Raw genomic sequence first — 57582 nt, 5'->3', positions numbered from 1 at the left:
GCTAGGCTGAACTATCGGTGTCCATAATGTGTACATTTCACAGAAGTTTTATAAAGTTACCCTGTAATCCAACTTCACACCATCTGATATTTGGCAGTATACAAATTAAGCAAGAGGTTCCACTGTGTTTGGTGAATCTGTTATTGCATAAACTGATGTACTGAGGCAGGAGGCATTGCCCCATGGAGGTCTGAATCATATCATGTATCATAGCCATTGGGCCACAAATCATTGGGCCACAAAGATCTGAATAATACACATCTCACATTTAGTCTGATCTATGATAGAAATTGAGAAAATATAACATCATACAGAAAAACAAAGAGTGCAAAACAAAAGGAAAGGCTCTCCACATAGCTGGAAAAACAGCAACAGATTGATTAAGTTAAAATAATATTTTCACTCTTTCTGACAGTTCTATTCAATACTTTCGGTGAGAAACAGATTATGGATGTCCAAAATCCTCACTTCACACCAGAAAAAAAAGAAGCAAGCCCAAACCATGCCCTTCTCCATGTTAAGCCAATATGAGATGCGGTGTTAACTGACTTCCAGTGTGATCTGTGGTTCAAACCTTTGGCTATAAGAGGACCTTTATCCCACTCCAATCAACTGTAGGCCCCATATAAGTAACTGCTCTCTGGGTTGCATAGGGGTGGGGTTTTAGTGCACTTCACCAGCATATACCTCCACCATGGATGTGCACCAAAAGGCACCCTATTCCATAGGTAGTGCACTACTTTATAGTGAAAAGTAGTGTAATATATACAGTGGGATTGCAAAAGTATTCACCCCCCTTGGCATTTTTCCTATTTTTGTTGCCTTACAACCTGGAATTACATTTTTTTTTGGGGGGGGGGGGGTTCTATCATCTGATTTACACAACATGCCTACCACCTTGAAGATGCAAAATATTTTTTCTTGTGACACAAACAAGAAATAAGACAAAAACATGGAAAACTTGTGTGCATAAATATTCCCCCCTCCCCCCAAAGTCAATACTTTGTTAGAACCACCTTTTGCAGCAATTTCAGCTGCAAGTCTCTTGGGGTATGTCTCTATAAGCTTGGCACATCTAGTCACTGGGATTTTTGTCCATACTTCAAGGCAAAACTGCTCCAGCTCCTTCAAGTTGGATAGGTTCTGCTGGTGTACAGCAATCTTTAAGTCATACCACAGATTCTCAATTGGATTGAGGTCTGGGCTTTGAATAGGCCATTCCAAGACATTTAAATGTTTCCCCTTAAACCACTCGAGTGTTGCTTTAGGAGTATGCTTAGGGTCATTGTCCTGCTGGAAGGTGAACCTCCGTCCCAGTCTCAAAACTCTGGAAGACACAGGTTTCCCTCAAGAATTTCCCTGTATTTAGCACAATCCATCATTCCTTCAATTCTGATCAGTTTCCCAGTCCCTGCCGATGAAAAACATCCCCACAGCATGGTGTTGGATGGTGTTCTCGGGGTGATGAGAGGTGTTGGGTTTGCACCAGACATAGCGTTTTTCTTGATGGCCAAAAAGCTCAATTTTAGTCTCATCTGAAAACATGCCTTTGGCGAACACCAATCGTGTTTGCTCATTTTTCCTTTTAGCAATGGCTTTTTTTCTGGACACTCTTCTGTAAAGCCCAGCTCTGTGGAGTGTATGGCTTAAAGTGGTCCTATGGACAGATACTCCAATCTCCGATGTGGAGCTTTGCAGCTCCTTCAGGGTTGTCGTTGGTCTCTTTGTTGCCTCTCTGATTAATGCCCTTCTTGCCTTGTCTGTGAGTTTTGGTGGGCGGCCCTCTCTTGGCAGGTTTGTTGTGGTGCCATATTCTTGACATTTTTTAATAATGGATTTAAATGGTGCTCCGTGGAATGTTTAAAGTTTCTGATATTTTTTATAACCTAACCCTGATCTGTACTTCTCCACAACTTTGTCCCTGACCTGTTTGGAGAGTTCCTTGGTCTTCATGGTGTTGTTTGCTTGGTGGTGTTGCAGGCTCTGGGGCCTTTCAGAACACACACACAGAGGGAGAGAGCATGAGACACTTAAATAAAGTCCACCTGTGTGGAGTCTAACTAATTATGTGACTTCTGAAGGTAATTGGTTGCAGCAGATCTTATTTAGAGGCTTCATAGCAGAGGGGGTGAATACAAATGCACTTTTACGTTTGTATTATTATTATTCTTTTTTGACAAGTAATTTTTTTCATTTCACTTCACCAATTTGGACAATTCTGTGCATGTCCATTACATGAAATCCAAATAAAAACCATTTAAATGACAGGTTGTTATGCAACAAAATAGGAATAATGCTAAGGGGGATGAATACTTTTGCAAGGCACTGTACTGAATAGGGTACCATTTGGGGGACACACACCATACATAAACAACATGTAGCTGATGCTATATGTCAATAGTGCTTCTTCCTAAGTAACAGTTCCACGTGAACACTATCAGACACAGTGGCATGCACACAGTACTCGGAGGGTTTGGCAGAAGCTTCAAAGGCCAGCTAATGAATCTGCTGATGTAAATTAAACAACACCCTGTAGAGTGGAGATACCATAGGGTCCAAGTGAGGGCCTATCTTGCGGCCTCGGGCCTCCTCTTTGACCTTTCTGCCCGTCTCCACACTTCCCATCTCCCTTCTTTCGAGCTCATCCCCATCTTACCTCATCTCCCCACATATTTCCCCTCCTCTCTCGTCTCTACTTCATCTTTCACTTCTCTCCCTCCTCTTCTTACCCCATATCTATCCCCTCTATCCAGCCCTGAGTTCAGGGGAGCTGGAGGAGAAGATTCCCAGAGCCGAACTGGTGGGTTGGTTCACAGGGAACATGTGAGCCTTTTGAATTTCCTCCCGTTCTCCCTGCCTGTCTAGCGCAGGGATTCCTTCAAAGGAGCTACAGACATGTGTGCTTGCCCCTGCACATTTCATAGAGAGACAGAGCATGGGGGAGAGAGAGTGAGAGAGCAAGAGAGAGACCATATTACACCAGGGGAATGTTAGAGTGATCTACTTCACAAATACAGATGCACGCACATACACAAGTATGCACACACACAATATGACTGCAAATGGAAAAATAAACACTCACGGACAATAAACACAGGCCTATTCACGCCCAAACAATTGCTCAAAACTCATGCACGCAGGTCTGGGAAATGGTAAAGCGACATTTCAAACTGGAAAAGTGTGCATTCCTAGGCTCTGTTGGACAGATATCTCTGGAAAAGTGTGCATTCCTAGGCTCTGTTGGACAGATATCTCTGGAAAAGTGTGCATTCCTAGGCTCTGTTGGACAGATATCTCTGGAAAAGTGTGCATTCCTAGGCTCTGTTGGACAGATATCTCTGGAAAAGCGTGCATTCCTAGGCTCTGTTGGACAGATATCTCTGGAAAAGTGTGCATTCCTAGGCTCTGTTGGACAGATATCTCTGGAAAAGTGTGCATTCCTAGGCTCTGTTGGACAGATATCTCTGGAAAAGTTGTGCATCACAGCATATAGGAACCCTAATATTTCATATTTACTACATTTACAGAGCATTACTACAGTAAATGCTCAATTTTACAATGCATTGCTGCTTATATACATCTCTTTTCACTTATAGAACATCTCTTCCTTTCTATAAAAGAGTACTACTGTACACGAAACACAGTCATTTATGCGGAAACACAGTCTGCTGTAAAATACCCACTAGGCAAAATAATTGTTGAATCAACATTGTTTCCATGTCATTTCAACCAAAAAATGTAATGTGATGTTGAATCAACATGGAAAACTTATTGGATTCACAAAAAGTCATTAACATAAGTGAATTGAGTCTTTTTTCACCCAACTTTTAACCTAATCCAATGTCATGGTGACATGTTTTGTTGATTTCACGTTGAATTCACATTAGTTGATAACTCAACAAAATGTAGATGTTGAATTGATGACTAAATCTCGATCCCAGATTGGTTCCAGATGTTTGAGCCTAGCACATAGTGCACATTAAGTACACAAATAGGGTGTTTGTTGCTTCTACGAGATATTAAATATACAATATAGAGTTATACTGTACACACAAATATACAGACAGAGTCAACCATGCTCAGTGTACGAGCATCCATCCAAACTGTGGACCACTAATAACACTAATCAGCCCTGGACATTTATTTTAAAGCGATAAGACAACACGCCATGCCATTTTGAGAGCAGTGTCATCAACTTTAAAAGCACTGATGACATTTGTGAATACTTGGGGTCCTATTTAATCAAATCTACTGGAGTAAGAGCTGAGTTGTGGTGTGGTAGAATGGTGACAGCTCTCCTCCTGCAGTGCATTGAGTATTGGCATGCAGGCATCAGAGTAAGAATAGAAACAGGGGCCTTTAGACATGTCCTATAGGGAAAGGCTTAGACCTCCGATGTACCTCCCATAGACACATAGAATAAACACCCTGATAACTGACATTCCGCTTTAAGACACCAGAGTGACTCACGGATGTGTCATTGCTTGGACATTGTTCTGATTCCTCACATACTGTACTCTATCCGCCCACCTCAACAGTCAACATCCTCCAATGAGGGGAGAGTAGAAAGAAGAGAGGGGAGAGGATCAAGGGGCAGAGGGCAGAAATGTGCAGCTCAAGATACAACTTGCTCTGAAAATAAGACAGGGGATCAAAGCCACAGAGAGAGGAGCCCAACCATGTGCTCCTGTCAGTGCCCAACTCAGCGTTCAACACCATTGTCCCCTCCAAACTCGTCACCAAGGGACTCTGTCTGAACACCTCGCCACAGGTGGTGAGGGTAGGTAACAACACCTCCGCCACACTGACCCTTAGTTCCCTCCTGTACTGCCTGTTCACCTACGCACAACTCCAATACCATTATCAAGTTCGCTGACGGCACGACGGTGGTAGGCCTGATCACCGGCAACGATGAGTCAGCCTACAGGGAGGAGGTAAGTGACCTGGCAGTGTGGATGGTGGAGGTGGTCAGTGATGGGGCGGTAGAGGAGCGGTGGTCAGTGGTGGGGTGTGAGAGGAGCGATGGTCAGTGGTGGGGCGGTAGAGGAGCAGTGGTCAGTGGTGGGGCGGTAGAGGAGGAGTGGTGGGGTGGTGGGGCGGTAGAGGACGGGTGGTCAGTGGTGGGGTGTGAGAGGAGCGATGGTCAGTGGTGGGGCGGTAGAGGACGGGTGGTCAGTGGTGGGGCGGTAGAGGAGGGGTGGTCAGTGGTGGGGCGGTAGAGGAGGGGTGGTCAGTGGTGGGGTGTGAGAGGAGCGATGGTCAGTGGTGGGGCGGTATAGGAGGAGTGGTCAGTGGTTGGGCGGTAGAGGAGAGATGGGATGGTCGGTGGTGGGGCGGTAGAGGAGGAGTGGTCAGTGGTGGGGCGGTAGAGGAGGAGTGGTCAGTGGTGGGGCGGTAGAGGAGGAGTGGTCAGTGGTGGGGCAGTAGAGGAGGAGTGGTCAGTGGTGGGGCGGTAGAGGAGGAGTGGTCAGTGGTGGGGCGATAGAGGAGAGATGGGATGGTCGGTGGTGGGGCGGTAGAGGAGGAGTGGTCAGTGGTGGGGCGGTAGAGGAGGGGTGGTCAGTGGTGGGGCGGTAGAGGAGGGATGGGATGGTCGGTGGTGGGGCGGTAGAGGAGGGATGGGACGGTCGGTGGTGGGGCGGTAGAGGAGGAGTGGTCAGTGGTGGGGCGGTAGAGGAGGGGTGGTCAGTGGTGGGGCGGTAGAGGAGGGATGGGATGGTCGGTGGTGGGGCGATAGAGGAGAGATGGGATGGTCGGTTGTGGGGCGGTAGAGGAGGGGTGGTCAGCGGTGGGGCGGCAGAGGGGAGATGGGGATGGACGATTGTGGGGCAGAAGAGGGGTGGTCGGTGTTGGGGCGGTAGAGGAGAGGAGGGGTGGTCAGTGGTGTGATGGTAGAGGAGGGTACAAAAATTGTTTTCCAAACCGTTTCGAGTCTGAGCTAGGGAACAGAACTTAGTGAGTTCTGACTGAACCATCAAGCACCTTAAAGAGATGGATAACACAACATACACACTCACCGAAGGGTTAGAGGGAACTTAAAGAGGATGCACATCCTCTGGTTGAGGGGACCTAGGATCCTGGAGGTCAGGGGTCAGTCAAGACCACCATGTTACATTCTGCAGTTGGTGGAAAATTTGAAGAAACAGTAGAATCTGAGAATCAGATTTCAAAAGATTTCAAATTATGAATGGTAATACTCTGAGTGTACAAAACATTAGGAACACCTGCTCTTTCCATGACAGACTGACCAGGTGAAAGTCATGATCCCTTATTAATGTAACTTGTAAAAATCCACTTTAATCAGTGTAGATGAAGGGGAGGAAACAGGTTAAATAAAAAATGTAAGCCTTGAGACATGGATTGTGTATGTGTGCCATTCAGAGGGTGAAATGCAAGACAAAATATTTAAGTGCCTTTGAACGGGGTACGGTAGTAGGTGCCAGGCGCCAGGTTTGTGTCAAGAACTGCAACGCTGCTGGGTTCACGCTCAACAGTTTCCCGTGTGTATCAAGAATGGTCCACCATCCAAAGGACATCCAGCCAACTTGACACAATTGTGAGAAGCATTGGAGTCAACATGGGCCAGCATCCCTGTGGAACGCTTTTGACACCTTGAATTGAGGCTGTTCTGAGGGCAAAAGGTAGGGTGCGACTCAATATTAAGGTGTTCTTAATGTTTTCTACACTCCGTGTTGATATTTTGAGGAAAGTAAAGGCTTACAATATTAGCTATATATTTGGGGTCTACGTGCTGTAGATAATATTGAGATATGATTGAAACACAGAATATCACTCATTATGTTTGAGAAATGAAGAGGAAACTGTCGAGTACAATTATACTGGGAGCCACGTCTGTCCTGGAAAACATCTGTTTTTGTGAAGGTGCTGCCCTCTACTGTTATCTGATAGGAAATGACCATAATTGGGGGGTAAGAAGCTTCCTTATTGTACCAATCTTGAAAGCAGCAATACAGGCATGAAAAAAAACACGTCTTTAAACAATGGTGTTTTAATAAAAAAATAAATATCCAATGTAAGCAAAATTACAGTAAATGGCTTATATATTTTTTTTTAAGTTTAAAAAATGTGCAACGTTTTGCAGACCACCAATGGTTTTTATGTGTCTGCAAACTGTGTCATCAAATAACTGCTGCTGTGCTCACACTTTAGTAAATGGTTTCAGATGTTTGGACCTGTACCATTGTTCATTAAGGTGATAAAAGGAAATGACAATATTAAGGAAACATCAGTAGGGGTCACAGACATGTTTAGACTACACAGCTACACACACACGGAAACGTCCTAGAATTCTAGTCAAAGGACAAACAACGTCTTATCCTAAATGACAAAAATCGTTGTCTTGACAAGCGCTTGATCCAGGAGCCAACAAGAGTGGTATGAAAATAGCTGAAAATATACACACGTGAGGAGTAAACCCATACAAACATTACAGTCTGAGAATGTTGGATTAACAGAGGAGGACACTTGTAAAAACAAATGGTGGGTGGGGGTTGGTTACCATGACGCTTCACCTTACAGTGCGGTTTCCCTGGACTCAACCACTTGGGGCTGGAAAGACAAGATCTCTGTGAACGTGTGACCTGTGAACAAACAAATGGAGGAAGAGAGAAGACATAAATAACAGTGTTTACATATAGAAGGATTTTCATTGAAATTCATTGTAGAGAATGAAATCCTGCAAATGTGCATATTGCAGTAGCTCACTGTAAAATCCATCAACAACACAAACATTCTAAAAAAATAAGTCCCTATTCCAGGGAGGCCTGCACAGCGTGACGACTTTCACACCAAACAAGACCACTGGATATCCTTTAAAAATGCCTTCAATAATGGTTTAATGTAATAATGTTAACCAATGAAAACAAACTGGTCCCTATTAACACGTCTTCCCCTCTGTCCTGGGTTGTATTCATTACGGCACACAGTAGCAAATGTTTTGCAAATGGAAAACAAAAACAATCGTTGCTATTGGACAAATTCAGGTAATCTCTCCCCGTTTCAGTCTGTTTTCTTCTGTTTGGTGCCTAATGAATACACCCCTCCCCTCCTCCTTACGTTTCCACTGTTCCAGGGACAAGTCAGAGTTGTCTACCGAGTGGTCATAAGGCTGGGCCTCAGTCTCCTCCTCTGGCTCTCTAAACTCTGAGAAGTATGGCAGGGCGAGGGCCTCTGCCGCCATCACCCTACTCTCTGGGTCGAGCAGCAGCATGCACTCTATAACTGTCACCGCTGGAGATGAAACGAAGGGAGATATTGAATAAAATCAAGTAAAATGTCATTTTAAAAGTACATCATCACAGTCTCAATACACTTTGAGGGAATACATACATCTAAACAGAACAGAGGGAATACATACAGTGGGGCAAAAAAATATTTAGTCAGCCACCAATTGTGCAAGTTCTCCCACTTAAAAAGATGAGAGAGGCATGTCATTTTCATCATAGGTACACTTCAACTATGACAGACAAAATGAGAATAAAAAAATTCCTGACAATCACATTGTAGGATTTTTAATGAATGTATTTGCAAATTATGGTGGAAAATAAGTATTTGGTCACCTACAAACAAGCAAGATTTCTGGCTCTCACAGACCTGTAACTTCTTCTTTAAGAGGCTCCTCTTTCCTCCACTCGTTATCTGTATTAATGGCACCTGTTTGAACTTGTTATCAGTATAAAAGACACCTGTCCACAACCTCAAACAGTCACACTCCAAACTCCACTATGGCCAAGACCAAAGAGCTGTCAAAGGACACCAGAAACAAAATTGTAGACCTGCACCAGGCTGGGAAGACTGAATCTGCAATAGGTAAGCAGCTTGGTTTGAAGAAATCAACTGTGTGAGCAATTATTAGGAAATGGAAGACATACAAGACCACTGATAATATCCCTCGATCTGGGGCTCCACGCAAGATCTCACCCCGTGGGGTCAAAATGATCACAAGAACCAAAAATCCCAGAACCACACGGGGGGATCTAGTGAATGACCTGCAGAGAGCTGGGACCAAAGTAACAAAGCCTACCATCAGTAACACACTACGCCGCCAGGGACTCAAATCCCCCTGCTTAAGCCAGCATGTCCAGGCCCGTCTGGACGACTGATCCGTGTAAAGGAAAGAATGAATGGGGCCATGTATCGTGAGCTTTTGAGTGAAAACCTCCTTCCATCAGCAAGGGCATTGAAGATGAAACGTGGCTGGGTCTTTCAGCATGACAATGATCCCAAACACACCGCACGGGTATTGAAGGAATGGCTTCGTAAGAAGCATTAGCCAGTCTCCAGATCTCAACCCCATAGAAAATCTTTGAAGGGAGTTGAAAGTCCGTGTTGCCCAGCAACAGCCCCAAAACATCACTGCTCTAGAGGAGATCTGCATGGAGGAATGGGCCAAAATACCAGCAACAGTGTGTGAAAACCTTGTGAAGCCTTACAGAAAACGTTTGACCTCTGTCATTTCCAACAAAGGGTATATAACAAAGTATTGAGATAAACTTTTGTTATTGACCAAATACTTATTTTCCACCATAATTTCCAAATAAATTCATTAAAAATCCTACAATGTGATTTTCTGGATTTTTTCCCCTCGTTTTGTCTGTCATAGTTGAAGTGTACCTATGATGAACATTACAGGCCTCTCATCTTTTTAAGTGGGAGAACTTGCACAATTGGTGGCTGACTAAATACTTTTTTTGCCCCACTGTACATCTAAACCGAGAGATAAATACAGAGAAAGACAGCACACAGAAGTCATGCCAATGGGATTCTGCAGATTCACTATATGTGATGGTGATAGTTTTACCCTGTGGGTTGACTTTGGAAAAGAGTTCCTGAAGGTCTTTCTTTTGCACTTTGGGAAGGCTTTTGACATAGTTTTTTGCCTGAGAAATAGAATGTCAACATATTTAAATCAAGGCCACTGTGTATGTCGGCATATAGTATGTGTTTGGCCTGTAAGTACAGTACTTGTATGACTCACATCCTGAGACTGCAGTTTGGTGATGAAGTCCTGAGTGGGCGTCCCGGTGATTTTCATGATCTCAGTCAGCTGATCCAGGTCTGTGCTCCACAGGTCAAGGTCAAACTACATAGTGAACACATAATATCTACAGTAAAGGTGAAACAGAGCCACCTGGGGTATAATCTAGTTATAGTCAGGTAAACTGAAAAGTACAAATGGAAACACGAATGATTCCACAATAAACCGCATTAACCACAGTAATAGAATTGTATAAGTGTATTGTGCAACAGTGGATGGGAAGGCTCAGGGGAAGGTCAGATCACGTCAAATCAGGATACGGTCATTGCCTTTGAACAGTGTTTTTCCCGACAGCATCTCTGCCATGATGCAGCCCACTGACCAGATGTCCACTAAGAAGAGAAGAAAAGGAGAGAATACTGTTAACTGATTACATTAGATGAGTTTATTAGTCACATGAACAGGGTCGCAGATGTAATTGCAGGATACAGTGAAATTCTTAAACTCTGAGCTCCAACAGTGCAGGTCAAAAAGAGAAGTGAATGAAAAAATAGATATATTTACAACAATAAATATACATTGGGGGAGGGGCAGGGTAAATGTTCATTTTGGGGGGGGGGGGGGGGTAATGCTCTCAATGGTGATACTGTAGAACACTGAAGGCCATCGGGACAGGACACATTTCTTCAGCCTCCAGGGGGTGAAGAGTCGATGTCGTGCCTTCTGCACCAAGGTGTCTGTGTGGTTTGACCGATTCAAACTGCTGAGGAACTTGCAGTTTTTGACCGTTTCCACGGCGGCCCAGTTGGGGAGGATGGGGGCGTGCCAAACATGGTTCCTCCTGAAGTCCACAATCAGCTCCTTTGTTTTGCTGACATTGAGGGAGAGGTTGTTTACCTGGCACCACGCTGTCAGTGTGTGTCTGTAGGCCGTCTCGTTGTTGTTGGTAATCAGGCTTACTACTGTCGTGCCGCCACCAAGTTGGAACTGGGTGAGGCCATGCAGTCGTGGGTATTAGGGAGTACAGGAGGGGACTGAGGACGCATTCGTGTTGAGGATTAGTGCGGAGGAGGTAATGTTGCTTACCTTTACCACCTGAAGACGGCCCGTCAGGAAGTCCAGGAACCAATTGCATAGAGAGGAGTTCAGTCCCAGTGCCGTAAGCTTTGTGGTGAGCTTAGAGTGCACTATGGCCAAGCTGCAGACAAACAACATCCTAACATATGCATTCCTTTTGTCCAGGTGGATGAGGGCAGTGTAATGGCGATTGCGTCGTCCGTAGGTCATATCTGTACTGTTTAACCATACAATTGTCCCTGGTCACCTTGCTGTGTTTGTAAGCAGCATCTCTCTCCTTAAGTTTCCTGACAAAGCTGTCATGAATATACAGTTTTTGATAGAAAGGACCTCAATTAACATGACTGGTGTTCAGAGCTGATAAAACCATGTTTGAGTGCATTTATCACCAGAAAAAAAATACAGAACAGAGCACCAACTAATGGACATTCTACCATCATCCATAGGCTTCAATGTACACTACATACAGTATGCAATGCATTCAGTAGACACGGTCATCTACGTAGACCACTCAGATTACTTTACATCCTTGTAGAGGATCCAATCTAGGATCAATTGTATGTATCCCAGTATTAGCCTTAACCATCAGTGGCTTACAAACACAAATCCTGGACCAATTAGATTAGTTTTGCATAGTGTACTGACCAGTCTGGGTGTAGTGCATCCAGCTGAGGATGACCTCTGGGGCTCTGTACCAGCGAGTCACTACGTAGCCAGTCATCTCACTGTCAGCCTGCCGCGCCAACCCAAAGTCCAGGATCTGACACAACATGCTTTTATTATTACTGGACAACACATTTACATTCGAGTCATTCAGCAGACACGCTCTTCATTCAATTAAGGTAAAACAACCACATACTGTATCACAATCATATGCTATCTACAAAATCAGTCCTACTAATAATAAATTGCACATCAATGGGACAGTTTATGACTACTAAATACTATGCAAGTTATTATTATTGCAAAACTGTGCTCAAACATCAAACCATGACAACAGAGTGAAATGTTGTCTGTTGGCCTGTGCAGAGGCCGTTAAGCCACAGACTGAGTTATTGACAGTGGAGCTGGACACAATGGTGGAATGTTTATTTAGGTTTTCAGAGCACTGTGTGTGTGACTGTGTACCTTGAGCTCACATTCCTGGTTAACAGCCAGATTCCCAGGTTTGAGGTCCTGCAGATACAAACATTAAGTGGGTCATTTTGCGGGGCCGCACACTTGCATTACACAGGCTCGTGCATACACACACGCGTGTGAAAATGGCGCCGTAAGAAAGGCAGCAGTTTTACAGGCGCCCAACCAATTGTGCTATTATGTGTTTTTTTTGTGTTATTTGTAACTTATTTTGTACATAATGTTTCTGCAACCGTATCTTAGGGCAAAAAATAGCTTCTGGATATCAGGACAGAGATCACTCACCTCAGATTAGACTAAATATTTTTTCTTCAACAAGCAGGAAGCACAGGACATTCTCCAAACACCCGACACGGCCAATATCCCCGTAATTTGCAAGAGGAGGAGACGCAGGTTTAGAGGACACAGAGCGGTATGCCTCGTGAGGACCCGCAGGAGGCGAGTGGGAAAGCTGCCGTTACCGTCAATATTACTCGCCAACGTGCAATCATTGGACAATATATTAGACGAGGTAGGATCACGAATATCCTACCAACGGGACATCAAAAACTGTAATATCCTATGTTTCATGAAATCGTGGCTGAATGATGACATGGATATTCAGCTAGAGGGATATACGCTGCACCGGCAAGATAGAACAGCACACTCTGGTAAGACGGGGGGGGGGGGGGGGTCTGTGCATATTTGTAAACAACAGCTGGTGCACGAAATCTATGGAAGTCTCTAGATTTTGCTCGCCTGAAGTAGAGTATATTGTGATAAATTGTAGGCCACACTACTTGTCTAGAGAGTTTTCAGCAATACTTTCGTGGCTGTTTATTTACCGCCACAGACAGATGCTGTATAAGGAAATAAGCAAACAGGAAACCACTCAACCAGAGGCAGCGCTCCTAGTGGCCGGAGACTTTAATGCAGGGAAACTTAAATCAGATCTACCAAATGCTCTCCCTCGCCCTCCATTTGGTAAATCCATCCACAACTCTATCCTCCTGAATCTTGCTTATAAGCAAAAATTAAAGCAGGAAGCACCAGTGACTCGGTCTATAAAAAAGTGGTCAGATGAAGCAGAAGCTAAACTACAGGACTGTTTTTCTAGTACAGACTGGAACATGTTCCTGGATTCTTCCGATGGCATTGACATCATCAGTCAGTGGCTTTATCAATAAGTGCATCGAGGACGTTGTCCCTGCAGTGACTGTACATACATAACCCAACCAGAAGCCATGAAAGCCATGGAAGAGCGCACGACTAAGCCTATTCCCCTTCAGGAAACTAAAAAGATTTGGCATGGGTCCTGAGATCCTCAAAAGATTCTACAGCTGCAACATCGAGAGCATCCTGCCTGGTTGCATCACTGCCTGGTACAGCAATTGCTCGGCCTCCGACCGCAAGGCACAACACAGAGGGTAGTGCGTACAGCACAACACAGAGGGTAGTGCGTACAGCACAACACAGAGGGTAGTGCGTACAGCACAACACAGAGGGTAGTGTGTACAGCACAGTACATCACTGGGGCTAAGCTGCCTGCCATTCAGGACCTCTACACCAGGCAGTGTCAGAGGAAGGCCCTAAAAATTGTCAAAGACCCCAGCCACCCCAGTCATAGACTGTTCTCTCTACTACCGCATGGCAAGCGGTACCGGAGTGCCAAGTCTAGGACAAAAAGGCTTCTCAACAGTTTTTACCTCCAAGCCATAAGACTGCTGAACAGGTAATCAAATGGCTACCCAGACTATTTGCTTTGTGTGCCCCCCCCTGCCCAACCCCTCTTTTACACGGCTGATACTCTCTGTTTATCATATATGCAGTCACTTTAACCATATCTACATGTACATATTACCTCAAATCAGCCTGACTAACCGGTGTCTGTATGTAGCCTCGCTACTGTATATAGCCTCGCTACTGTTATTTTTCACTGTTGTCTTTACTTACCTATTTTTTGGCACTATTGGTTAGAGCCTGTACGTAAGCATTTCACTGTAAGGTCTACAGCTGTTGTATTCGGCACACGTGACAAATATACTTTGATTTGATACACACAGGAAAAAGGAGATCCACTCACCCTATGAATGATGCCAGCAGAATGGATATACTGTAATAAAAGACGACAACAATCTCCATCAATAACATACAGCAGTAGGGTCAAATCAAGTTGTATTTATGGACTGTATGTGTAGAAATATGTATCTATGAGATTGTTTGTAGCTATGTGAGACACACCTTGAGTCCCTTCAGCATCTGATACACCAGGAACTGTACTTTGTCCTCCGAGAGATTCTGTAACTTCATCAACTTCCCCAGATCTGTTCCCATGAAGGGCATCACCAGATAGCTGAGAGACAGAGAGGGAGGGAGGGACAGATTCCGAGAGACTAAAATGTCTATTATCTTCACAATAACCAACCAACATAAAGAGGAAAGATGGAACAAAGACTTGGCTAAAAAGCCAATGGGTGGAATGTGGATATTGTGTCTCCTGTTTAAGTTTACTTGAGGTTCGTGAGCTATTGTGCCCAAATATGAAAACACAAGTGTACTCACAAGTCATGGAATCTGTCCAAGGAGAGGTCTGCAGTGAATACATAGACAAGGCCAATAACCTGGTCCCAGGGAGAGAACAGAAACAACTCGAGGTATTTAATAAGGGTTGTATTTGATATATTATAGGCTACATTTACATGTAAGTCACTAAACAAATGTTCTTAAACCTAATTGCTCCTGTAAGTCACTCTGGATAATTGCCTTGCTCAAGGGCACATTGTCAGATTTTTCACCTAGCCTGCTCAGGGATTCTAACCAGCGACCTTTCGGTAACTGGCTCAACGGGAAGAGATTGATATTAATATACAGTTATGTTCTTGTTGAAATATTTATAATTTTCTGTGTTATTTTGCTGTTCTGTGGGTGAGCAAGTTTAAAAAATATATTATTATTAAAACACCAGCTGTCCTACTTGATTGCAATTACGTCATGTCACTCAGGGTGGGAAACACCTTGAGGACAAAAAACCTCAAGGACTAAAGTAATGCATTGAAACAGGATAAGAGTTGATTTTGGACTATAGGCTTGCAGGTCTTACATTTTCATGTTTCATGTGTTTGAGCAGCCTCAGCTCCCGATAGGCCCTCTTAGCAAAGAGCTCAGACTGGAAGGGCCTGTGGAGCTTCTTAATGGCCACCTTGGTCCCTGTCCTGAAGTCCACCGCAGAGCTGGAGACAGACATGGAGATGAGGTTGAGGTGTTGGAGGGTGAGAGAAAGAAGTACAAGGTCCTCAAAGAGTCCTATACAATTGCAGAATCAGGTTAATTCCATTTTTAAACATCCCTTCCCACCGCCTGTACACCATTTCCCAGCCAAACATAGAAAGTGATGCTTCTTTGTAGTACAACAAATACAAATGAACCACATTGGAAGGCTGAGTTGATCTTTTGTTACACTTTGGCATTCAGCCAGTTGACAACTCTGGACAACTCTCTACAACCCACACAAGTGGCTCAGGTAGTGCAGCTCATCCAGGATGGCACATCAATGCGAGCTGTGGCAAGAAAGTTTGCTGTGTCTGTCAGCGTAGTGTCCAGAGCATGGAGGCGCTACCAGCAGACAGGCCAGTACATCAGGAGACACGGAGGAGGCCGTAGGAGGGCAACAACCCAGCAGCAGGACCGCTACCTCTGCCTTTGTGCAAGGAGGAGCACTGCCAGAGCCCTGCAAAATGACCTCCAGCAGGCCACAAATGTGCATGTGTCTGCTCAAACGGTCAGAAACAGACTCCATGAGGGTGGTATGAGGGCCCGACGTCCACAGGTTGGGGTTGTGCTTACAGCCCAACACCGTGCAGGACGTTTGGCATTTGCCAGAGATTGGCAAATTCGCCACTGGCGCCCTGTGCTCTTCACAGATGAAAGCAGGTTCACACTGAGCACGTGACAGACGTGATAGAGTCTGGAGACGCAGTGGAGAACGTTCTGCTGCCTGCAACATCCTCCAGCATGACCGGTTTGGCGGTGGGTCAGTCATGGTGTGGGGTGGCATTTCTTTGGGCGGCCGCACAGCCCTCCATGTGCTCGCCAGAGGTAGCCTGACTGCCATTAGGTACCGAGATGAGATCCTCAGACCCCTTGTGAGACCATATGCTGGTGTGGTTGGCCCTGGGTTCCTCCTAATGCAAGACAATGCTAGACCTCATGTGACTGGAGTGTGTCAGCAGTTCCTGCAAGAGGAAGGCATTGATGCTATGGACTGGCCCGCCCGTTCCCCAGACCTGAATCCAATTGAGCACATCTGGGACATCATGTCTCGCTCCATCCACTAAATTAATGTTGCCACGTTGCACCACAGACTGTCCAGGAGTTGGCGGATGCTTTAGTCCAGGTCTGGAAGGAGATCCCTCAGGAGACCATCCGCCACCTCATCAGGAGCATGCCCAGGCATTGTAGGGAGGTCATCCAGGCACGTGGAGGCCCCACACACTACTGAGCCTCATTTTGACTTGTTTTAAGGATATTACATCAAAGTTGGATCAGCCTGTAGTGTGGTTTTCCACTTTAATTTTGAGTGTGACTCCAAATCCAGACCTCCATGGGTTGATAAATTTGATTTCCATTGTCCATTTGTGTGATTTTGTCAGCACATTCAACTATGTAAAGAAAAAAGTATTTAATAAGAATATTTCATTCATTCAGATCTAGGATGTGTTATTTTAGTGTTCCCTTTATTTTTTTGAGCAGTGTATATAATATTTTTTTTAATGAATGTTGCAAAAACGATTAGAACCATTTCCCTGTTTGACCACTAGTTTTTATATGCATTATGACTCATACTGTTGTACTGAATGTAAGGACCTATGCTGCCAGTCAAAAAAAGGTAATGTGACTACAGTGCAATGGCCATGCGTATATTATTTAAAGATCTGTTTCTGAGCGTTTAACTTTTTAGTGATGTAGGAATAATACACACTTAGTTTAATTTGAGTTTCATACATATTGCCATTCTATTCTAGGCTGTAGTTTAGCCTACATTATTAGAATGAGTATCCTATTCAAGATGAGCACTTCCAAAGACCAGTGAGATGAGAACGCAAAAAGGCTGTGAAATGTCAAAATGGGTTGAGGTGATACAGAGAAATCTGCCCTCAAATAAGGAAGTGCCCCTCGCTTTGGCGTGAAACTCAAAGAGGTGCTGTTTTCTCTCGAACTGAGAACAAACAAAACCTAGTCACATGCGAAATTTAACCACACCGCTTTAGGTCTATAACATTTAAGAATAGCCTAAACTATGTCAAAGTGCACCAAGACATACATTACGTTAGTTGTTACATCTCTTTCGACCCCAGTTGCCACGACACTTACCAGACTGTACCGTAAGCCCCCGTCCCCACCTGTTTCAGCTCCCGGTACTGCTCCGGTACCTCCCAGGTGGTTTTGTTCACGTCCTGGCGACAGTAGCCAGGTCTGGTCCGGCTCGACATCTTATTTGACCACTTTTTAACAAATTCACGATGTGTCCCAAGAGGTGATTTCCCAGTTTCGTTTACACACCCATTGACCTACCTATGAGTTCTTGAAATTCTCGTAACGCGCAACTAGGCGCCGCCTGCAGTGGTCAACCAGAGCACAGCCACTCCCGCGTCTTATGAAGCGTGGTGTGACAACACATCCACTGCTGTGTGCACAATATATATAACTGCTGATTAATGTTGTATGAGTTTTGTTTGGACAAATAAACGGTGACAAGTTTGTCATTTTCACATGTCTGCAGAGTAGAATATAGATTCAAGAAAGCACCCTATTATTAGATAACTTTATAACCTGGAAGATCAGAATATCAATTGTATACAAGTCAAACCCAGGACAGAATACAAGTATGACTGTGTGTAAGTTAAATCTTTACAGGCCTGTTTGATGTTGCTGCTCCTTTATATGTCTTTCTGCATTGGCCATGTTGAGGTGTAGCCTACAGTGTAGTGTATTCAGGGCTTGCTGGGACATGTGCATTGAGGAGTCCACAAGGGTACAGACATTCCTCCCACAGTGCCAAGGTTGGTTGGAGAGACTTGAAAAGTTGTGTGTAGGCCTGAGGAACAGACATAATATACACAATACCAGGATACACTGCACAAACTTGTCCAACATGTTTGGGAGAAAGAAACAGCATATCTTGAAATAGTTCAATAAAATTGCTTCGGCTTTTTTCTGAACATTTCTGCAAAGAAACAAAGAAAATATATTTTATGGTAGGTGTGGCAGGCTCTAGTATTTACTGTCTAACATGAGCAACATCAATACTTCACATGCAATGTAACATAACCTAGACATGAAGAGACAAGCTGGAATATAAATCAATGTAGACTATACTGTTGTGCATATGTAGGCCTATGCATGGGTGTGCATAAAGTGTCAACAGCCAATATAGATTTTTGTTGAAGTTTACTGACTACAATTCACATATAGAGGAAGCTCTCAGAAGAAAATATATTGAATATCATATCTACTTTAATAACAAAGAAATAAAAACGATAATGTAAGAATCTCATTGGCTTTTGTGAGGGATTATAACTTTAGGATAGTCTGTTCTATTATAATCAACGTTTTTTCCTTTCTTTTGAGAGAAAAGCTCCAACTGATCAATATTAACAGACTTGAGCTCTGATTAGTGCACACAGTTTTCCTTTTTACCTCCGAGTAAAACCTTCCAACTTCCAAAAATATAATTTTAATGGAATGGTTTTTTCAATATTATGAACAGCTAAACTTTGAGCCATAACATATCAAAAGTTAAAGAAATTCAAGTGACCAAGGAACAAGCCACAAAAGCAAATTCCACAAAAGTTTTGAAGCTTCCTGGAAAATGTAGGCAATAGATAGAATGTTATCATGACCTACAACAATGTTGTGGTGTTCTATTTGTGCAATGAAGCACTAAGTGGTCAGTATTATGGCTGCTGTGACATATATACACTACCGGTAAAATGTTTTAGAACACCTTCTCATTCAAGGGTTTTTCTTTATTTTGACTATTTTCTACATTGTAGAATAATAGTGAAGACATCAAAACTATGAAATAACACATGTAGTAACCAAAAAGTGTTAAACAAATCAAAATATATTTGATATTTGAGATTCTTCAAATAGCCACCCTTTGCCTTGATGACAGCTTTGCACACTCTTGGCATTCTCTCAACCAGCTTCATGAGGTAGTCACCTGGAATGCATTTAAATTAACAGGTGTGCCTTGTTAAAAGTTAAGTGGAATTTCATTCCTTCTTAATGCATTTGAGCCAATCAGTTGTTGTGACAAGGGGAGTATACAGAACATAGCCCAAGAACAGCTCAAATAAGCAAAGAGGAATGACAATCCATCATTACTTTAAGAAATGAAGTTCAGTCAACACGGAAAATGTCAAGAACTTTGAAAGTTTCTTCAAGTGCAGTCGCAAAAACCATCAAGCTCTATGATGAAACTGGCTCTCATGAGGACCGCCACAGGAATTGAAGACCCAGAGTTACCTCTGCTGCAGAGGATAAGTTCATTAGAGTTACCTGCAGCCCAAATAAATGCTTCACAGAGTTAAAGTAAAAGACACATCTCAACATCAACTGTTCAGAGACTGTGTGAATCAGACCTTCATGGTCAAATTGCTGCAAAGAAACTACTCCTAAAAGGAAAACAAGAAGAAGAGACTTGCTTGGGCCAAGAAACACAAGCAATGGACATTAGACTGGTGCACATTTGTTCTTTGGTCTTGAGTCCAAATTGGAGATTTTTGGTTTCAACCGCTGTGTCTTAGTGAGATGTGGTATGAATGAACGGATGATCTCCATATATGCATTTCCCACCCTAAAGCTTGGAGGAGGTGTTATGGTGTGGCGGTGATTTTCTGGTGACACGGTCTGTGATTTATTTAGAATTCAAGGCACACTTAACCAGCATGCCTACCACAGCATTCTGCAGTGATACGCCATCCCATCGTTTGGGCTTAGTGGGACTATCATTTGTTTTTCAACAGGACAATGACCCAACACACCTCCATGCTGTGTAAGGACTATTTAACCAAGAAGGAGAGTGATGGAGTGCTGTGTCAGATGACCTGGCCTCCACAATCGCCCGACCTCAACCAAATTGATATGTTTGGGATGAGTCAGACTGCAGAATGAAGGAAATGCAGCCAACAAGTGCTCAGCATATGAGAACTGCTTCAAGACTGTTGGATAAGCATTCCAGGTGAAGCTGATTTAGAAGATGCCAAGAGTGTGCAAAGCTGTCATCAAGGCAAAGGGTGGCTATTTGAAGAATCTCAAATATAAAGTATATTTTTATTTGTTCAACAATTATTTGGAAACTACATGATTCCATATGTGTTATTTCAGTTTTGATGTCTTCACTATTATTCTACATGTAGAAAAGTCAAAATAAAGAAAAACTCTTGAATGAGGTGTTCTAAAACGTTTTACCAGTAGTGTATATATGTCACAGCAGCCATAATACTGACCACTTAGTGCTTCATTGCACAAATAAAACACCACAACATTGTTGTTGGTCATGATAACATTCTATGTATTGCCTACATTTTCCAGGAAGCTTCAAAACTGCTATTGTCAACCAAGAAAACCATGGGAAATATACATATATTTTATGATTTAATATGCAAATGAGAATGAGTAGGTGTTCTAAAACGTTTGACCGGTAGTGTAAACGTTGCCAATTATGTTATACTTGTGCGCTAAGTCATTTGCGGCTCAGTCAGTCACATACACATATGTGAACCATTCAGTACGATTCAGAGGATATGTAAATCTTCATCTACAATCATTCCTTTTCACACGCATAGACACATGATATTTGATATATTGAGGTGATACTCCTAGTCTCTCAGACTCAGACGGGTCACTGTGGGACTGGACGTCTGGGCCGTCATTCATAACCAGACAGTCAATAGGCTACGCAGATCTACAGAGCGGGATTTGTATCTGTATTAAGAGTATAGATCTACTAAACATGTGATATTTCCATAAATGTAAATATCACTTGGATCAAAGGCGTGATTTCAAATTTCTGGGGTTGTACTCTGAAATTTCCTAAAACTCTTAACACATCCTCTCCTCTACAGACTGACTGATTGACATAGTAGCATCTTAACTCATAAATGTACTTTCCTTGACATTACCCACCCAAGTAAAGCGAGAGAGTGGAGAGGTAAAGGTAAACAGAGGTGAAGAAAATACTGAATGACTCGCTTCTAACTTTAGGTGGGTTCACTGTCAGGGAAGGGACTACGAAGATCAGGTAACACAGATTTCATTGGCCCAAACCGGGGGCTTGCTGTCATAGGGAACACGCATTCGGGATGATGCTGCTTCTGCCCCCTGCTGTGCCTCCTCCTCCTCCTCATTCCTCTGCCCCTCTGCCCCCCTCTGGCCCAGCCAGCTCGGCTGCTCCAGACCCAGCTGGGTAGAGAAAGGCTTTTCCAGAACCTTCAAAACCCGCTGGACCTATGACACAGAGAGATGGGAGAAAGATCAAACCATGAGAGGGAAATCCAGAGAAGCAAGTAAAGGCAGAGACAGCATGTTTTTTCCTTCCTTTGGAGAATCCTACTGTTCTGGTGACATCATTGCTTGATCGGAGACTGACCTCACTGAAGTCTCCGTTCTCGGCTGCCTCTATTGCATTCTGGGCAATGTAGTTCCTGAGGACATATCGTGGGTTGGTGCCATCCATCACCTTCACTCTCTCCTCCTGCAGTGCCTGGACATCACTCTGGCCCTCGACCTCCCTAGCCAGACGCTCCCTGCACCAGTCACAACACATAATTAGAGCCTAATGAAACCCCCCCACTGTTCAGAGAAGATGGGTTGGCATAGTCAAATAACTAAGACTAACACTACCTCTACTGCAAACATTTGACCAACCTGCTTTTTTCTAAGCTTTTATTCCCTTCCCTTCTCATCCGCTCCATCTCCCAATACTACATTTCTAAAGCAATATATCTGATGGTAGAGTTACCTTCATATAGTGTCAAACACTGAGTTGGAGAAAAAGACAAGTTCAATTCAGGGCCTGTATTCACGGCGTGGAATAGAGTGCTGATCTAGGATCAGTTTTGCCTTTTGGATCATAATGATTAAGACAGGAACACCTGGGGCTGTATCCACAAAGCGTCTCAGAGTAGAGAATTAGTTGTAACTATTGAGAAAATATATTTTACCCCTAATCTTATGGGTAAAAATAAAAGCTATGCATGAAGCCTCGTTAGTCATAAGTTAGTCCCACCTAGTCGACAGATATTAAGGAGACCTCATGAGGCATCCTAACCTGTTAAGGAGTTACCAGCAGGTGTTTTGATAGAAAAAGGTAGCGAGTCAGTGGTTCCTGCACCATAGACAGGCAATTGCTTCGGAGTTGTTAAAATAATGTTTTGATAATTCGATATGCTCAACCTATAAACAAGCTAGGCCTACATGCAACAGTATATTTTGAGAATGATTTGGCATGAGGCCTAATCCACATCATATGCCTAAATACTTAGAACCACTAGACTAATACATTATTTAAATGAACCTATATTATGTTATTTAAAGTTACCCCTTTGGAGAGCAATATCACATTGTTAAAAATATATTCCTAAATGCCTATAACTTATAACCTATAACTGTGCAATTGAAAGCATCTAGGCCCTATTTTAACTGATTGTGTTCGGTGAAAATTATAAACCTTTCAAACATTTTCTGCAACATTATTGTCAAGTAACGTGATGCCTACTGTGCCAAAGCGATTTAAAGTTGAACGGGAGTGACAAGTGTGTTGATATAGCAGTAATACTATCGAAATTCCGCTTTTAAAAACCATCATACTGTATGATTCAGTGCAATCACATCGGCAACAATTAAGAGTAGGCAAAGTGATCGTGTCAAGCAAACATTATATCAAACATTTTACCATGGCAACATTTGATGTACAGTCACATTCACAGTGGTTGTCTGAAGCGTGCTATAGCGTTCACAGCTGGCATGCCTCATTGTTACAAATTATTGGAAATAACCAATGTCAATGAGTGTCATCACTGTCTTTCCTTTGCGGTACCTAAAACTGTTGTGATTACTAGCTGAGAAACTTTTGTGAGTTTATTTTAATTCCTGGCTCAGAGTTTGTCTGAGCAGTGTCTTAGCAAGATCCTAAAACCTACCTAGCTGGGAGTTTTTGTTGTCTTAAAATAGGTTAACAAGATTCCTAGGACTTTTTCTGAGATGCTTTAAAAATACAAGCACTTGCCTATATGAGGTGATCCAGGTGGCCCAGTCCTCCCTGTGCTTGGCCTTGACCTCTACCTCATCAGCCTCAAGCAGCTCCTTCAGCCTGCCCAGCTTCTCCAGCTGCATGGCCACCGTCCTCCGGTCTGATATCATCTGGAACAGGGACGGGTTGCTCTGGGCCAACTGCATCAGCATGGCCAACTCACTGAAGGGTGAGAGGAGAGTGGTGTCAATGCAAAATGTCAAAAATGTGATCGCAAAAAAAATAACTAATAGAAGGGAGAGGCAGAGGAAGGTGAAAGAGATTGACTAGAATAGACAAACTTGGGTCAGAGGATCATGTCCACTACTGTATTATTGACCAAATTCCAAAGCTCTACTACAGCTTCAATGACCCAAGACCAAGAAGCTTCCAACAAACCATTACATGTGTTCTCATTGCTCATGTCAATATATTATCTTACCGTGGGTCCATGCTGGGCTTGTTGGCAGCCTTGAGCTCCTCCAGAGAGGCACACTGCTCCAGGAGGAGGTCTTTGGCCATTTTGATGACTCCTTCCTCTGCTTCCCCATCTCCCTCAGTGGGGCAGGGGATCTGGCTCAGACAGCGGAATGTGTTGGTGAAGTCTGCTCCTAGTGTCCAGGAAGAGAAGGATCAGATATTAAATCAGTCATGCTTAGTCAGTGTCATAGCTGTCTTCTACTGGCAACATGTCTTCTGTGTGAATAATGTGACCGTGAATCACCTTTCTATGCATCAGTGCTGAGTGTTCTGCGGCACACCCCTCAGTTGTTTGTCCCTCCTCATTCCCCATAGCTTTCTTATGTACACTCACCAGCCAGTTTATTAGGTACACCACCCCGTTCATTAAAACGGATCGCTCCTACAGACAGTGAGTCATGTGGCCGTGGCTTGTTATATAAAACAGGCAGACAGGCATTCGGTTACAGTTCAATTGAGCGTTAGAATGGGCAAAACGAGTGACCTAAGTAACTTGAGCGTGGTACGATCGTCGGTGCCAAGCCCGCCAGACCCAGTATTTCAGAAACGGCCACCATCCTGGGATTTTTACGCACAAGTGTCTAGGGTTTAACGAGAATGGTGTTACAAACAAAAAACTGTTCTGGAGGCAAAGGAGGGTCTGACCCTGTACTACACTGAACAAAAATAAAACACAACATGTAACAATTTCTAAGATTTTACTGAGTTACTGTACATCAGTTAATTTAAATACATTCATTAGGCCCTCATCTGTGGATTTCACATGACTGGGAATAAAGATATTAATCTGTTGGGCACAGATACCTTAAAAAAAGTAGGGGTGTGGATCAGAAAACCAGTCAGTATCTGGTGTGATCACCATTAGCCTCATGCAGCGTGACATCTCCTTCGCATAGAGTTGATCGTGGCCTGTGGAATATTGTTCCACTCCTCCTCAATGGCTGTGGGAAGTTGCTGGATATTGGCGGGAACCGGAACACGCTGCCGTACAAGTAGGTCCAGAGCATCCCACACATGCTCAAAGGGTGACATGTCTGGTGAGTATCCAGGCCATGGAAGAACTGGGACATTTTCAGCTTCCAGGAATTGTGTACAGATCTTTGTGACATGGGGACGTGCATTATGCTGACACATGAGGTGATGGGGGCGGATGAACGGCACAACAATGGTCCTCAGGATCTCATCACGGTAATTATGTGCAGTCAAATTGCCATCGAAAAAATTCAATTGTGTTCGTTGTCAGTAGCTTATGTCTGCCCATAGCATAACCCCACCACCACGGGACACTGTTCACAAAATTGACATCAGCAAACTGCTTGCCCACATGACGCTGTCTGCCATCTGCCCAGTACAGTTGAAACCAAAATTAGTCCGTGAAGAGCACACTTCTCCAGCGTGCCAGTGGCCATCGAAGGGGAGCATTTTTGCTAGTGAGGACAACAAGCACGCAGATGAGCTTCTCTGAGATATTTCTGTATGAATTGTCAGAAACTTATTTGGTTGTGCAAACCCACAGTTTCATCAGCTGTCCAGTGACTGGTCTCAGACGATTCCGCAGGTTAAGATGCCGGATGTGGAGGTCCTGGTCTGGCATGGTTAAACGTGGTCTGTGATATGTTGGAGGTGGCTTATGATAGAGAAATTAGCATTAAAATGATCTGGCAACAGCTCTGGTGAACATTCCTGCAGTCAGCATGCCAATTGCATGCCCCCTCAAAACATGAGATATCTGTGGCATTGTGCTGTGTGACAAAACTGCACATTTTAGAGTGGACTTGTATTGTCCCCAGCACAAGGAGCACCCATGTAATGATCATACTGTTTAATCAGCTTATACCTATGCCACACCTGTCAGATGGATGGATTATCCTGACAAAGGAGAAATGCTCACCAACAGGGACGTAAACAGATTTGTGCACAAAGTTGGAGAGAAATAAGCTTTTCGTGCATATAGAACACTTCTAGGGCCTTTTATTTCAGCTCAAGAAACAGGCGATGTATTTTTGTTCAGTGTAGATGGATGTACCTAATAAACTGTCCGGTGAGTATGTGTCCCTCTCTCTCCCCCTACCTGTGTTATGCATGGTCTGCAGCAGCTCAGTGATGAGCATCTCGTCCTCCGGTTCTTCCCTCCTCAGCAGGCCCAGCTTCTTCCTCATGTTACCCAGGTAGAAGGTGTTGTAGAGGGGCTGGTACTCGTCCAGAACAGCCTCTGCCCGGCCTGGGGGCAGCTCTGGGTCCAGGGCTTCGGCCAGGCGAGCCAGGTTCCAGCGGCAGATAGCCGGTTGGGCCTGATAGGAGTAGCGGCCTGAGTTGTCTGAGGCATTGCAGATGAAGTCAGGATCAAACCTGCAAACAAGATAGAGGAGAAATTAGGCAGTGTTAAGCCAGACCCTTGTTTGGATTCATTAACAAGTACATTAAAAGTGAAGTTGAAGTTTGAATATGGCCATAATCAAAATAAAATAAAGCAGGTAAGCCATCCATGCTAGTCAAGGCTACTGCTGTGGAAGAGATGGACTGCTGCTGAGTACTGTATGATGTACCTGTCCATGAAGCCATAGGGGCCATAGTCTATTGTGAGTCCCAGAATGCTCATGTTGTCTGTGTTGAGGACTCCATGGCAGAAACCCACACACTGCCACTGGGCCACCAGCCGAGCTGTACGTAACATCACCTACCAGTCAGGGACAAACACATACACGCACCAGTGTCAGAACAGAAGGAAGAGGAGATTACTTGAGTCTAGTAGTTTAATCTTTAAATGTATCCCTTGCTTAGGTGCTGGGTTAGGCAATACATATTTAGGGATTATATACTGTGGTGGTCAAATAATATTTTTCATGAGAAAATTCATTAATAGCACAGTGTGTGCTAAGACAGTGTCACACTCACTGTATTTCTTCAACGTCCTAGCGACAGCAGATTAACAGGATAAGAGGATAGCAGTGTTCTTGGATCCATGACAAAAAGGTCAAGGATAGAGAGCGCTCAAATATAGGCCTACAGTATGCTTTGAGTCAAATTAGTTTTATTTTCATGAAGGACATAAAAGGATATCCTTTAAGTTCATAAAGCCTAAGAGCATTACTGTATCCTTTAACATAATGAATCATGGATGCTTCACTGAATCTAGTGGTGTTTATACTATACCTCTCTGAAAAATGCCACATTCCTCTCCACTCTGTCAGTGTGGTTCTGCTGGATCTCTGGGTAGAAGGTCTCTATGACATAATCCATCATCTGACCTCTGATCGCATCATGGCCGTAGCTGGGGCCCTGGCGGCCTGTGTTCTCATCAGTCGCCTTGAAGATCTCAAATGACCCAAACCTGCACACACGCAAACACAATGATCAGAGTGACACGTTTTAGTATTGTTCCTTAAAGTCATTTGCCATAACTGTAAGACTGAGAACATGTGATAGGCTATGCACCTGATGAAGGTGGGTGCGATGCGGAGGACCACAGAGCACCTCTCTTTGCGGGGGTTCCCACTGTAATACACATCCCGTACCACCTTGCTGTCAGAGGTCACCAGCGACCCCGCCCTCGTGGTGGGCACGCCCAGAGCAAACACCGCTTCGCTGCACAGAAACTCCCTGATGCTGGATCGCAGCACCTTACGCCCATCCGCTTGTCTGGGAATGGAAGAGAAAGTATGATAGAAATGTATTCAACAACATTAGCACATTTTCATGGGCTACAATGATAGTCAACTGTATTTAAACTGAGGAAACAGATTCATTAGCTAAATAATTTTTAGAACTGTCTAGTCATGCTTATGCAATACTGTCCAACCTGGAGTAGGGCGTCAGTCCAGCTCCTTTGACCTGAATCTCCCACCGGCCACTGGGGTTCTCTCGCAGCAGCTCGGAGCACTGGTCTGCTGGAGCTTTTAGTTCACCCAGATAGCAGGCCGCCCCGTCCCCCAACTGTCCGGCGAATGACCCGAACTGGTGACCGCAGTAGCAGTGCGCTGCAGGCTCGGACCCTGGCATTACTTTGGAGCCGCTCAGGTACTCTGGACCCAGTGGGTCGTTCAGAACCTCCATGGCGTTCAGCCCAAGCAAAGCTAAAGCATCATTCGAGACGGCCACAAATCTGGGCTTGAGCACTGGCTGTGGTTTTACTCGAGAGAAACAGGCTCCTGTCACCCTTCGCGGACCAGGTTCTTCTGATGTATCCAGTGGAAGTTTCTTGAGTGCGACATTGTCAAATTCGAGGCGCTCGAGCGGTGAACGACTGACCGCCAGACCCATGTCGTCCATAACAACAGCGGAGAAGTATCTAACCACGACGACAATACCAGAGCGAAGAAAATTTGACCGTGCCAGACGAAGTTTTAAAGAAGTCATCCAACTAAAGCCGGTAGGTCTGTTTAAACTCAGCAGAGACCTCATTCACACCTCCAAGATACGACGCTATCACAGGTCTGCACTACGGATGTTTGTCAGAAATGGTTTGCTACTCTATTATTGGTCCTACCGGAAACAATACGAGACGGAACTAAGACTTGTGCATTGGCCATGGCAGCCAAGGAATCCTTAAATGTCTAAATTAATGAGAGATGTTAGATAAAATGACAGAATAAGTACAAATAGAATGATTTTTTTTTTTAAATAAAACATATTTCATTTTAAAGTTTTTATAGTCCAATACATAATTCAGGCTTCAATATTTGGCTTGTTTACAGTGAAACTACTACAGTGAGGGTGGGCATACAGACCATCTGAGAAAAAACGTTATTCACACACACACAGAATCCACAACCTGTTGTCTGAGAGTCTTACCCAATATGTATACAGCACACCCAGACATGCAGTATGTACGAACAGAGACATTCAGATAGAGACAGGAAGACACAGAACAATGGGGGACAGATAGAGATGAACAACCACAGTTCTCAATCCAGTCCAACAGAATCCCCTAAATTAACCCATTAATTCCTAGGGATTACGGTTATACAATCATGCACGTTTTAGATTAGAGTAATTTAATCTGGATGTCAGATGTTCCTGTACAGAGAGAGTTAATTGATGGCTTGTTGTACAAATTGCATATTTTCTCATCATGTCCAGTGTGACCCATCACTCCGGAAGCTGCAGTTATGTTTAAGATGTTGAAGGTGCCTCAGTACAATCAAATATAAAAAAAATCCCATTTAAAATGCATTGCTTGCTTCAGCATCTCCATCATGAAAGAAATATCAAACATTAGCCCTTTTAAATTAAGTATGTAACACGTGTTGGTGGTATGGTATTTTACCCTTCCAAGTCCAACCAATACATTACACACAACTAACCTGCTGACATGCAGTTCTTTGAAAAAATTAAATCATGAGAGTTCACTTAAAATACCAGTACAAATTTGAGCTGGGCATTGCCTTCAACAGTACAGGTATTTATAACACACGTCTAAGCATTAGGTTGTTCTGTCTGTATCCACCAGTATGGCTGGTTGTGTGTAACGCCAACCAGAACAGATCAGTTTATGCCTTGAGGAACAGTAAATTGTGTGCCCAGAAGAGAGATGTAGTCACTATAACAACTGAAATAGCCTATTCCCTGGGTTTACTGTCCTCAAACGTACTATGAGCCCTTTACACAGTAAAGGAGGCACTTGACTGTCTGTGTAGGCATAGCACCACTAAAACTAGTTACTAAAATCTTGTCTCTTGGCTGGGAAGAAAACTTTACCACAACAGTGGGAAACTAAAGTGTAGTCAGTTACATACACTATACTGTATATACAAAAGTATGTGGACACCCCTTCAAATTAGTTGATTCGGCTATTTCTGCTATTTCGGCTATTTTTGCTGACAGGTGTAAAAAAAAAATGACCACACATCCATGCAATCTCCATAGACAAACATTGGCAGTAGAATTGCCTTACTTGAGGAGCTCAATAACTTTTTTAGCATGGCACCGTCATAGGATGTCACCTTTTCAACATGTCAGTTTGTTACATTTCTGCCCTGCTAGAGCTGCCTCGTTCAACTGTAAGTGCTGTTATTGTGAAGTGGAGCAACAATGGCACAGCCGCTAAGTGGTAGGCCACACAAGCTCACAGAACGGGACCACTGAAACACGTAGCGTGAAAAGATTGCCTGTCCTCGGTCGGATGCAACACTCACTACCGAGTTCCAAACTGCCTCTGGAAGCAACGTCAGCATAATAACTGTTGTCGGGAGCTTCATGAAATGGGTTTCCATGGACGAGCAGCTGCACACAAGCCTAGGATCACCATGGGTAATGTCAAGCATCGGCTGGAGTGGTGTAAAGCTCCCTGCCATTGGACTCTGGAGCAGTGGAAACGTCTTCTCTGGAATGATGAATCACGCTTCACCATCTGGCAGTCTGAAGGAAGAATCTGGGATTTCCCTGCCCAAATGCATACTGCTTCCCCAATGCATAGTGCTGGTGGAGGAGGACTAATAGTTTGGGGCAGTAGTTCATGGTTAGTGGATATGCCACATTGAAGGGAATCTTAACGCTACAGCATACAATGACATTCTAAACTATTCTGTGCTTCCAACTTTGTGGTAACAGTTTGGGAAAGAACCTTTCCCTGTTTCAGCATGACAATGCCCCAATGCACAAAGCGAGGTCGATACAGAAATGGTTTGTAGATATCGGTGTGGAAGAACTTGACTGTCCTGCACAGAGTCCTGACCTCAACCCCATTGAACACATTTGGGATGAATTGGAATGCTGCGAGCCAGGCCTAATCGCCCAACATCAGTGCCCGACCTCACTAATGCTCTTGTGGCTGAATGGAAGCAAGTCCCAGCAGACATGTTCCAACATCTAGTGGAAAGCCTTCCCAGAAGAGTAGAGATTGTTATAGCAGCAAACGTGGGACCAACTCCATATTCATGCCCATGACTTGGAATGTGATGTTTGACAAGCAGCTGTCCACATACTATCGGTCATGTAGCATACTTACATAACTTCGGAAAGTATTCAGATCCCTTCACTTTTTCAACATTTTGTTATGTTACAGTCTTGTTCTAAAATTGATCAAATACATTTTTAAAAACTCAGCAATCTACACACAATACCCCATAATGACAATGCAAAAACAGGTTTTTAGAAATGTTTGCAAATGTATTAAACCTGAAAAACAGAAATGCCTGAATGTCCTTGAGTGGCTCAGCCAGAGCCCAGACTTGAAACCGATCAAACATCTCTGAAGAGACCTGAAAATAGCTGTGCAGCAATTGCTCCCCATCCAACCTGACATAGCTTGAAAGGATCTGCAGAGAAGAATGGGAGAACTACCCAATTTTTTAAAATAATTTTTATTTAACTAGGCAAGTCAGTTAAGAACAAATTCTTATTTACAATGAAGGCCTAACGGAGAACAGTGGGTTAACTATCTTGCTCAGGGGCAGAACAACATATTTTTACCTTGTCAGGTCGGAGTTTCAATCCAGCATCCCTTTCGGTTACTGGCCCAACACTCTAATCACTAGGCTACCTGCCATCCCAAATACAGGTGTGCCAAGCTTGTATCGTCATACCCAAGAAGACTCAAGGCTGTAATCACTGCCAAAGGTGTTTCAACAAAGTACTGAGTAAATGGTCTGAATACTTATGTAAATGTCATATTTCATTATTACATTTTTTATACATTTCTAAAAAACTGTTTTTGCTTTTTCATCATGTGTGTAGATTGATGAGGGGGAAAACAATTTTAATCAATTTTAGAATAAGACTGTAACATAATAAAATGTGGAAAAAGTGAACGGATCTGAATACGTTCCGAATATATATATATACACACAAACACTACCGGTCAAAAGCTTTAGAACACCTTCTCATTCAAGGGTTTTTCTTTATTTTTACCATTTTCTACATTGTAGAATAATAGTAAAGACATCAATACTATGAAATAACACACATGGAATCATGTAATAACCAAAAAAGTGTGATTCTTCAAATAGCCACCCTTTTGCACACTCTTGGCATTCTCTCAACCAGCTTCACCTGAAATGCTTTTTCCAACAGTCTTGAAGGAGTTCCCACACATGCTGAGCACTTGTTGGCTGCTTTTCCTTCACTCTGCGGTCCGACTCAAATATATTTTAATATTTGTAGATACTTTTTAAGTAAATAACTTCGGCCAAATTGTGCAATAAGTTAGGAGATAAAGCAGTCCACGTTCTTAATTTCACCTGTCACATTATTTTACATTATGAAGCATATCGTAGTTCCCCAGAACAGTTGTGTCATGCCCTGACCATAGAGAGCCCTTGTTTCTCTATGGTGTAGTAGGTCAAGGCGTGACGAGCGGGTGTTCTAGTTTAACATTTCTATGTTGGTGTTTTGGTTTGGTTCCCAATTAGAGGCAGCTGGTAATCATTGCCTCTAATTGGGGATCATATTTAGGTAGCATTTTTCCCACCTGTGTTTGTGGGATATTAATTGTTTGTTAGTGTGTTTGGGCACTACGTTCTCACGGTCTTTGTACGTTTTTTGTTTTGTTTTGTTTTGTTTTGTTTTGTTTTGTTTTGTTTTGTTTTGTTTTGTTAATTTCACTTAAATAAATATGTGGATCTAAACTCACTCTGCGCCTTGGTCCGCTCATTTCCAAGAATGTGATAGAATATCCCACCAACAAAGGACCAAGCAGTGTGAAAATGAGGTAAGGAAGTTTTGGACTTGGGAGGACATGAGAGGACACGAGACCCTTCCTTGGTGGGAGTCGCCAAGGAGCATGGAAGGATAGCGACGACACCGGGGACCACGGCCACAGAAACCCCAAGATTTGTTTGGGGGGGGGGCACATGGAGCTGGTGGTCGAGCAGCGGAGAGTGCCAGAGCCTGTTTGGGAGTTGGAGGAGGAATTTGATTAAATATTCCGGAGAGAGGTGGTAGCGACGAGAATGCTGCCGTACAGGCGTGCTGAAGAGCATGACACCAGTCCGGTGTCACCTGTGCCAGATCCACGCATCAGGCCTCCAGTGCGCCTCCCCAGTCCGGTACGTCCTGTGCCTGCTCCTCGCACCAGGCCTCCGGTGCACCTCTCCAGTCCGGTGCGTCCTGTGCCTGCTCCCCGCACTCGCCCTGAAGTACCGGCTGTACCGGCTCCATGCACTAGACCTCCAGTGCGCATTCACAGTCCAGAGCTTCCGGCAAAGGTTCACAGTCCGGAGCTTCCGGCGACGGTCCCCGGTCTGGAGAGTCCAGGCACGGCGTCAAGTCCCGCTCCATGGCAGGAGCCCTCCTCTGCGCTGATGTCTAGTCCCGCTCCATGGCAGGAGCCTTCCTCTGCGCCGATGTCCAGTCCCGCTCCAAGGCCGGAGCCTTCCTCTGCGCCGGCACCCAATCCAGGCACGGCGTCCAGTCCAGCTCCATGGCAGGATCCTTCCTCTGTGCCAACGCCCAGTCCAGTCACGGCGTCTAGTCCCGCTACTGTCACGCCCTGATCATAGAGAGCCCTTGTTTCTCTATGGTGTTGTAGGTCAGGGCATGACGAGGGGGTGTTCTAGTTTAAAATGTCTATGTTGGTGTTTTAGTTTGGTTCCCAATTAGAGGCAGCTGGTAATCGTTGCCTCTAATTGGGGATCATATTTAGGTAGCATTTTTCCCACCTGTGTTTGTGGGATATTGATTGTTTGTTAGTGTTTTTGGGCACTACGTCCTCACTGTCTTTGTAAGTTTGTTATTTTATTTTGTTAGTTTCACTTAAATATGTGGAACTATACTCACGCTGCGCCTTGGTCCGCTCATTTCCAAGGACGTGACAAGTTGAACCAGTAACAATGTCTGTTTGTAAACAGCACAAAGGGAGAAAGTGGGAGGAGCAGGTGAGTCCAGCTGTGGGGGATCGAGTTTTATATTGAAAGTCAAGTTTTTTTTTGATCAGCGATGTGCAACTATTGTTTATCTTCACAGAAAATACATTCATGTAACATATTCGTCAGAAAGCAGCTTATGTGCAATGCTTTTTGGCAGCCACACAAGAAAATAAGCTAACAATGAAAAAGGTATGTTTTGGAAAAACGATGCATTGCCATCATATTTCTAATGTTTACCATAGAAAGAATGTAGCCAGCTACATTTCCTAATGTTTTTCTTAAGTTAATATTGCATTTTTCCAAGAAAAGTAGGCTGTAAAAGCACTGGAGAAAAGTGTCTGTATATCAGTCAGAGCATGGTCTGCTGATAGAATGCTCTTTTGTGAATTCTCATCTGATTAGAGAAGTGCAACTGAAGCACGAAATTAGTCTGATGCCGAGCAGAAATAAGAAGTATTTTACATCTGCGTTTACAAAACGCAGCAAGATATTTGTTATGCGTTTTATCTTTTTTTCCTGCATTAACGCGACCCCCTAAGTTTAACTTGCTAGTGAATCTAAGTGAGTGGCTTAATTAATAAATTGGCACAGCATAATTTTTTAAATATATATTTTTATTTTATCCTTATTTTACCAGGTAAGTTGACTGTGAACACATTCTCATTTACAGCAATGACCTTGGGAATAGTTACAGGGGAGAGGAGGGGCTTTGTGTTAGCCTTCTGCCGTGTTTGGAAGGTCAAAGCCCATTGGATAAGTTATTTGTAGAGCTGCCACTATCTTGATTTCCTTGCATTTTTTTCTCCTCTCTGTTCTCCTCTCCCCTCTTCTCCAAGCAGAGCATGTAGGCCCGTTGCCCTAGCGACTCCAGACTCCACACAGCATGTATTCTACACATACTGCTCCAGAGCCAGTAATGTTCTTCCTTCAGACAAGCATGCATAAAAACATTATTCATTTGCACAATGTATCTCGTTCACATTCCCTTGTAAATGTCCAAACTCACCAAAAATGACATTCGGTAGCTCCTACCTATATATGTATAACTTTATGAGCTGGATTGCCTGTCTTTGCAATTAGTTTATTTTAATCTGATAAATGGCATATATAGGCTCTCATTAGCATATTCGGAGCTAGCAGCCTCCATCGAAATGTGCTCATTTTGTTAGCATTCTGGTAATAAACGCCCACTGGTCTGTTTAGTGTTTGTTGGCACCCCCTTGTGTACTACGCCGGTAATACCGTATATCCCGGTATGAAAGCGGGATGGTATGACGATAAGGAATATCTGGATACCGCCCAACCCTACTTTCATCATGACTAAAAAATAGCTATTTCCTGCTACGAAACTGCCTGTAGCTACTTCATGCAAGATTAGCTACATCATCTTCATAAACAGTTTGTTACAATTGTTGACAGCTAGCTATTTTGCTGGCTAGCAAGTCACGTTAGTTAATGGTTTCACACTTACTAGCTAGATAGCTAGCTTCTAGTGACACATTTACTCACAGAAATGAGTAACAGTATTAATTTAGGGTGTTAGCAAGTTTGACAAGCTAGCTAGCTGGCATATCTGATAGCTGGCTAACTCCTTGGTTATGAGGTGTATATCAGTTTACAATATTGAAGCTACGTTAATATAATAAATAGGAATGCAAACTTACAGGCTAGCCAACCTGTGTGCTCTCACCCATACTCAGTCAGACTGTGACTCGTCTGTTGTCGTTGCCTTCTGGTACTTGTAGTTTGTGGTGGAAATATGCTTATAGTTCTTATTATTGTGTATTTTATATATCTATTTTCATGCATATGCTATTAATTACAGAAACATGTATAGAAAGAATTCATGTTCAACTTTTATTTTTTTTTAAGTGTATTACTCATGACTACATTTTATAACCCCCCACAACTCTTATTTCACCAGAGAAACACCACCCACCTTAAGAAAGAGCAGGATCAAGTTACACTGTCTTTCCTCTGTTTTACTGGGACTAGGATTTGGGGTGGATAAACTGTTCCTAGATCTGTACCCAGGCAGGGAATGTAGGCAGTCTACCTAGACAGAGCCTTCAGGAACAAAACCGTTTCTTTCCCCAATCTGAGGTCCCCAACCCCAAAGAAAGCATGAGGAGGAGCGCTGCTCTATCAACATGCTCACACTCATAAACTTGTGCTACATGTCATATTTAAAGTGCCTTTGGATGCATTAATGTGCTGAGTACATCAAGGGGATAGTGTGCCAACCACAGATCATGAAATTAATGTATTTTTTGTCATTTAAAAAATTGCCAGACAAGCACCCTTCAGATTGCATCTGCTGAATAATATTTCTAAGGTAGCCTACCCAGGCAGGTAGTTTCCCAAACCATGCATTTAGTGGATTTTAGACTGTGGACATCACAACCATCAATCTAATTGGAAGGTCAACTTTACATTGCCACATACACTTACCCTATATCTCACTGGTAGGTTAAGTAATATTATAGGGTTTCTAATCCTTTTTACATGCCCTTGTATACATGTTTTATTGCCCAAGATGACAGATTCACAGCATAGAGGAATCCTCATAGTGTGTTCATGAAAAATACCTGCTTGTTGTAGATTGGTCTGCCATCACTGCTCAGTTTTGGCTACCAATTGCTCAGACATACGGTTGATGGTGGTTGTTTGCTACACATATCCCCTTGTCTATGGCATCATACCTGGTGAAAGGTGCTTTTATATCCTGATAACAATTCTACTAACTACAGTACTGTACTTTTCATTTGTTAATTTCATTGTCTTTGGTGAGTAATGAGACAGCACGATGAGAAAGTGTTACTGAGATGGGGTGCTGTTGTTGCTCTCAATGTGGTGGCACGTGGCAAGGCAGGCCTATGGCTATGGTGAAATGGTAGGACAGTCAAAAGCAAAGCATTCAGATGCTGTATATTTCATTGTGTAAAATGTTTTCTTTATCTACGTATCACTTCACTTATTCTTCAAAACGTTCACAAGAAGAGCTGGGAGTGACTGCAATGTCCAGCTGGGGGTGACTGTAATGTCCCCAAATGTGTCCAGGTTTCAGTTGAAATGCAGTGCTGGTGTAAAGACGACTGTACTTTGACAGCTCAACAGTTCAGAGTAACTATCACAGTAATTAGGGTACATATAGGGACAAACACTGACATTGAGAGGTGGCAAGGTTGGAACACATTTGTAGATCCATAGCAAGAAGATGAATGGAACTTGAATGCAAAATGTTGGCAAAAAATTATTATGCATATTCTTGCCTATATTCATTAAAGTGGAGGTGTTTCTGACATGTATTTTACACAAGGAAATCTATTATATGACTTCCTTATTGGATGGATCAATCAACCTCACATAATAAGTGCACTAGTGGTGTGAGAGGAACCCATTAAAGTTGCCATCTGTAACTTTCATTCCCACTCAAAAGTACTGCCCCTGCACTTGTTTGTAAACTAAAGAGGAACTAAAACGAATGTAACCATTTGTTTTTGTTTCACTTCTTGGATAGGTGTGTGCCACTGGGAAAATTTAAAGTTACAGATTGCAACTTCTGAGCCCAATCTTCAGTAAGGTAGGTGCATTCTCACTTCGCCTCCTCTGTCCTCTGTGTGGTCAAATGACACTGATTAACTAATTGAACATGTATGTGTGAAGCACACCACAACCGACATAGGGCTACAGTCTATAGATGATTTACAGTATGTAAAATGTCTTGTAAGTTGGAAGTGTATACATTATTGCATATTCTTTTGCATATATTGCAGTGCAGATTTTTATACGTATTGCATGGGCTCTCAGTATACTTGGATAGAGGGACAATAAGCAATGATAGTAATGTTTTTATAAACATGTTTTCAGAATTTAACTGTAGGTAAAGCAGTCTTTTACATGGTGTGCTTTACTAAAATGTGTGTAAAAAGCATTCCTTCCCTTTTATCTTTCCTAGCTTTTGTAATGTGAGCTGCTTCCTCTCCAAGTCAAGGATATGAGCAACAAATGCTGTCTGTATTTCAACAAAGTCTCCTTGCTTCCCATCCTGGACAAATCAAGTGCTGAGAGAGTTACATCAGATGACAGGGTTGATTAGCACACATTGAACCAGTATCCTCTCTTTTGCTGCATCTTGTTAAATCTATATCAAAAAATTATGGTTCAGCACCATCGGCACCCTCACTCAGTCCCTTCACCAGAGAAGAGGTGCGTTGTGAGCACAGCACAACTGTGTGGTCAGGAGGACAAGGTTTTTTTCTATAGGCAGACAGTGATTGGCATGGAAGTGGTGAGTATATGCTGCTGTGTGCCGCCCTCAAAATATGTCCCCAAACATGTGTGTCTCCTCCTCAGCACTCCCCAGCAGCGATTAGTTCCCCCACGGGTCTCTCAGTCAGTCTGGCCCCCTGGCCTCCAGCCCCCTCTTCCTCCATACTGAGTATCTGGTGCATACTTAGAAGCTGGTGGGAAGGGATCCGAGTAAAGACTGCAGGTTGGGCTTCGGGCTCCTCTTGTTCGATCAGGGACTCTGTAGGGTGGCATTCAGCGAGGGAGGGTGGGTGGGCGCTGGGAGTGGCACCATTCAGATAGATGCTGGTGGGGACGGTCATTGTAGAGAAGACCGTGTTGGTGGACTCTGGGGTGCAATCTTTCTTTTCTGAAGAGGGAGAGGGAGAGAAAACAATGGTATTGTACACAGGCCCATAGTTTTTTTCTGACCACATGACCTAACCAATAACATTTTTAGACTCTAGTTATAGCCTACTTGTAGTCTATAAAGACAAAGTGGTCATGCAAAACTCTGGGTCACCATTGCATTAGGTTAAGCATTCTGTTAGAGTTGGCTTTTTCTCAGTTCTCTCCTTTCTTTCCTTTCTCAAAAATGCCAAAAAGAATCAGGGGAGACAGGAATATATAGAATAAGGTTTGGTTTCCTTGGTGATAGATTCCTCCTGAGATGAGGCACGGCAATCTTACCTGTGATAGAAGCAGAAACATGGACGATGGTGTGTGTGCCCTCGATGAACACAGAGTCCAGGGTGTGGTCAGGGGGCAGAGGCTCTGTGCTGACTGACTCTACCTTGGTGGGCTTACGGATGGTCAGCATGTATGGGTGGACATCCAGGGTAAAGTTGCGACTGTGCTTTTTCTCCATTGCGCTCATATCTACAGTCGGGCATTCAACAGATATGGTAAGGGGGATAGAACACAATAGCAGGACCAAATTGTGCATGAGTTGCACAACTTTATTTACAGTTTGTGGCATTCCTGAAGCACTTTTCTATGCAAAAGCAGTTTTAGTCAAATATCCAAAATAGAGAAATATAGCAAAATTCTGAGTAACCATAAAATGTATATTAGCCTACTCAACTTTCTATTACCATAATTTCTACAGTAATGTCACTGCTCTCAGTACAGTACCTTTGGCAGAGGGTGGGTACTGTGTGCTCTTGCTTAATGGAGCAACATAGTTCTCTGCAACTGGTTTCCTCCTCACCGGTTTGGGCTTCTCAGTCTTAGTGCTGTTCTCCAAACGTGTCATTGTCAGAGGTTCCTTCAACATGGACAGACATAGACAGTTAACACAATTATCCCAAGCAGAATTAGATTATTGAAGGGATAGTTCACTTTTGTGAAGTTTTAGCTTATTTTACCAAGGGTTTTTTCCGATTTACTAAGGATTACCTTAAATTACCTTAAATTACCTAAAAATGGTTGGGATAAAACAACACCCTAGATAATTTGCAAAAAAGCTCAAACTTAAAAAGTGAACGATCCTGTTACGTTGTATGATAGGAGACAGGCGCAGGAATACGAAATCTTTTTTTTTCTCTCTACGCAAAATAGAATACATCATGAACATGATGGGGATGAAGCCCAAAACAAACATGTGTGTGTGTGTATGTGTGTGTATATATATATATATATATATATCACAAGGCTGTAACCCAAACAAAGAGCGAGGTGTAAACCTATAATAAATACACTGGCCGAGACCCGTAATAACAAGTGCACATTAACACAGTAACACGCAAGCCGACACAACGGAGCACAGGTACTCACAAGACCAACGGACATGGAACAATAATCAACAAGGATACTTATTTTCCACCATAATCTGCAAATAAATTCATTAAAAATCCTACAATGTGATTTTCTGGATTTTTTTCTTCTCATTTTGCCTGTCATAGTTGAAGTGTACCAATGTTGAAAATTACAGGCCTCTCTCATCTTTTTAAGTGGGAGAACTTGCACAATTGGTGGCTGACTAAATACTTTTTTTGCCCCACTGTATATAGGGAAGGTAATCAGGGAATTGATGGAGTCCAGGTGAGTCTGATGAAACGCACGTAACGATGGTGACAGGTGTGCGCCATAACGAGCGGCCTGGTGACCTAGAGGCCTGAGAGGGAGCACACGTGACAGGTGCTTTGGTTTTTCAGCACAGTGGGTGAAGACTATTTTATTGCATATTAATTTAGATGAATATCCTAAGGCATTAATCGGAAGGAAATCCACAGGTTGGTTTTTTTAGTGTGAGAAGATGAATCAATATCAAATATTCATTTGGGTTGGAAATCAGGAATATCCTTTTTTCATTGGTGGTAATTAGTCATAACAACAATAGACTTAGCCTACTATGTGTAATTCAACTTTAGACAAACAGATCGCATTTCCAGCCCATGATAATTGGCCAGAATATGCAGACCTGTGGCTACCCTCTTTTAGAATCAGAGAGTGAAATACTTAGTCTCGTCTCTAACATGTAGGCTCAGCATTCACAAACAGTCCCATTACAAGTCAGAATGCTGAACAAACTTCATTTCAACTTACTTTACCGCTTGTCCGCTGAGTTTGTCCCTATGTCAGAGGTAATCTGAGACAAAATATCCACAGGGAAGTGTTATCAACCTGACCTTCAGTACACTGGTCTGTATATCTGTCTGTATATCATTTTATTTTTTATTTTTTTTGCATGCAACAAACATTTGCACAATATGGCCAAGTCTAACCGAATGTTGTCCCACACAATCAGCTGTCAAATTTCACAAACGCTTCCATCTGATTGCGAGGAAACATTCAATTGACTATGTTCGCTACATTTGGCTATTGTTTACATGTTGCACATCATGCAAAAGGCATTAGGAGATTGAAAATGCAAGTGACAGAACCACAAAAAGTCAGGTAAACAACACTTTCCTGTGGATCCTCCAACTCCTACCGTCAAAAGCACCAACAGCACGGATAACCGGTAAAGTAAGTGTAAATATCATTTTATTCAACATTCTGACTGGTAGACATTCTGACTGGTAGACATTCTGACTGGTAGACATTCTGACTGGTAGACATTCTGGCTGGTAGACATTCTGACTGGTAGAGATTCTGACTTGTAGACATTCTGACTGGTAGACATTCTGACTGGTAGACATTCTGGCTGGTAGACATTCTGACTGGTAGACATTCTGACTGGTAGACATTCTGGCTGGTAGACATTCTGGCTGGTAGACATTCTGGCTGGTAGACATTCTGACTGGTAGACATTCTGACTGGTAGACATTCTGACTGGTAGACATTCTGACTGGTAGACATTCTGACTGGTAGACATTCTGACTGGTAGACATTCTGACTGGTAGACATTCTGGCTGGTAGACATTCTGACTGGTAGACATTCTGACTGGTAGACATTCTGACTGGTAGACATTCTGACTTGTAGACTTTATCTTTTAGGCAGACTTCTTTCAGACTGAATATCCATGGTGTAACCATGGTAAAAGTGATGTTTAGACAAACCTGTGGCAGGCAGCATTTAGGCCGCCTATGCATGGGGACTTACCTTAAAAGGTTGGGGGAGGGGGTTGGAGCTGGGGATCCACTTCATCTTCTTGCGTGGTCGTTTGATGACCAGCGGCTCCCCTCCCAGCTCCCCCACTCCCAAGAGAGAGGGGTCCATGTTGGGGTCTAGGGTCTGGATGCCTGAGTCCCTCACAGAGGGTGTAGCGTCATGGTTAGACTGGGCCAGGGCGGCCAGCAGCTGCCTCACCACATTGTCATACATGAGGTCGCTCTCATTGGTGATAAAGTCAAGGCGGTTGAGTGACTTGATGTGGTCGCGGTTCTCGTTACAGAACATGGCCAAGATGTTGATGTCACAGAACTGAGACTTCTGCCAGCGCCGCCGCGTCTTGATGCCCACCTTGTGCAGTTTGTCGAACACGAAGTTGGACTTCCGCACCACGAACAGGTGCAGCAAGTTGACCAGGATGACAAGGTTCATGGTGCTCAGCAGGGCAATGTCTACGGCGGCCATAATGCGCTGCAGCTGCACGGCTGGCAGTTTGCAGTTGACGCTGAGCCTCAGCTCGGGGATGCTGCTGGAGTCTGGAGGCTCCCCCAGGGCACAGCTGAACTCGTTCTGGCGCTGGCGGTGCCAGTAGGCGCTCAGGTAGGAGATGGGGATGGAGCTGAGGCACATGATGGCCAAGTGGCGCGCAAGGTACAGCTTGGCCAGAAAGTTGCTCTGTCCTCGTCTCTCCAGGTACTTCTCAAACAGGTTCTGCTCGGGGCTCTTCTCCTTCTCCGCATTCTCGATGATCTCTCGTCTCTCTTTCTCCGTGATGCCTGGTCCTTTGGACTGGATCTGCTTCTCGATCTTAGGGGCCCGGCCCTCGGCAGCCCGGTGGTAGCAGTTGTCGATCTCGTGAAGCAGGAAGTTGAGCTCGGAGGTAAGTCTTGTGGAGGCCATGAACTCCCAGCCCAAAGCAGGGATGTACATGATGCCGGCGAAGGCCAGCAGGGCGTAGGGTAGGAACTTGTGCTCAAACAGCGAAGGTCGAAGGTCAGGCTCCACCCCGGGAACGGCGTCACGCAGCTCTGTCCAGCAGTAGCCTCGTGCGTACAGGGCCTGGTCACGGGTGAAGTTGTGAGGCGTGTAGCAGTAGATTGACTCCTCTGAGAGGGGAAAAGAAGGAGAGAGTTAGCCTCATAATCTGACATTACAACTGAGGGTAATGTATGTTTGTTATCTATTTACAGTAAGTGAATAAAAAAAAAATGAATTGTCAAACTTTCCTCTAACAGCCAGTCCTTGATATAATGTTGATTTTATAGATGTTTCCTATGTGGGGGAAATACCATTGATTAATTTCATCCATTTGTGTCAGAAGACTTCTCAGATTTCATTACTTTCTGGAAGTGCTGATTCATGGTATAAAACCATCTGCAGAGGAGACTGAGAAGGAGGCAGCACTTCAAGCCACACCTGTATTCCATTCATTCGTTCCCTGTTATGCTTGAGTATGGTAGCAGCAAGGCCATTCGACGGTCGACTGACAAGGTCTGGTAGGTTCAGGGGTGCATCTGGCCCTGAGGTGCACTTGTGACTTTCAGATAATGGTTGTTGAACTGAGCATGAGAACATTACACACTGTCTGCAAAGCGCTGAGCCAGGTGTCAGAAGGCTGGGGTGGGTACGGTGTCTGGGAAAGGGCTGTTTTTCAGGCTTGACAAAGTTTATGTGATTGCTCTTCAAATTTGCACACGTTCATATTTGGCCTGTAGGCTCCTTCATTTGGTATTGGACTTTGCCTGAGACTTAAATCCAACATAATTTGTTCAATTTAAGGGTAGAAACCAATGACATCAATACAATAAGTATTGTACATAAATGTAATATAGTGCACATTGCACTGCTGTTTTTGGTTGTTGCCATGGCACTTGAGGTTTGTGGGAGAGGAGCAGTGCAGAGAATGCAGAGATGGGCTCCCACTCAATCCCATCCTCTGTCGGACCAGTACTTCCCGCCCGGTACTAGGTGAAATGCTCAGTCACAGCTGGTTGGTGCTGCTATGCAGACAGCCTGACTCAGCATTGAGCTTTCCTTTCTCTCCTCTCTGTTCACTACAGTATCCCAGTATCTCACACCAAAAACCAAAAGCACTGCATACTTAACCCTACATTTCCCAGATCTATCATTCTGATAAAATTTTAAAAAACGTATGGTGTATTTCATTTGAGGATTTACCAGAGTGTTTTACCCAAAAGATTCAGACTTTTCTGTTTCCATCTACGTGGGCCGGCCCCCGTGTCTCACTGGGCCACAGCTCCAGTGGACCTGCTCTGACTTGGAGCCAGGCAAGGCTCTGAGTACTTTTCAGCTTGCATTTACAAAACAATGGCTAACTTTGAACTTAACACCTTCTTATAAACCAACAGTCATGATTTGTTAATTTACCTTTATTTAACTAGGCAAGTCAGTTAAGAATACATTCTTATTTACAATGACGGCCTAGCAAAAGGCCTCCTGCCTCCATGTTGTGTTGCTACCATGCAGTGTTGTTGTCTAAGGTCTCTCTTTATGTAGTGTTGTGGTGTCTCTCTTGTCGCAATGTGTGTGTTGTCTTTTTTTTTTTCTGCCCCTGGGACGGGATTAAAACACGCATCACACATCACAACAAGAGAGACCACAACACTACATAAAGAGAGACCTTAGACAACAACACAGCATGGCAGCAACACAACATGAAATGAAACCGAGGTTGTTGATTCAGCTCACCACAAATATTTAGTGTCACACTCCTGATGGAAACACGATAACCTTAGAGCTCACATTAACATAAAACACTGGTGACAACCTGGTGTGGGGGTAAGACTCACTGGAAAAGCACCAATAGAGCACAAGTAAACTCTTCAGGATAATGTCCTACTGTTAGACATTATGAATGCCAATGCCATCGTATGAATAACAAAGCTACTACAGCTGTCTACTAGTATCTGTGTTCTGGTTCAGTGTAAAGTGACAGGCTGATGTGATGTGGGTTAACAACGATACGTTAGGACATACAGTTTCCTTCCCAACCTGCTGTGTTTGGTGTTTACAGCAGCAGCATAGCGCTGTCACAGGCCCCGCTAGTGGCCGTCTGCCAGACCTGGATTCAAATACTATTTTAAATATTTTGAGCGTTTGCTCTAGTCTGCCTAGAGTGCCAAAAGGGGCGGTGTTTGCACTTTTGCAACTATTCTACTGGTTCAATTTCCCCAGACAAGCACAACTAAAGTATATTATTTCAAATAATAGTTGAAGCCAGGTCTGCCGTCTTGCCGACCCACTGACCTGCAAAGTTCCTTGTGAAGACAAGAGTGACGAGCAGGATGGGTATGATGACAGTGCCGATGGTGACGACGCGGTCAAATGGTAGCTCCAATTTAAGCTGGACCATAAGGCCGGCCAGCATTCCTCCCTTCTCATCCTGGGAAGAGCCAGGCAGGATCAGCTCCTTCAGCTTCTCTCCCGCCAGCAGAGCCGTGGCCATGTCTAAGTTCTGCTCGAGGATGTTCTGCATCCGGCCTGAGAAGACAACGGCCACCCCCTCCTCCTAGATACCTCCACCCACTCACACACACTGGGCTACTTCCACACACACACACACACACACACACACACACACACACACACACACAGGACTGGCTGTCTCCAGGCCAGACCTGGTTATTCGGTTATGTAAAGTCAGTAAAGGCTGGGTCTTGATGTGATTGACAGTCTCTTGGGTGTATTGGGATCGTCACTGACTGTAAGTGGGACCTCCCTCCTCCTAGCTACGTCCACTCACACTGTTACACACCAACTCACACAGGACTGGCGGTCTCAATGCCAGAGCTGGTCATATGGCGCCGCAGGAACAACTGGGTTTTGATGGACAGTCTTGGATATGTTCACTGACGGCGAGTCAGACAGATTGATGCTCTCTGACTCTCTCTTCCCTCACAGAGGAAGGACATTGTGTTCAGTCAGTGGTTTACTGTGGGTTCCAGTTGTGCTGTGTACATTCTGAGTTTTTGTTCTCTCTCACCTTTAACTGGCCTTGGTCCACACAGTCAGGTAAAAGGAAGGATAGATGATCTTTCTCTCGGTTCTCAAAGAGTGTGGTCTCCGGTGGATGAGTTTGTATGGATTTATAGTATACCCAGATCAATAGGGATACCTACTCCGATTCCATCTTCCTGCAAAGTACAGATTGTCCAACCTGGTCTCAGAGCATTTCGTATTATTCTGAATGTAAATCCGAGACACTCCATTTAGTATGTAATATTACGTTTTGTATGGTGTGTATTAATTTGTGTGATTATATTGTGATTTACAATTCACACCAATTTCATATGATCTGTTACAAATTACAATTTGTACTATATGTTACGAATTTGCAAAACATATGATATGTTACGAATTCTAGCTAGGTGGCTAGGTTGCTAACATTAGCTAGCATGCTAACGTTTGCTAGGCTAGGATTTAGGGTTAAGTTTAGGAGTTAGGTTAAAGGGTTAATGTTAGGGTTAGGGGAAGGGTTAGCTAAAAGGTTGAAGGTTAGGGTTAGTGTTAGGGGAAGTGTTAGCTAACATGCTAAGTAGTTGCAAAGTAGCTAAAAAGTAGCAAGTAGTTAAAGTTGCTAATTAGCAAAAAAATAAATAAATTGGTCCGTGATGAGATCTGAACTCGCAACCTTTAGGTTGCTCGACGTTTGTGTTATACACCCTTCCATCAACCCCAACCAACTACCCTACTTTCATTGTTTGCCTTAACTAACCATCTGTTTTATGTAACCATACCAAATGAAACATATCATACTAAATGGAGTGTCTCAGATTTACAATAAGAATAATACGAAATGCTCTTAGAACAGGTTGGATTGTCAAGAAACATAGTATATATATACTTGCAAAATGTTGGCCTTTTCTTCTAAAATAGAGAGCAATAACAAAACACTAGCTCAGTAAACACTGAAAATAAATCCAACAGTTTAGTTCAAGTAAATCATCTGGTTGAGATTATCTCTCTAACCAACACCATACTCAGGTACACCATCTCGAAGGTACTTTATCCAGTGTTCTGCATCACCGTATGCAGCTAAATTCCTGTTGTACCCACTCCCCGCTAAGCATTTACAGACGCCAATGTCTTTTGGATGTATTTTCTTTAGTACTGTCTGGACCGGTCTTTTTTTTTTATGCAGTCCGGAACGGACCAAATCTGAACCAAACAGACTTCCGTCTGGACCGGCCTTGATTTCAATGTCCACAGACATCCGGATCGGCCTATATTTGGCCCAAACATAAACGTCTATAATTGGTTCAGATTTGGTCCGGTCCGAACCGACCTTGATTTGGTCCAAACATAGACGTCTATAATTGGTTCAGATTTGGTCAGAACCAAATCTGAACCAATCATAGATATCTATGTTTCAAAATTTTGGACAGCACGGCACAGTACAATAGAGTACAGTGCACAGTAAATAAACATACAGTAGAGCACAGAGTACAGTAAAGAAAAGTAAAGTGTACTGTATTATACCCTACTTTATTCTAATGTATTCTACTAAACTGTACTGTACTGTACCATATTCTACTGTAGCCTACTCTACTGAATAAAACTCTGCTATCCTATACCGTACTGTAGCGCACTGTACTGTACTAAACTGTGTCGTACTGTGAAGTTAAAATTGTGAAACATAGTTTAGAGGTCTATGATTTGTTCAGATCAAATATGTACTTGTTTGGGAGAGGAGCTCAATAGGATAATACCCAGCATGCTTTGTGTTTTTATTTTTATATTTACATTTTGGTAATGCAGCAGACAGAGCTACAGTGGGGCAAAAACGTATTTAGTCAGCCACCAATTGTGCAAGTTCTCCCACTTAAAAAGATGAGAGGCCTGTAATTTTCATCATAGGTACACTTCAACTATGACAGACAAAATGAGGGAAAAAAATCCAGAAAATCACATTGTAGGATTTTTAATGAATTTATTTGCAAATTATGGTGGAAAATAAGTATTTGGTCACCTACAAACAAGCAAGATTTCTGGCTCTCACAGACCTGTAACTTCTTCTTTAAGAGGCTCCTCTGTCCTCCACTCGTTACCTGTATTAATGGCACCTGTTTGAACTTGTTATCAGTATAAAAGACACCTGTCCACAACCTCAAACAGTCACACTCCAAACTCCACTATGGCCAAGACCAAAGAGCTTCTAAGGACACCAGAAACAAAATTTTAAACCTGCACCAGGCTGGGAAGACTGAATCTGCAATAGGTAAGCAGCTTGGTTTGAAGAAATCAACTGTGGGAGCAATTATTAGGAAATGGAAGACATACAAGACCACTGATAATCTCCGTCGATCTGGGGCTCCACGCAAGATCTCACCCCGTGGGGTCAAAATGATCACAAGAACGGTGAGCAAAAATCCCAGAACCACACGGGGGGACCTAGTGAATGACCTGCAGAGAGCTGGGACCAAAGTAACAAAGCCTACCATCAGCAAGGGCATTGAAGATGAAACGTGGCTGGGTCTTTCAGCATGACAATGATCCCAAACACACCGCCTGGGCAACGAAGGAGTGGCTTCGTAAGAAGCATTTCAATGTCCTGGAGTGGCCTAGCCAGTCTCCAGATCTCAACCCCATAGAAAATCTTTGGAGGGAGTTGAAAGACTGTGTTGCCCAGCAACAGCACCAAAACATCACTGCTCTGGAGGAGATCTGCAGAGGAATGCGCCAAAATACCAGCAACAGTGTGTGAAAACCTTGTGAAGACTTACAGAAAACGTTTGACCTCTGTCATTGCCAACAAAGGGTATATAACAAAGTATTGAGATAATCTTTTGTTATTGACCAAATACTTATTTTCCACCATAATTTGCAAATAAATTCATTAAAAATCCTACAATGTGATTTTCTGGATTTTGTTTTCTCATTTTGTCTGTCATAGTTGAAGTGTACCAATGATGAAAATTACAGGCCTCTCATATTTTTAAGTGGGAGAACTTGCACAATTGGTGGCTGACTAAATACTTGTTTGCCCCACTGTAACTAAGCTAGATAAACAAAAACATCTCACAGTCATAGCAAGATTTTTTTTTTGTTTTACTGCTACTGAGAATGCTATTGTAGTTGAAGTGGTCTGTTGGTTTATTCTGTAGGTTGGAATGCTTTGAAAAGCTAGCATAAGTGTATGTGACAGATGGGAGAAATAATCTTCAGTTGGTTCCTCTTTCCTACAGTATATTAAGAGGCTTGAAAGAATGTATTTCCAGAAATTTGGACATAGAATCAATGACTGAAAAATATGGATTTTCAATGTCTGTAAATCTTTTTGACATACGGAAAATCTTTTCACCTTTCATTCAGCACCTATAATGCACCTGATTTCAACATCCAGAAAATACATATTTTAGATGTCTGGAAATTATGTATTTTCGACGTCCTGTAAAATATTGTTTCCGACATCCAGAAAATGCATGTTTTCAACTTTTATTTGGCGCCTAAAATGCCCCTGATTTCAACGTCAGAAAAATACATCTAAAAGACACATTTTCTATGTAATTTTGCTTACTGTAGTAGCAGTGAGAGCTCAGTTTCCAGTGAGTGGGTCAGTGTGGTCACATCTGTGGGGGATATTTGCCTTTGATTACACAAGGACTGTGAAGGGCGAAGTCACCCACTCTGATGAGAATGATGACCTTAAAAAGCTTTTTAAAAAAAACTTTTATGCACCAGTACAAGGACATGCCTTCTTTTTTTTTCCAAACATGGTACCAAAAAAGGATTTGATTCCTGGCTGAGTCAATCGATATTATTAGATTCCGATTCATATCAGTGATGTAATCATTAGTCATATGACATTATGCTAATGTTCTGTTCATTCAGCGTTACAGTGAAACCATTTCCCATGGAGCTGTGAGACATTATCTTTAATGAACACTGTCAAACCTGGGGATTTTGAATGTCAGAATCCAGGACACCTGTCAGGGGGATGCTGCTTTATGGTGTGTGTGTGTGTGTGTGTGTGTCATTGCCACTGCTGCACTCTGCAAGTGAGGAGGGGGTTGCTGCTGCATGCACACTCCAGGAAGGTTACATGAATGTCCTTTGAGAGGAGTGTGATCACATCGTCCCTGCTCACCCCACACACCCCTCCCATCTTTCTTTCTCTCCATCTTATGCTCTCTCTCCCTCTCTTTCCATCTCTTTTTTTCTCTCCATCTCTTTCTCGCTTCTTCTCATTCTCTCTCAATCTGGAATAAATATCCATAGTCCTTGAGCCACACAGAAGCAAGCCCATAGAGTGGATTACATTGTGCAGGGATAGAGGGATGGAAATCCTGCCTACCAACTGAATTGTTAGCATCATGACCTACTCAATAAATTGCCCCTGGCTAAGACCAATCATTCATATTATTTCTGAGAGCAATATGCTCCTTTATGATGACAAATGGAGTATATCTGAGAATAACGTGAATAACGTGATGTTGAATAAATAAATCATTGTGAGATAAAATATAAACTTGTCAAGCCACCAGTCATGAAACATTAGTCATAGGTAGTGACTACTGACTATGTGTGAATAGATAACGTGTAGGGTGAAGTTTCCCCTAGATGCTGTTCAGGGGTAAGTTTAGCATTTTCCTCACTAATGGTTAAGGATAGGATTGGAGGATGTGAAGCTGGTCCCAGATCTGTACCTAGGGGAAACATCGTCAACCACTGGAGCAATCGATAACACCCTTTCCTACTCTGAAGATCTTTGAGGGATCCTTGGATCAGACAATGAGAAAGCCCTGAGACATACTGTAGGTGAAAGGGCCTGTTCAATTCATTTACATTTCAGGCTACTTGATTCTGGGAAAGGCCCTTCTGTGTAGCACATGTATTATTTGTGTTCCTTCATTGTTGAACATGCTTTACTTGGGCACGAAAATGGCCTTAACATAAAACAATATCTTAATATTTATGACCTGATGATTTGTGTAATTGTCTGTCCAACAGTTCCAAAAATCTGGTTTACAACCAACAGTTGCCAATTTTAAATCGATTTTGTCTTGTAGGAGACAATATCTCATTTCAGTAACTCAGCTTCTGGCAGTGGTGAGCCCTTGGCACCAGTCCAACAACAGATTATGCCCCACAGTTGGACCTGCTACACGTGTTTAAAGGGGATGCCCACATTCAGTTGCCAGTACTACAGTATGCCACGTTTGGTTAAGGCTGTCCCTGTTACACAGATAGACACTCTTGGTGTAATCAGACTCACTTTTGCTGAAGAGGTGAACACTTCACTGTAGGCTACATGTTTGAAGGATTGTGAGTGGAACTGTGTGATCTTTCAAGTACTCTCTCTCACCGGTCCTCCTCATTAGTGAGCATCCATTCCGAGTGTGATCATGAGTTTATACATTGGACTCCGTCCAAAAACTTCCAAACTAGCTACTCCTGTTGTAAAGTGAGCATGGCAAATAGTGAAATTTCACCTCAACAATGCACAGTCCCCGATATAGCGCCTATTCACTCTGCCTTTTTCAAGGACACAAATGACAGGTTAAGCAAAATTAAAAATACTGTTAACCGTGCAAACAATAGCGTTAGGATACTGTTACACCAAATGCAAGTCCATTGCTAAACAAAATGCTACAATAACAGAGCAACAAAGCTATTGTGGTTATGCTACATACAGGCTATCATATGATAGAGTTTCCTCTACTAATCTTGTGAAATTGTCCAAGAGTCATTCTCAAACATGCCGCAATGTTGGTTGTCTAGTCATCCACATGCTATTGGCTACTTACATCAAAGGAGCGGTGCACAAAACAAAACGCTCCGCTGCAAGTCAACGAATGTGCACGCCAATTCAGCACTTGGTGCGGTGGACAGCTCCCAAAATGTAGACGGGGCGCTGAAAATTTGAGTGTATTAGTCTAACACGGGTTTAGTAAGGACTCTTATTAGACTTTCAGCTCTTTGAGATTCAATAGGCTACATGTATTAGCTGCAGTCCACCTGTCCATATCAGTGACAGGCACAGAAAATTCACGGTCTATCCATAAGAAAAATAGATCAAGCCCGAGAATCCACTGTGGGTTCAAATTCACCCATTTAACACAAGGAGGGAATATAATGTACTCACAGGTCTTGTGCATCCTCGGCGTGCTAAGAGTGACTGCAGTGCAGGCGAGCCGCTACAGCGTGTATCCGGGCACACCGGTTTGTTCCGCATTTACCCCTCCTCAGTCCTCACCCTCCCTTCCCGGTTTTGTCTCTCTCCTTTCCCCAGAACCAAAGATGAGATGAGATAGAGATGAGATAGGTAACGCATTAGGATTCAACAAATCATTGCTTCCTCTCTCCTTGCACAAATTTAAATGACAGATCCTGATGTAAATGTCCATTTGACTGTGTTGTGAAAACCCAGACAATGGGTTGTGATCTTTAGATGGAGGAACAAACTCGACACTTTGGATGTAGTTTATAAAAGGTCTTACATTATCAGTAAAAATAAATTGGGCACACTGAAGCAAGCTTCTGAGGATTTCCTCATATAGCGACAGCTTCGTAGGCTAGCCGAGACTATCTTGCGTTTCAGGAGGAGAGGAACAGTGAGTCAATCAATCTTTCCTTGTGATGTAGACATTATAACTCCCCACTCCCTCAAACACACACACACTCATGAAGTCCCAGTGGGAGAACAGCCAGCAGCTAAACAGGGAATAAACACTGTCTTAACTCGCTCACCCCCAATCACGCCACCCGCAGCAGCTGTGTTTTTGCTCAGAGATGTGGTGACTCTGGTTATTCACGATTGGCTATAGCTTGGCTGTTTAGGTTGGAGTCTTGTTTCTGGCAAGACTCCCGTACAGGTCAGATCGATAGCAAGCGAGCAAGCAAGCCAAAGCGCGCGCTTCAGACTCCGGTCAGGTTCCTAGCCGGTTTTCACCGGTTAGGTTCCATTCCTCATAACTGCTTCCAAATATAGGATCCTCTCCACCACTGCTGCATCGCAATGGTGATCAAGACAGCAATTGAATGTGTTGTGGCTGCAACCGGAGACACTCCATTTAGTTTTATATATTACGTTTTGTATGGAATGTATAATTTGTGGATGTTCATCATTCATTTTGGATGATAAATTATGAATTATAATTCGTATGATATGTTACAAATTACAATTCGTGCAATATGCTATGAATTGCGATTCGTATAATAAGTTACGAATTTGCAAAACGTACAATATGTTACGAATTCCAATTTGTTGTTGCTAATGTTAGCTAAGTGGCTAGGTGGCTAACGCTAATGTTAGCTAAGCCAGGGGTTAGGGTTAAGGTTAGGAGTTAGGTTATTATTAAATGATTAAGGTTAGGGGAAGGTTTAGCTAAAAGAGTTAAGGCAGTGGTTCCCAAACTTTTTTGGGCCCACAACCCCATTTTGATATCTGAAAATTCTCAAGACCCTAATCATGTGAAAAATAATGATGTCATAAACAGCCAATGTTAACTTTTTAAATTGGGTCTATTGCAGTCAATTGTAAATTCTAACAGTATTGCTGATGTTGTTCTCAACTCACCATCATACACTTTTAATGTGAGGTTATGACATTCAATTGCAAATTAAACTTATATATCTCTAATCTCACCACCACCAATGAGATGGGTGTGCTTGATGCATGTCGACGCGAGGCTGTAATTGCTGCCAAAGGTGCTTCAACAAACTACTGAATACTTATGTAAATGTGACATTTCTTTTTTTTTTTTGCAAAAATGTCTAAAAACCTGTTTTTGCTTTGTCATTGTTGGGTATTGTGTGTAGATTGATGAGGGGGGGGGGGGGGGGGGGGATTGATGAGAGGGGGGGGGGTTAATCAATTTTAGAAAAAGTATGTAATGTAACAAAATGTGGAAAAAGACAAAGACCAAAATAATACTGAGCTGCAAATACAACACAAAGAGGAATGAGAGTTCCCAATGGTCAAAAGATTGTACACAGTAAGCAGATTGTTTTAGCAAGTATAAACATTTTATATCTGAGAGACTTGAATGCTTATAACATCACACACTTCATCCTGTATCCCTCCTCTCGATTCCCTCACTCTTTTGTCATCCTCCTCTTTGCTCCAACTTTCTCATCTTACTATCTCTTTTCCTCATTGTCTTCTATCGCACAGTGAAACTGACTACTGATATTTATGATTTATTTTTCCTTCCTCTCCCCTGTCTGTCTTTTCTGTTTTGTCCCCTTTCTCCTCCTCCTCTGTTCAGTGTGCCACGATCACAACAGCCTTCCAGGCCTTGTCTTTGTCAAAGTCCAGCAGTGTTCCGTGGGATGCTTGTTGCTGAGAGAGCAAGCTGGAGGGAGGGAAGAAGGGAGAGAGAAGAGGGGATAGATATGAGAGGAGAGAGGTTGGAATAGAAAATAGAGAAACTTTTGTCACTGCAGTCTGCATGTCGTCACTGCACAACATACTGTTACTCCATGAATGACCGGCTTAGTCATAAGTGTAAAGGACATCACGCTGCTTGCTTAGCGAGTACCACTTCCTCTCGATTCAGCACATACAGTGTATTCGGAAAGTATTCAGACCCCTTGTCTTTTTCCACATTTTGTTACGTTACAGCCTTATTCTAAAATGTATTAAATAGTTACAATACCCCGTAAAGGCAAAGCAAAAATAGGTTTTTAGACATTTTTGCAAATGTATTAAAAATTACAACCTGAAATATCACATATACATAAGTATTCAGACCCCTTAACTCAGCACTTTGTTGAAGCACCTTAGGTAGCAATTACAGCCTCAAGTCTTCTTGGCTATGACACTACAAGCTTGGCACACCTGTATTTGGGGAGTTTCTCCCATTCTTCTCTGCAGATCCTCTCAAGCTCTGTCAGGTTGGATGGGGAGCGTTGCTGCACAGCTATTTTCAGATCTCTCCAGAGTTTTTCGATCAGGTTCAAGTCCAGGCTCTGGCTAGGTCACTAAAGGACATTCAAAGACTTGTCCCGAAGCAACTCCTGTGTTGTCTTGGCTGTGTGCTTAGGGTTGTTGTGCTGTTAGACTGGGGCGAAGGTTCACCTTCTGAGGTCCTGAGCGCTATGGAGCAGTATTTCATCAAGGATCTCTACTTTGTTCCATTCATCTTTCCCTCGATCCTGACTAGTCTCCCAGTCCCTTCCACTGAAAAACATCCCCACAGCAGGATGCTGCCACCAACATGTTTCACTGTAGAGATGGTGTCAGGTTTCCTCCAGAAGTGACGCTTGGCATTCAGGTCAAAGAGCTCAATCTTGGTTTCATCAGACCAGAGAATCTTGTTTCTCATGGTCTGAGAGACCTTTAGAGGTGCCTTTTAGCAAACTCCAAGCGAGCTGTCATGTACCTTTTTTACTGAGAAGTGGCTTCCGTCTGGCCACTCTACCATAAAGGCCTGATTGGTGGAGTGCTGCAGAGATGGTTGCCCTTCTGGAAGGTTCTCCCTTCTCCAGAGAGGAACTCTGGAGCTCTGTCAGAGTGACCATCGGGTTCTCGGTCACCTCCCTGACCAAGGCCCTTCTCCCCTGATTGCTCAGTTTGGCCGGGCAGCCAGCTCTAGGAAGAGTCCTGGTTGTTCCAAACTTCTTCCATTTGAGAATGATGGAGGCCACTGTGTTCTTGGGGACCTTCAATGCTGCAGACAGTTTTGGTACCCTTCCCCAGATGTGTGCCTCGACACAATCATGTCTCTAAGCTCTACGGACAAGTCCTTCGACCTCATGGCTTGGCTTTTGCTCTGACATGCACTGTCCACTGTGGGACCTTATATAGACAGGTGTGTGCCTTTCCAAATCATGTTCAATCAATTGGATTTATCACAGGTAGACTCCAATCAAGTTGTAGAAACATCTCATGGATGATCAATGGAAACAGCATGCATCTGAGCTCAACTTCAAAGTCAAACTCAAAGTCTCACAGCAAAGGGCCTGAATACTTATGTAAATAAGGTATTTCTGTTTTTATTTTTAATACATTTGCAAGCATTTCTAAAAACCTGATTTGGCTTTGTCTTTATGGATTATTGTGTGTAGATTTGATGAGGAAAAACATATATTCAATCAATTTTAGGACAAGGCTGTAACTTAACCAAATGTGGAAAAAGTCAATGGGTCAGAATACTTTCTGAATGCACTGTACTTGCCTAGAACCTGGGACCTCTGCTTCACAAACACACATGACCATCCTCCCTCAAGCATCTATACTCGTCGTGCCACTCAAAAGCTAGTTCTTGAGCGATATAAACATGGATACAATGCTGAGGAGTAAGTTTCCCACATCTTCGTGTGCTACATAAGCGCCAGTCCTCCTCACACGGCAGTGACATTTCCAGAGAGACTGATGTGAGAGATGTACCAGCTATCTAAGCATCAGTGACATTTCCAAAGTGACTGATGTGAGAGATGTACCAGCTATCTAACCATCAGTGACATTTCCAGAGAGACTGATGTGAGAGATGTACCAGCTATCTAAGCATCATTGATATTTCCAGAGACTGATGTGAGAGATGTACCAGCTATCTAAGCATCATTGATATTTCCAGAGACTGATGTGAGAGATGTACCAGCTATCTAAGCATCAGTGACATTTACAGAGAGACTGATGCGAGAGATGTACCAGCTATCTAAGCATCAGTTACATTTCCAGAGAGACTGATGTGAGAGATGTACCAGCTATCTAAGCATCAGTGACATTTCCAGAGAGACTGATGTGAGAGATGTACCAGCTATCTAAGCATCAGTGACATTTCCAGAGAGACTGATGTCTCTGGCTGACGGCTCTGGCAGCTCCTGACTGGCTGGCGGCTCTGGCAGCTCCTGGCTGACTGCCGGCTCTGGCGGCCCCTGGCTGACTGGTGGCTCTGGAGGCCCCTGGCTGACTGCCAGCTCTGGCAGCTCCTGGCTGACTGGCTTCCATTCAACCACAAGAGCATTAGTGAGGTCGGGCACTGATGTTGGGAGATTAGGCCTGGCTTAGAGTCGGCATTCCAATTCATCCCAAAGGTGTTCGATGGGGTTGAGGTCAGAGCTCTGAACAGGCCAGTCAAGTTCTTCCACACCGATCTCGACAAACCATTTCTGTATGGACCTCGCTTTGTGCACGGGGGCATTGTCATGCTGAAACAGGAAAGGGCCTCCCCCAAACTGTTGCCACAAAGTTGGAAGCACAGAATTGTCTAGAATGTCATTGTATGCTGTAGCATTAAGATTTCCTTCCCTGGAACTAAGGAGTCTGAACCGTGAAAAACATCCCACGACCATTATTCCTCCTACACCAAACTTTACTGTTGGCGCTATGCATTGGGGAAGGTAGCGTTCTCCAACTCCTGATTCTTCTGTCGGACTGCCAGATGATAAAGTCCAATGGTGGCGAGCTTTACACCACTCCAGCCGACGCTTGTCATTGCGCATAGTGATCTTAGGCTTGTGTGCGGCCGCTCTTCCATGAAAACCCATTTCATGAAACTCCTGACGAACAGTTCTTGTGCTGAGGTTGCTTCCAGAGGCAGTTTGGAACTTGGTAGTGAGTGTTGCAACTGAGGACACGCTACTCGCTTCAGCGTGCTGTTTCACAGTACTTGCTGTTCCATAAGGTGTATTTTTATCTGTTTTTAAATATACATTTTACTGTTTGCATGAGTTACTTGATGTGGAATGGAGTTCCATGTAGTCATGGCTCTATGTAGTGCTGTGCGCCTCCCATAGGCTGTGAAGAGACGTCTGGTGGCAAGTCTTGTGGTGTATGCATGGGTGTCCGAGCTGTGTGCCAGTAGTTCATACAGGCAGCTCGGTGCATTGAGCATGTCAATACCTCTCACAAATACAAGTAGTGATGAAGTCAATCTCTCCTCCACTTTGAGCCAGGAGAGATTGACATGCATATTATTAATATTAGCTCTTTGTGTGCATCCAAGGGCCAGCGGTGCTGCCCTGTTCTGAGCCAGCTTGTGTGGCCTACCACTTCACAACTGAG

General features: G+C 43.5%; 3 protein-coding genes across 10 annotated transcripts; all 3 read right to left on the bottom strand.

The window, feature by feature from the left end:
• Positions 1-6993: 6993 nt before the first annotated feature.
• Positions 6994-18178, bottom strand: LOC110497890 (mitogen-activated protein kinase 12). Of its 5 annotated transcripts, none has more exons than XM_021574344.3 (12): positions 17561-18178; positions 15291-15420; positions 14753-14811; positions 14432-14543; positions 14274-14303; positions 12203-12250; positions 11720-11834; positions 10318-10389; positions 9998-10077; positions 9821-9899; positions 8077-8250; positions 6994-7601 (listed from the first exon to the last, which is right to left on the bottom strand). In XM_021574344.3, exons 1-12 carry the CDS (start codon positions 17677-17679, stop codon positions 7534-7536), a joined length of 1086 nt encoding a protein of 361 aa, XP_021430019.2. In that variant the 5' UTR covers positions 17680-18178; the 3' UTR covers positions 6994-7533. The 5 variants fall into 5 exon arrangements, with proteins under 5 accessions (XP_021430019.2, XP_090065863.1, XP_021430024.1 ...); XM_090209737.1 differs by having other exon boundaries at positions 12497-14303; positions 17561-17787; XM_090209743.1 differs by having other exon boundaries at positions 6997-7601; positions 10318-10416.
• A 442-nt stretch (positions 18179-18620) lies between these two features.
• LOC110497881 (protein adenylyltransferase SelO-1, mitochondrial-like) lies at positions 18621-28461 on the bottom strand. Its single transcript, XM_090209710.1, has 9 exons — positions 27763-28461; positions 27399-27602; positions 27117-27294; positions 26510-26640; positions 26035-26312; positions 23926-24094; positions 23477-23666; positions 21843-21995; positions 18621-21700 (listed from the first exon to the last, which is right to left on the bottom strand). The coding sequence occupies exons 1-9, from the start codon at positions 28362-28364 to the stop codon at positions 21482-21484; spliced, it is 2124 nt and encodes a 707-aa protein (XP_090065836.1). The 5' UTR covers positions 28365-28461; the 3' UTR covers positions 18621-21481.
• A 7139-nt stretch (positions 28462-35600) lies between these two features.
• On the bottom strand, positions 35601-52377 carry LOC110502210 (pannexin-2). 4 transcript variants are annotated; one of them, XM_090209699.1, is made up of 7 exons: positions 52323-52377; positions 51718-51854; positions 44880-45766; positions 41604-42718; positions 39191-39323; positions 38747-38935; positions 35601-38426 (listed from the first exon to the last, which is right to left on the bottom strand). In XM_090209699.1, the coding sequence occupies exons 3-7, from the start codon at positions 45106-45108 to the stop codon at positions 38119-38121; spliced, it is 1974 nt and encodes a 657-aa protein (XP_090065825.1). In that variant the 5' UTR covers positions 45109-45766; positions 51718-51854; positions 52323-52377; the 3' UTR covers positions 35601-38118. The 4 variants fall into 4 exon arrangements, with proteins under 4 accessions (XP_090065825.1, XP_090065834.1, XP_036812918.2 ...); XM_090209708.1 differs by lacking the exon at positions 52323-52377 and adding an exon at positions 51380-51486 and having other exon boundaries at positions 41604-42884; positions 51718-51780; XM_036957023.2 differs by lacking the exon at positions 52323-52377 and adding an exon at positions 51380-51486 and having other exon boundaries at positions 51718-51780.
• Positions 52378-57582: the final 5205 nt, after the last annotated feature.

The sequence above is a fragment of the Oncorhynchus mykiss genome, chromosome 2, assembly GCF_057628025.1.
Source record: "Oncorhynchus mykiss isolate SJ-2025 chromosome 2, ASM5762802v1, whole genome shotgun sequence".
Taxonomy (NCBI): domain Eukaryota; kingdom Metazoa; phylum Chordata; class Actinopteri; order Salmoniformes; family Salmonidae; genus Oncorhynchus; species Oncorhynchus mykiss.
This window is presented reverse-complemented; position numbering and strand designations above follow the sequence as displayed.

Bases quoted from the DNA above. Each gene is read 5' to 3' on its own strand.
- LOC110497890 (XM_090209743.1), bottom strand. From the start codon at position 17,679: ATGTCGAGCCGGACCAGACCTGGCTACTGTCGCCAGGACGTGAACAAA. The intron at 14,544-14,752 runs GTGAGTACACTT...TCTGTCTCTCAG, and splicing joins TTGGACAGATTCCATGACTT to CTATCTGGTGATGCCCTTCA. The intron at 12,251-14,273 runs GTGAGTGGATCT...TTGTATCTGCAG, and splicing joins CTGCTGGCATCATTCATAGG to GACCTCAAACCTGGGAATCT.
- LOC110502210 (XM_090209699.1), bottom strand. From the start codon at position 45,108: ATGCAGAACATCCTCGAGCAGAACTTAGACATGGCCACGGCTCTGCTG. The intron at 39,324-41,603 runs GTAAGTCCCCAT...TCCATGTTGAAG, and splicing joins CCCTCCCCCAACCTTTTAAG to GAACCTCTGACAATGACACG. The intron at 38,427-38,746 runs GTAAGATTGCCG...CTCCCTCTTCAG, and splicing joins TGTTTCTGCTTCTATCACAG to AAAAGAAAGATTGCACCCCA.